This window comes from Lycium ferocissimum, chromosome 8 (assembly GCF_029784015.1).
Source record: "Lycium ferocissimum isolate CSIRO_LF1 chromosome 8, AGI_CSIRO_Lferr_CH_V1, whole genome shotgun sequence".
Lineage (NCBI taxonomy): Eukaryota > Viridiplantae > Streptophyta > Magnoliopsida > Solanales > Solanaceae > Lycium > Lycium ferocissimum.
Genome location: NC_081349.1, coordinates 34,996,286 through 35,068,374, shown reverse-complemented (window position 1 = coordinate 35,068,374; position 72,089 = coordinate 34,996,286). Strand labels below are relative to the sequence as shown.

The 72,089-nt window shown below is 34.0% G+C and overlaps 4 protein-coding genes and 1 long non-coding RNA gene across 7 annotated transcripts; all 5 read left to right on the top strand.

Moving 5' to 3' along the window:
- Window positions 1-32,396: 32,396 nt before the first annotated feature.
- On the top strand, window positions 32,397-40,071 carry LOC132068229 (OBERON-like protein). Its single transcript, XM_059461754.1, has 4 exons — window positions 32,397-32,431; window positions 34,354-35,440; window positions 38,945-39,344; window positions 39,759-40,071. Exons 2-4 carry the CDS (start codon window positions 34,369-34,371, stop codon window positions 39,919-39,921), a joined length of 1,635 nt encoding a protein of 544 aa, XP_059317737.1. The 5' UTR covers window positions 32,397-32,431; window positions 34,354-34,368; the 3' UTR covers window positions 39,922-40,071.
- LOC132068230 (uncharacterized) lies at window positions 35,447-36,926 on the top strand. The gene is made up of 2 exons (XR_009417358.1): window positions 35,447-36,372; window positions 36,404-36,926. It is a non-coding gene; the product is annotated as an uncharacterized LOC132068230 (long non-coding RNA).
- Window positions 40,072-44,616: 4,545 nt separating the features above from the next.
- On the top strand, window positions 44,617-48,233 carry LOC132068225 (CASP-like protein 2B1). The gene is made up of 3 exons (XM_059461749.1): window positions 44,617-44,885; window positions 45,852-45,984; window positions 47,662-48,233. The coding sequence occupies exons 1-3, from the start codon at window positions 44,659-44,661 to the stop codon at window positions 47,908-47,910; spliced, it is 609 nt and encodes a 202-aa protein (XP_059317732.1). The 5' UTR covers window positions 44,617-44,658; the 3' UTR covers window positions 47,911-48,233.
- Window positions 48,234-49,551: 1,318 nt separating this feature from the next.
- Window positions 49,552-63,829, top strand: LOC132068224 (transcriptional adapter ADA2b). 3 transcript variants are annotated; one of them, XM_059461746.1, is made up of 13 exons: window positions 49,553-49,869; window positions 53,721-53,776; window positions 55,703-55,881; window positions 58,660-58,725; window positions 58,866-58,991; window positions 59,077-59,152; window positions 60,566-60,626; window positions 60,726-60,784; window positions 60,866-60,937; window positions 61,051-61,273; window positions 61,358-61,568; window positions 62,362-62,625; window positions 63,583-63,829. In XM_059461746.1, exons 1-13 carry the CDS (start codon window positions 49,820-49,822, stop codon window positions 63,772-63,774), a joined length of 1,635 nt encoding a protein of 544 aa, XP_059317729.1. In that variant the 5' UTR covers window positions 49,553-49,819; the 3' UTR covers window positions 63,775-63,829. The 3 variants fall into 3 exon arrangements, with proteins under 3 accessions (XP_059317730.1, XP_059317729.1, XP_059317728.1); XM_059461745.1 differs by lacking the exon at window positions 49,553-49,869 and adding an exon at window positions 52,642-53,049; XM_059461747.1 differs by lacking the exon at window positions 53,721-53,776 and having other exon boundaries at window positions 49,552-49,869.
- Window positions 63,830-65,687: 1,858 nt separating this feature from the next.
- Window positions 65,688-66,913, top strand: LOC132066871 (uncharacterized). The gene has a single exon (XM_059460069.1). It carries the CDS (start codon window positions 65,936-65,938, stop codon window positions 66,473-66,475), a length of 540 nt encoding a protein of 179 aa, XP_059316052.1. The 5' UTR covers window positions 65,688-65,935; the 3' UTR covers window positions 66,476-66,913.
- The last annotated feature ends 5,176 nt before the right edge of the window (window positions 66,914-72,089 follow it).

Here is a 72,089-nt window from a genome sequence, read left to right as displayed (position 1 = left end):
GCCCATAATTTTAAAAATATAAGGTTGTTAATCTTAAGATCAACCCATAAAATTTAAATCATCGAATTACCTATGCTTAGAACGACACCCTTCCCCGGATCTTGCGTGAATGTGAGATAATTTCTGCATCGCACTGTCGTTTTATAGCTAAGTATAAAAATAAAAATAAAAATAAAAATAAAAATAGTGCCTGTTTGAGAACTTGATATTTTGGTCAGTGCAAATAATGTGTCAAGAAAATAGTTGTCAATTTGTCATTACGTGGCTGCCCAATGACTTGTATGTATCATTGGGCCCAACAAGTATCATGTCTTTGTGTTGGCTAGCTTTTGATCATTTTTTTGCGCGGATTGCCCTTCTTTTGGGGTGGTCTTTAAATTTTGCCCTCAAATTTGTGGTCTTTAAATTTTGCCCTCAAATTTATGGTCTTTAAATTTCGCCCTCATATTTGAGACAAAGGAAATATGGAAAGGTGTGGGGCGAATAATGGGACCTAGTTTGGGTTCGAACACCCGCTCAAGCATAAAATAAAAAATAATTTCGCAAGGCAGATCTTGTGGAGCGTCATCACTATCCGCATACAATCTTTTTTTCTCTAAAAATCTTTAAGTTTAGCTTTTCTTGATGATCCTAAGATAATCAAAAGGTCCGCCCCAATTTTTTTTAAAATAAATTAGTTATGCTCTATGCTTAGAATAACAAAATTATGCCCCATAAGGCAAGAACTTTTCCTTAAGGCGCGAATAAGGAAAGTTTAAGTTATGCCTTAAGGAAAAGTTTCGCATTATGGGCATATTTTTAGTTACATTTTTAGTTAAGGCATAACTAAAAGTTTATAAAAAGTAAAAAAAAATATATATATATATATATATATATTATATATATATATATATATATATATAAGTGCCCTTTACTTTAGAAAACTTGAAATTTCCCAATATTTTTAGTTAAACACAACTAAAAGTGCAAAATTTAAACTTTGTGTTATAGGCAAACTTTTAGTTATGCCTTTAAAAACTGTCAATTTTAGTCATTTACGCACACTTTTAGGGCATTACTAAAAGTTTACGCAAAAAAAAATATATAATATACTTGCTTAGTTAAACATCTATGTATCAATTTAACTCGCTTTGCAAATTTTTTTTTAAAATTAAAAATAAAAATAGGGTTTGAACCCAACAAGTATCATGCCTTTGATTTCATTACATGTTTAAAGACCACCCCAAAAGAGGGGCAATTCTGCGAATTGCCCGCTTTTGATTACCTCCCAACATGCAGGAAAACCAATTATTGGGCCAACAGCAGGGGGCCCATCAACGGGTAATTTGCACAAATAGGATCTTCGAGTGTCATTATTTAAATTTTAGCCTCGTTAAAAATGTAAAAGAATAATTGTTGTCCCAAAATCTGTAGCAAAACCTTGTCGGTTTAGGATTTCTTATTTGATATTGGGTAAGACTTGCCTTAACAACATATTACAGTGATCATCAGAATTTTGTCCGCAAATAATGACGAATTGCCAAGATTTTAATCACAAAACTTTTCTTAACAACAAGTTATGGTGAACGTCAAGATTTTAGTCACAAATCCTGACAAATCGTTGGGATCGTTTCCGTATTTGTGGCTGAATTTCTATCTTTAATTCTAGTAGATTAAATAATTGAGTTAACATTTCATGTGGAAAAAGATCATAAAAAACCTCCCGAAAACATAACAAAAAACCCATAATAAACCAAACCGAATCTTTTTATTTTGGTTTTGTTAATTTATATGTTTAACAAAGAACATAGTATGATCTCTTTTCATGTAAAAGTTGAATCATATATACCGAACCATGAACCATGAACACCCCTGCTAAATATCATATTCACTCATTTACTTTCGATGAATGTAATAAATTTGTCAAATTAGTCCATAAAAATGCAATCTGCTCAAAGTTGGCGGGCAGGTTGAGTTGAAATATGTTTATTCAAGGATCAATTTTTGGTCATTGGACCAAATTACCCCATCTAAAATTATGGGTCAATATTAATGTAATCCAAGTTGACCTCTTGGAAAACTTTTAGATTTGGTATGTATTTTTCTTTCTCATTATCTCTCTCTAGAAAGAAAAAGAACAACTTCTTTCAAAATCAATTTTGAGCGGATTGATTAGCTATGATCCATAATTTAGCTTGCTCGATGAAACTCATCTTTAACCGAATTAAATTTTAACTGATTTATTGATTCAATCTATTTAAACTCTTCTACCTACCTCGTTTATTTAATATCCTTAGTCTGTAATTTGTGTGAACATGAAGGAGGAAGATAGCAAGGACGGATGTAGTGTACAAAATACTGATTCATCAGAGCTTAGTAATTTTGGCTTAAATAAGTGATCCGTTGTAAATTTGCTTTTGTATAGTTAAAGATCTTTCATGCATGAAACTAATGCTTTAGTCTTTCTTTTTTGGCGCAATTGGCCAAATCAACCCATACGAAAATTATTTAATGTCCAACCTGTTAGAAGTTGGGCGGGTTATAGATTGCTGCTGGCTCATTTTTGCCACCTCTAACTGGTACCTTTATCCATTTAATTAGACAAAGTGGCTTCTTCATTGGCACCATTTCTCAATTGGGCAAAATAGTAAGTACATAGCATAATTTAGACTAGCTACTTACTGTACTTTATCAATTACTATAAGAGTAATAATTTTACCTCCATATATGGGATAAGAGTGAATCCCACTTTAACCCCTAGCATTTAAGGGTTGGGAAATGCTACCCCCTCACATATTGAATGAGAACGATAACCCCTTATCCAATATTTTCCGGTGAGAATAAGTAATTAATTTCAAAAAAATAATAAAAAGTCACTAAACTAGCCATTGAAACGAGATTTAATCTTTGTTAAATCTTATCTATATTTTTCTCTATATGTCCAAGTTTTGAATCTTTCGTGTATATATATATATATATATATATATATATATATATATATATTAACAATTAAAATTAAAACACAAAATTTGGTGGATCGGAAACAAAAAAAGAAGATAATTCAATTGCTTATATAAAATAATGCTTAGTAGTAATTATTAAATTTATCAATATATCTTATGACAAGTAACAAGAGAAAGTTTCTATTTATATTTTGGACGAATTCAAAATCACGACTAAAATCATATATGATATTATTTTGATTAAACGTAAGATACTAATTGACAAAGAAAATAATTAAAATACCATAATAAGAAAAATTGAATGAGAAAAGGGTTAGAGAAATATGTGTGTGTGTGTATATATATATATATATATATATATATATATATATATATATATATTCATTATGAATTAAATATAAAGATTAAATCAAATAATATTTAAAAAGATTTAATTTGTTTCCTTTAATTTCACAGAAATATCATTAATTTGAGTATATTATATCGAAAATTAGATGATACTTGACATTTGTTATGACACAATGTACTCAAACAAGAGACATCACAATTTAACATAGATTAGTGTCTTTTAATATCGTCCGCTCGCACGGGCACTAATACTAGATTGTATAATAATTAAGATATTGGCAATGTAGTACCCACCCCCCCCCCCCCCCCCCAAAAAAAAAAAACAAACGAAATGTAGCTTGAAATTTATTAACAGATTTTTTCAAGTAGTTGTTATACATTATTTTCAAAAGAATACGTGAATGAGACAATAATAAGAGTTATATATTGTATTTAATTCTAGAAAGAAAAAGAAAAAAAATCTTTATTAAAAACAAAAGATTCTCACGGGAAAATATTGGATAGGGGGTTATCGTTTCCATTCAATATGTAAGGGGGGTATCCTTTCCCAACCCTTAAATGTTAGGGGGGTAAAATGAGATTCACTCATGGGATAATGCAACATGTTAGCAACTTCCAACACAAACCATCCCATTATAAGTTGTGACAAAAACCCCATAGATTGCGCTTTCTTTCCTCCCAAATTGAAAACATATGTCCCTTTTGGCACACTAGAAAAGGGAAAAGAGAAGAAAAATAAGGAAGAAAAAGATACACGCACCATGGGCGGAGTTAAATTTTTGGAAATCCTAACTTATGGTTTTTGCTCATTTTTGTTATTTTTGCTTAAAAATAAGTGATTTAAAAGCCTAACAAAACACTACAAAAGTGCTTAAAAGCTATTTTGGCTTAAAAGTACCTATAATAAGCCAATCCAAACACGTTCTTAGTTACGGATTTGTCAAAGCTCAGCCGTTTTTCCAAAAGCACATTTTGTGTTAAAAAAATTCACTTAATATGTATAAATAATTATTCAGTTCTATGCATTGACGTCGATGCAAGATAATTAAGTTTGTGTGTAAGTTTAATTAATTAAGTTCTATGCATTGTCGTTGATGCAAAATGATTTATTTATAGTACTCTCAATATCCGAATTTATGTGACACTTTTCTCTTTAGTCTATGCTTAAAAAAAAAAACTTTCTATATTTAGAAATAATTTGACGGTAACATTCTCTTTTTACTCTTAAGGAGATGATTTATAGTCAACAAATGTCTAAAAATTGTTTTAGACCACAAGTTCAAAAAATCTTTATTTCTTTCTTAAACTTGCACCATTCAAATAATGTCACCAAATTAAAACAGAAAAAGTAACTAACATGCAATTACTAGTTAAAATTTATCCACAATGTGATTATTTTTTGTATTATGAATGCATATAACTTTGAATTGTTTTTGTATGTTTACATATGTAAGAACATAGATGAAGTGCACGCGTTGTCTACTCTCAAAAAACATACTTTTTACCCTTTCTCCAAAGCAAAACATTCTAAGGAAAAATCATTTGGGCATGTTGGAAGAAATAAAGAGTATATATATATTATATATATAACTAATCAAAAGCATCCTATCATCAACATTAGCATCTGCAGCTTTCATCTCTGCATGCCACTATCATCCAATTACTTAAAGACAAAACCCCAAAATTTGGGATTAGGTAGGCAAGAAAGAATGTTGGTTTTATTTTAATTTTATTTTTCTATTCCCAAAGCAAAGCTATATAGCTATAGATACTGGGAGAATGTTAGGCAGACTTTATAAATTGTATTTTAGTGTAATTGAGGAATCATGGACTCCAATGATAATTCCCACTTCTATTGCTTGTCATTTTATGCTTTTATTTTTCCTCTAGTTCTCCTCCAAGCACTACCTTCCAATGCTACAATAACTAGAAAATAAGTTTCATATAGTACAAATTAAAGCTATATTTAGCATAGAAACAAGAAAAAGATAAAGAAATAAGAAATATAGAGAGATGGTTTTTACACAAGTCTAAAGATAATTATAGATAAAAGCGGATTCGGAAGTTAAACCTGCGGTAAATTTAACTTCTAAGGTTAATTCTTATCTATGTATAAACTACAGTATAAGTTTATAATTTAATAAATGTCGAAATGTTACATAATCTTTGGGACGGCCGAATACACTCATGCACGCATGGACTCACTTATAAGTAGTTGAACTCATATACATTCCACGTCAAAGATATTGGGTTCACAGTTGAAATTATATTCAATGATGAGTTGCATCTGCCTCTGATTAGGATAAAAGCTAGAAGATGAACCCGTTTAGACGAATCACACTTTATATATATATATATATATATATATATATATATATATAGAGTCAATTTTTTTTTATATATATACATGTAATAAATGTTGAATCCCTCAATGAAAATTCAGATTTTGCTATTCCCCTAACTACATATACCGACCATAATAAGTATGATTATTATTTTCTAGAAGATGCAAGCAATTAACCTGATACTAACAAGTGAAATTACAGTAAAGTGTATAATTATTTTTTTACATCTTCAATGTATATAAATCAATTGAATTCAAATAGGAGAAAAAGTTGATGTGCACCAAATGGCCACCAAAAGAGGCACCATACTCTCCAAAGTTAAAAGAGGATCAATCTGGCAGAGCATATCACAAAACCTATTATTATTCCTTCAAACACACAATTCCACGTACTAGTTTTTAACCTATTTTTGGACTTTCCTTCTCATCATTTTCCTCTTGAGCTCCACTTTAGCCATTTTTTCTCACATATACTCCACTTAACAAAACTACTACTACAACTTAGCTTATACCAAATTAAACATTTTTTTCCTTTTGGACTTTGTGCCTTTTTGCTGATTCTCCTAAATTTTTCTTGACCCAAATAATGTAATGGCCAAAATATCCCTACCCCATGTTGTGTATAAATAGCCATGCAACTTAAACTCATACCACAAAAACCAAATTTCTCTCCCAAACCTTTACCAAGTTATACCTTTGGCACATAATAAACCTCTTATTTTTCTTCTTTTATTGATTTATCATATATTAATCAATGGTCAGAAGCAGCAGCACTAGTGATCAAATGGCAGTTAGATCCTCTATTTCTTTGTTACAAGAAAGGTTCAAACAATTGCAAAAAATCAAGAAGATGAGGCAGGAGAAAGAGCACTTGAAAAATATGCTAATGCATTTTGATCATCATGTGGAGTCAAATAATAAGCTTTATTTCCACTCTGAATTAAACATGATCTCTCCACACAAAAATCATAAGCCATCTTCCCAAGTTTCTCTCTCCCTTTGGCCAGATGTTAAATCGCGGAATATTGAGAGGAATCCCAAGCTCAAACTTGATAACTCTCATTCAGATGTTGATACTTCTCTACATCTGTAGGAAAAAGAAATAGAACATACTCGGTGTACTAAACTCCTGCCATGTGCAAGAACGATCAGGGAAGGGTCAGATCTCGTTGGGATTATTGTACGCAGTCTTAAGAGATAGTTTTCACGACGTGAACCAGTGACCTCATTACATGGCGATTACTACTCTTGTCCCTGCGCCAAGACTCCCTTTTCACTTCTCTACGTCTTTTGAAAAGCAAAAAAGTACTTTTAGATATGGTAGCTAGCTATCCCCCTCCCCAAAAGAAAACCCCCAAGAGTTGGGAATTATGTGCTTCTATATATATATATATCTTGGAAAAGTTGTCATGTGTAAATACTATTTCTAGCTACTATATAAATCTGTCTGGCTTCAAAGTTCATGCATGTTGTGTAAGTTTAAGATCGTAGGAGACCCGCCCCTTCTCCCCACTCCCCCTCCTTTTTGTTGCACTACAACTTCTACGGCTAATTAACAGCTAAAATTCGTAACTAATTCTATTTAGCGAGAGATTATCAGTGTTTAGCTACGCGCTATTTCACTACTGATAAAACGATGAATTTTATAGTTAATTCCTTTTTTTATTTGAGACTGCTAACAAGTATAGAGGAGCCAGTGACAAACCGATAGTAAAGTCAGGATTTTCACTAAGGGGATTCAAAATATAAAGAAGTATCTACGTGAAGAAGCTAAGGAATTCAACATCTACTACTGTATATAGATAAAAAATAATTTTAACCTTACATATATAGTGTAATTTTCCGGCGAAAGAAATTCTTGTTTCTATCGGATATGATCCAACGTTGAGCTTGCCTACAATTTATAGATATGTTTTGTTTGGTCGTTTCAGTAGCCTTTTAACATAAGGATAAATTAAAAATAAAGAATTAATCTAAATAGCTATCCTCCCAATGCTTTCCTATATATATATAGTGAACGGAGGTAACGCAAATCCTTAAAATGGAAAAATAGGTAAAGGTTAAAAAGAGTTTAATTTATATATATTAAGAGTGTAAAATTATAGTTACGCTTAACTATGCTCGTTATAATGGTATTGTTGCAGTAAAAACATTGAATTATGAATTTATTTATACTCCACTAGAAACATATAGAAAATCAATGTTAGGAGTTATTTATCTTACGAAAGGACAAATCCTTGATAAGTTTATATAATTCAAAGGCATTTACAGAATCCAAAATGCATTTAGTAAACACATGATAAGTCATGGCTATATAGCCTAATCTACAAACAAAGGTAATTAAAGAGAGAGAAAAAAACGACAAAAGGAAGAAAAAAGTCTCATTTGACTACACGCCAAACTGAGGGCCTCATTAGATATTTTTGTCACAAGCACTTGTTCTTTGGTTAACTTTTTTGGCCAAAAAATTAGTGTGTTTTATTAGTAGCAAAAGTTATATCTAGCTTTTAATAAAACGTTAAAAATAGTTTCTCTCGAGTGCTTTTATTTTATTAGGATAATATTCATATAAATTTATATTTACAAAACAAGCTTGGAGTAGCGCCCTCTTATTTCACACAAGTCGTCTGGTTCACCCAGAAGTTTAAATTTATAATCAGGGGCGGAGCCAAGTGGTCGCCAGGGTGTTCACCTGAATTCTCTTCGGCAAAAAATTACCATGTATATATACACAAGGTTAAAAATATTTTTTATGTATAAATAGTAGATGTTGAACCCCCTCGGATTCCTCGTTTCTTACTCTTTTATATTTTTGAATCTCCTAGTGAAAAATCCTAGCTCCGCCACTGTTTATAATAAAGAACATTGTAATAATATTTAGAAAGCTTAATTATCTGGATAGGAGAAATGATGTGGGCATATTAGGAGAGATAGGATTAGGAATAATGATATCCGGGACAAAGTGGAAGTGATCTCGGGGGAGAATAAGATGCGGGAAGCCAGGCTGAGATGGTTCGGGCATGTGAAGAGAAGATGCATAGATGCCCCTGTGCGGAGGTGTAAGAGGTTGGCTATGGACGGTTTCAGGAGAGGTAAAGGTAGACCGAAGAAGTATTGGTGGGAGGTGATTAGACGGGATATGGCGCAGGTGCAGCTTACTGAGGGCATGACCTTAGATAGGCGGTTATGGAGGACATGAATTAGGGTAGAAGGTTAGTAAATAGTTGAGTGTCGTCCTACTTACCCTTTCATACTAGTAGTTGTAGTATTATTCTGGTAGTTTCGTGCCCCTGCTATTTGTTGTCTTTGTATTTCGCCTATTTGTTGTCTCTTGTACTTCGTTTATTGTATTAGTTTGCAGTTACTATTACTTTTCCTCAAAATGTTTAGCTATAGTATTTTGTCATTACTTCTTTACTTTCGTCAATTCTTATCTGACCCCTTTTGGCATGCTTTTCTTGAGCCGAAGGTCTTTCGGAAACAGCCTCCCTATCTCCCAAGGTAGGATTAAGGTCTTGCGTACACTTTATCCTCCCAGATCCTACTTGTGGAATTTCATTGGGTATGTTGTTTTTGAGAAATGATGTTATGGAAAAGAAGAGATAGTCTTAGACCTTATCTTAGATGTTTAATAGAACAAGGGCTAAGACCTCGTTTGTCTGTACTTAGTGAGTCATTAAGAGGATTTGTTATATTAACATTTAAGCACTTATTTGCTCTGAATATGTTTTAATATTTAAGATCTTGAAAAAAAGTCTTAATATCATTAAGAAGTACTTTTGTGTGGATAATTTTCACCACCAATTTATCCAAAACACCAACCACCACCACTAATCACCTCTGTTATCATAACCGCCATTGCCATTGTCAACTACTATTATCATCGCCAACCATCATCATCAGTCACCTCTGCCATTACCAAAGAACGGCCACTGTTGTCAACCAATACTGTCAATCACTATCACACCAACCGCCTCCATCATTGTAATTATATATATCCACTGCTACCACGACTATCACTACCTCCGCAGCCACCACTATCAATCATTACCACCAGTACGGCTTAATCCTATTATGTACCAACCACCTCTACCATCACAACTAGCACCACTGCTAACCACCATCTCCCACCATTACCTACACCGCTAACTACTAATTACAACAACCAACTCCACCATCACAACCACCACCACCATTATCAACTGTCACCATCGTACCAATACTACAACATCAACCTCTCTACCAAAGACTACTTGTCTACTAACACCAACTATTACCACCATCAACACTACAAACCATCTCCACCATCACCAGCGAACATAATTGTTCCATTTTTTAATCAAATAATAATATTATTTTATTAGATTTGTATTTTTTATTCTAATATTTAATTACTTTCTTATTTGAATTGTATATTTATTGTGTTTAATATATAAATAAATAATGCCCATTCAGATGTTGAAAAACAAAGTCTTAATTATTCAGTGTTTCGATCTAGAGACACAATGTTAATCATTTAGATGTGCAATAAGATTCAGACGTCTTAATTTTAATGAAAACAAGTTAGACCTAACTCTCATATTATTACTTTATCTATATATTATACTAATAGTAAGCAAATGAAATGCTTAAAGTGAAATTATTTTAAAATATTATGTGTGGTTGGAAGTAGATCTAAACAAAATAGAAGGTTGTTTTAATATTATTTTTCAGCCAATTATCCTACTTCCTACTATGCTATAAACGGAAAAGGCTCAAAAATGTCTTTAACCTATTGGACATGGCTCAAAATGCCCTCCTTTCAACTATCGGGTTAAATATGCCCTTAACGTTTTCTTTAGGTTCAAACATGCCATTCAAATTAACATAAATATGACATGGAATTTAGCTATTTCCTTGATGATTTTCCTAGCCTATTATCTGCTACTTGTAACGACTTTGATCCCTTTCTAGATCATTCATGTCCTGAGTCATGGTTTCAGATAATTAAAATCAGGTACTCTTTTGGGCTGCTTAACTCTTTTGCTGAATTTTAATTAAAATGGTTACATTCTTGATGAGTTTCAGACATTGAAGAGGAAGAAAGAACAACAAATTAAAAATAAAGGATAAATCGAAGAAAGGGGAGGGAAATTGATGTGGAAGAAAGAAAGAAGAAAAAGCTCCATGTGAGAGAGGTGTAAAAGATACTGGGTTTAAGTTACGGGTGTGGGTGTTGGTCCGGGTCGAATCTTTTTATTAGGTCAAAAAATTATGTGGACCAATAAAAAATGGCCACTTGTTTAGTTAAATTTCATGTCATATTTCTGTTAACTTGAAGGGCATTTTTGAACCTAAAGAAAACATTAAGGGCATTTTTAACCTAATAGGTGAAAAGAGGGCATTTTTGAGCCATTTCCAATAGATTAAAGGCATTTTTGAGCCTTTTCCGTACTATAAAAGGGGGTAAGCTAACAGGAGGTCAACATGCCTACTTTGACACTTCACTAGGTATTTTGGTAAGTTCAATTGAAATGGAATATAGCGTTTGGCCATAGAATTCCAAAAAAAAATTGAAAAACTTGATTTGGTTGAAGTTTTTCAGGTTTTAAAAAAGTGTTTGGCCATAGTTTTTCAAAACATATTTCACTTTTTGTTTTGAAAAACATGAAACTTTACTTATACTCATAAGTTCTAAAAACTTTCAAGAATACTCAACCATACAAAACATACATACTTGCAAATCTCAAATTATGCAGAATATGATATTTTAATAACAATTGCTAATAACACACTTACTAGCTATTACAATTCAAATTACAATACAAAGATCTATCCATGCATGGAAAAAACAAACAACGGTAGTAACTAGCTATTCTTTACGATAATTTCCCACATTGTACGGACAATCTTCGCTTTATAGAACAGACTGCTCTAATTGTGGAAACATGATAGGTACGGTTTTAATGGAGGAACATGGTAAATAAAATTAGTTGGGTCATAAATAAATGAGTTTTTTTTTATAAAATATAAAATTTGGGGGTAGTTTTTAGAAGTTTTGAAAAGACCAAAATATAGATCTTGGCCCAAAAACATGTTTGAGCCAGAATTTGAGAATTTGAAGATTTGTTTATAAAATCTGTCAAAATTTTATGGCTAAACAAGAATTTAAAAATAAAGCTTCAAAATATGCTCTCAAAATCTTTGGCCAAGCGGGAGCTTAATGTAGATGCCGTATAATTTCTTGTTTGTGTTGAGTAAATTGTCCCTTTGCTTATATCAACATCCACCATCAGAGACACGTGCCCAGCTTTTGTACAAACTTTTGCATGCTTTGCCCAATTCGCCTTCTATTTATGTCAGCAACTATTGCTCCCATTCTTTCTCAAATTTCAAATCTAAGAAAAATAAAAATATTATCTGCACCATTTGTTATGTTGATTTTCAATGTCTAAGGGTAAAAATATTTGAAATGTTATTGAATATAAAGATATTAGTATATTTAAATTTGTAGAATGCATCTCATTTTTCACGGATAATGAATAACTTTAGAGTTTAATGTTGTAGAAACTTTATAAATCTACTATGAGCTGAAATTTATTATTTCATTAGCAAAGTTAATTTATTTTCTAGACATAACTTTTAATATTGAATTTAACTTATTATTTATTTGTGTAATCTTGAATTTTGACTTGTGAATTTAACTTTTATTTATTTATTTTATAGGACAACTTAGATTATAGAATTAAAACATTATTGGTACTCTGTCCATCCAAATTTATGTGGCACCATATTTGACTAGACACAAAGTTTAAGGAAAAAAACGCTTGGCGCTTGTAGTTTTAAATGTGTCATAATACATATTTGTGTCACAATAAATTATCTGATTAAGAATAAAATGAGAAGTTTGAAGTTAAAATTATTTATGCATATCAAAAAGTGAATTTTTTTTTGGGACAAAAAAAGTATTTCTGGAATAAAAGTATTTTGAGTTCATTACATTATATAAGAAAAAAGAAACAAAGAAAAAGAGATATTAAATAAACATGGAACATCCGGGGGAAAAGCATAAATGAAAATAGATATATTATTTATTTTTACGGTTCAAGATTTGGAGTTTAAAGTAAAAAAGTATTGAATAATATAATCACAAATTGAGATGCTTCCAATATTCCTTTTAGTGATCAGAACAGAAGTATTTGAACTGCTATTGAGTGCACCCAACTGATAACATCCAATCCTACACCTCTATACGAAATGTAGTACGGTCGTAGCAATAATAAACCCAACAAAGGTTGGGGTCGATCCCACGAGGCGTGCGCGTGTGTTAAGATGTCAATAGGTGTGAGAATTTAAGAATTCCTAAAGTAATCTTCAAATAAAAGAGTGATTGAACAATTACTTCTAACTAGACAATTAAACTAAGCTAGGAATTTTATCGAACGCTCGGAATGTAAAATATTTTGTTTGTTTTCACATATTGAAAAGGACCGGCGTTGTGACCTCAATACGACATATTTAGTTCATGGACATAAATATCTTGCTTAACTACTTTGGTTAGCGGTTATGATCCAATCAATTACTCCTTATTAGAATTTTCCAACTCTAGCAAGCCTTTTCCCAAGAATTTTTCCAAATCCAAAGTAATATATTAAAACTCAATTGAATGTGACCCAAGTAGAAATCTCCCTATTCCTAATTTGATTTCATTATCAAGCTTCATTAATTTCTTAATAAGCTCAATTTCTTGCTACTTGTTCAATATCCAAACCAATTTCTACCTTTCCAAGTAAGAAATGGACATATAAGGGCCTAATTTAGTGTTTGCAACCACCAAATCAACAATTAAATATAAACAAGTAGATAATCACAACTCAAGCAATAATAAACAAGATAATCAAATACCTACTCACATTAATGTCATAAGAGTCACAACCCTAGCTATGGAATTTAGCGACTTATAATAGAAATAAAAAATACAATATAAAAGGAAACTAAAGACATAATCAAAAAGTAATTAAGGAAAAAAATTGATACTCGATGGTGAAATCCTTCGAAACTTGCCAAAAGTAGCTATGGAGGCGACTAAGCTCAAAGGTGTAAAGATTATATAAGAAAGTGCCCTAAAATCTATTTAAAGTCCTCCAAAAATGTGACAAAAACATCCCTCACGCCAACTTCGTGGGTAAGGTATGTGGCTCAGCTCCGTGGCCACGTAAGCTAAGTGGGTACTTTCAAAACCTCGTTTTTCTTCTCCTCAAATGCGTGGGTGGCTACGTGGTTGACTACATAGCCCACTCAGAATTTTCCTTTTGCTATTTTAGCCACTTCTCTTCAAATCTTGGCCTTCATATCCAATTTTCTCAAGAATTTGAAGCTATTACACTCCTTATGCTCTTCAAAAGTTCTCCAAACCTAAAATTACATCATTCAAACCATTATTAGTCCATTAATCTCACAAAATGGGCATGAATTCATCCTTAAAAAGTAGCATAAGTTGGCAAAAATGCTAACTTATCGAGCAACATAAGAATAAAATTGAAATAGGCAAAAACCTTTTTTGGCTTTAATAGATATAAAAAAAATATTAAGAACTGCACTAGCGGCCGAAACATAAATGAATCGTATTAAAATGAAGTTAATTTTTTTAATGATGCTGATATCTTATTAAATTTAATATTAATTTATTAAGAAAAAGAAGTGTTTAATTTTTTTTGTGTCCAGCTTATTGAATGATAAATATGTGAAAATCTTATGCATATCATTTTTCGTAACTTCATAATTAAAAGTAACTTTTGAAAATATTGACAAGAGATACGATATTAACAAAGATACTTTTGATGAAAAATATTTTCAAAATAAATTGATTTATAACAAAACAAATCAGTTATAGCACTTAGTTCTCCTAAAATCCCTGTCAGCACATCAAATGCAGTGATTTTCTTGCCTTTTAACAAAATGCCCAGCTATTTAACTTTACATTTGTTTCTTCATTCCACAATTCAAAGGACTTTGGCAAAAAATTAACACACAAGAGTCCACCTCCATCAATCTTTTTATCATCTTTTCTCATGAAGGTAAGAATTTAGAATTCTAACACAATTTGTAGATTGGTTGTAATTGGAATGTGTTATATTTTCCTTTTAAATTTCTTGACACAAAGCATAAAAGTAAACTAGCACGTGACATGCACATGGACAAGGGGCAACTTTGTAATTGGTAATATTTTTGTATAAATAGGGAATTAGGCTTGTAATTAATATATTGTGAATTGATATTGAAATAAATTTTCTCGCTTTTTCTGTTATGTTTCTTGTTATTGACTCCACCCGCAACGCTATCAGCCGTCCACCGGAGAATCTGTTCAGGGATCATTCTTTTTCTTGGTTTCTTAGGATTTTCCTTCTGATCTATGTTAGTCGTAACAATTTGGCAAATATTAGGACACAAGAGTCCATATCAATCAATCCTTTTGTCATCTTTTCTTATGGAGTTAACAATTTAGGATTCTAACACTCTTTGTAGATTTGTTGTGATTGAAATGTGTTATATTTTTCATTTTAAATTTCTTGACGCAGAGCATAAAAGTAAACTAGAACGTGACTTGCAAGTGGACAAGGGGATACTTTGTAATTAGTTGTATTCTTTGTATATAAATAGGGGAATTAGGGCTTATAATTAATATAATATTAAGTGATATTGAAATAGATTTTTCCTCTCTTTCTCTATACGTTTCTTGTTATTGACTCCGCCGGCAACTCCACCAGCTAGTCCATTGGAGAATCTTTTCAAGGATCACTCGTTTTCTTGGTTCCTTAGGATTTTACTTCTGTTTATGTGTGAGTTGTAACACTTTGGCAAAAAATTGGGACACAAGAGTCAATATCCATCAATCATTTTGTCATCTTTTCTTATGGAGGTAAGAATTTAGGATTCTAACACTCTGTATAGATTTGTTGATTAGATCTGAATGATTTATATTTTTTCCTTTTAAATTTCTTATGCAAAGCATAAAAGTAAACTAGCAATAAACATATGCTACGGAATAAATAAGAAATTTTACTTTGTAATTATCAAAATAAGCATAACACAAAAAACTAACAAATGAGAGATGAGAAGAATTAGTAATTTTTTCTTGCGAAATTGGAATGAAGATGTATTTTATGGAAGAAAGGGGATTTATATGTTTGTGTATATATATTTTCTCCATTTAGGATTCTGTTAGTAAGCGCGCAACTTGTGATGTGCGGTTAGGTTCTTTGATGAGTTCCAATTTCGTCGCGCAATAGGCATAAGTCTAATAATTTATTCTGATAGTAATTTTGTTTTTTCTTTCTTTCTTCTTTTGCTTTCTGTGTCTCTCTTCTTTATTTCCCCCTTGTATTTTTCTCTCCTTTGTCTGCTATGTTGCAAATACTTTTTTGGTTTTCTTGGATTTCTTTTCCTCCCTTCTCTTTTTTTGTATTTATCCAGGTATCACTTTTTCATAACTTAGCTAAACAGATCAGTTATAGCTCTTAACTCTCTGAAATATCCTTGTCAAAGACATCAAATGCGGCGACTCTTTTGTCTTTTAACAAAATTTCCTACTAATTAACTTTACATTTGTTTCTTCATTCTACACTTCAAAGGACTTTGGCAAAAAATTAGCATACAAGAGGCCACCTCCATCATTCCTTTTATCATCTTTTCTCATGAAGGTAAGAATTTAAGATTTTAACAGTCTTTGTAGATTTGTTGTGATTGGAATGTGTTATATATTTCCTTTTAAATTTCTTGACGCAAGGCATAAAAGTAAACTAGCACGTGACTTGCACGCGGACAAGGGGCTACTTTGTAATTAGCTATATTCTTTGTATAAATAGGGGAAGTAGGGCTTGCAATTAATAAATTGTGAATTGATATTGAAATAAATTTTCCCTCTTTCTCTATTACGTTTCTTGTTATTGACTCCACCGACAACGCTATCGGCCAGTCCACCGGAGAATTTGCTCAAGATTCTTTTTTTTTCCTTGGTTTCTTAGGATTTTCTTTCAAATCTGTATGAGTCGTAACACTTTCGCAAAAGATTAGGACACAAGAGTCCATGTCCATCGATCATTTTGAAATTTAGGATTCTAACACTCTCTATAGATTTGTTGTGATTAAAATGTGTTATATTTTTCTTTTTAAATTTCTTGACGCAAAGCATGAAAATAAACTAGTACGTGAATTGCACGTGACAAGGGGGAACTTTGTAATTAGCTGTATATAAATAGGGGAATTAGGACTTATATTAAAATAATTAATATTCTTTGTAAAATATTGTGAATTGATATTGAAATAGATTTTTCCTCTCTGACTCCGCCGACAATGCTACCTGCTTGTCTATCGGAGAATCTGTTCAAGTATCATTCTTTTTTCTTGGTTCCTTAGGATTTTCCTTATGTTTATGTGTAGTCGTAACACTAGTCCATATCCATCAATCCTTTTGTCATCTTTTCTCATGGAGGTAAGAATTTAGGATTTTTCTTTATAGATTTGTTGATAGATCTGGATGATTTATATTTGTCCTTTTTAATTTCTTGATACAAAGCATAAAAGTAAACTAGCAATAAACATATGCTAAACTAGCAATAAACATAGGCTAAGGAATAAATAAGAAATTTTACTTCGTAATTATCAAATAAGCATAACACAAAAAATCTAACAAATGAGAGATAAAAAGAACTGGTTTTGGTTTTTTTTTTTTTCAAAATTGGAATGAAGATGCATTTTATGGAAGAAAGGGAATCTATATGTTTGTGTATATACATTTTAGCCATTTAGGGTTCTGTTAGTAGGAGCGTAACTTGTGATGTGCGGGTTAGGTGCATTGATGATTTCTAGTTTTATCATGCTTGTAACAAGCATAAGACTAATGAATTTATTCTGATAACTTAGCTAAGCAGATCAATTATAGTACTTAATTATTCTAAATGCCCTTATCAGCACATAAAATGCAGTGACTCTTTTGTCTTTTAGCAAAATGCCCTACTATTAACTTTATACTTGTTTCAGGGACGGACCCACACATGGCCTTCCGAGTGCTCGAGCACCCATTAACCCCGACGTAAATAAGATATATCTGTATAGAAACGGATGGAAAATGGTATATATTAAAGCAATAGCACCCAGTGAACAAAAAGCTTAGTGGGTGCTTTGGTCGAGAAGCTGACTTGAGGACTGTATCTATGGGAAGTTCGTGGGTTCGAATCTTGGTGTTACTAGTTTCTTCCCTGTTTTTTCCCAATATAGTCTTCTCTCTTCTTCCTTTTTTACTTTGTTTGTTTACTTATATTTTTAGTTTTTAATTCCCTTTTACATTTATGTAATTTCCCTGCGACACAGAAAAAGAGAAAAATCATTGTGCAGTCATTTTTCTTATTTTTTTCTTGAGAAAAGTTGGCAATTTGGGCAAGATCCTTTAGCTAATCATTTTTTTTTCAAAAAAGTGAAAAGTCTTTTTATTTTTATTTTTCTGTAAAGGTAATTTTATCGTAACTTTCTCATTAACTTTTTAAATTTTCACGGTTAAATAGTTGTGCACTTATACTATGTGATTTGCATTAACTTTATATTAAAAAAAGTGAGCACCCACGAGTCAAAAATCCTGGATCCACCATTGACTTGTTTCTTCATTCTACACTTCAAAGGACTTTCGCAAAAAAATAGCAAACAAGAGTCCACCTTCTTTAGTCCTTTTATCATCTTTTCTCATGAAGGTAAGAATTTAGGATTCTAACACTCTTTGTAAATTTGTTGTGATTGGAATGTGTTACTTTTTCCTTTTAAATTTCTTGACGCAAAGCATAAAAGTAAACTACCACATGACTTGCACGTGGAAAAGGGGCTACTTTGTAATTAGCTATATTATTTGTATAAATAGGGGAATTAGGGCTTGTAATGAATTTATTGTGAATTGATATTGAAATAGATTTTTCCTCTCTTTCTCTGTTACGTTTCTTGTTATTGACTCTGTCGGCAAGGCTATCGGCCAGTTCGCTGGAGAATCTATTTAGGGATCATTCTTTTTCTTGGTTTCTTAGGATTTTCCTTCTGATATATGTGAGTCGTAACACTTTGGCAAAAGATTAGGACACAAGATTCCATATCCATCAATCCTTTTGTCATATTTTCTCATGGAGGTAACAATTTAGGGTTCTAAAACTCTTTGTAGATTTGTTGTGATTGAAATGTGTTACATTTTTTCCTTTTAAATTTCTTGACGCAAAACATAAAAGTGAACTAGCACGTGGACAAAGGGCTACTTTGTAATTAGCTATATTCTTTGTATAGATAGAGAAATTAGGGCTTGTAATTAATATATTCTGAATTGAGAAATAGAATTTTTCCTCTCTTTCTCTGTACGTTTCATATGATTGACTCCTCTGGCAACGCTACGGACCAGTCCATCGGAGAATTTGTTTAAGGATCATTCCTTTTCTTGGTTCCTTAGGATTTTCCTTCTGTTTATGTGTGACTCGTAACAGTTTGACTAAAAAAATTAAGACACAAGAGTCCATAGCCATCAATACTTTGTCACCTTTTCTCATGGAGGTAAGCATTTAGGATTTTAACACTCTTTATAGATTTATTGATTAGATCTGGATGATTTATATTTTTCCTTTTAAATTTCTTGACGCAAAGCATAAAAGTAAACCAGCAATAAGCAAATGCTAAGGAGTAATTTTACTTTATAATTATCAAAATAAGCATAAAACAAAAATATCCAACAAATGAGAGATGAAAAACATTGGCAATGTCTTTTGCAAAATTGGAATGTAGATGCATTTTATGGAAGACAGGGGATCTATATGTTTGTGTATATACATTTTCGCCATTTAGGGTTCAGTTAGTAAGAGCGTAACTTGTGATGCGCGGTTAGGTGCATTGATGAGTTCCAATTTTGTCGTGCAATAGGCATAAGTCTAATAAATTTATTCAGTTAACTTAGCTAAATAGATCAGTTATAACACTTAATTCTCCTAAATGTCCTTGTCAGCACATTAAATGTAGTGATTATTTTGTCTTTTAACAAAATGCCCTACTATTTAGTTTGACATTTGTTTCTTCATTCTACACTTCAAAGGACTTTGGCAAAAAATTAGCACACAAGAGTCCACCTCTATCAATCCTTTTATCATCTTTTCTCATGGAGGTAAAAATTTAGGATTCTAACACTCTTTGTAAATTTGTTGTGATTGAAATGTGTTATATTTTTCCTTTTAAATTTCTTGACGCAAAGCATAAACGTAAACTAGCATGTGACTTGCACGTGGACAAGTGACTACTTTATAATTAGCTATATTCTTGTTATAAATAGAGGAATTAGGAGGTTGTAATTAATACAACAACAACAACAACAACCCAGTGAAATCCCACAATGTGGGGGTCTGGAAAGGGTAGAGTGTACGCAGACCTTACTCCTACCAAGGTAGGATGGTTGTTTCCGAAAGACCTGGGCTCAATAGAAAACATAAAAAGAGGTCAGATAAAGCCAAGAAATTCAAAGCGATATGGAAATGAAAATAACGAAAGCGACTTGGCCATGATAGAGCAGTTTGCAAAGGGCAGTAGCTATCACAGATAAAATAAGATAATCAAAATACAGGAAATAACAGATAGTAGCAGAAATCAAAGCACAAGAACTTATATCGCTATAATGCGACTACTAATATGAAAGGATAAATGATACTATCTACTAGCCTTCTACCCTAATCCGAGTCCTCCATACCCTCCTACCTAAGGTCATATCCACGGTAAACTGTAACTGCGTCATGTCCTATCTAATCACCTCTCTCCAATACTTCTTCGGCCTACCCCTACCTCTTCTGAAACCATCCATGGCCAACCTCTCACATCTCCGTACTGGGGCATCTGTGTCTCTCCTCTTCACATGCCCAAACCATCTCAGTCTCGCTTCCCGCATCTTGTCTTTCACCGTGGCCACCCCAACCTTATTTCGGATAGCCTCATTCCTAATCCTGTCACTCCTGGTGTGCCCACACATCCATCTCAACATTCTCATCTCGGCAATTTTCATTTTTTGAACGTGAGAGATCTTGACTGGCCAACACTCCGCCCCATACAACATAGTCGGTCTAACCACCACTTTGTAGAACTTGCCCTTAAGTTGTGGTGGCACCTTCTTATCACATAGCACTCTGGAAGCGAGCATCCATTTCATCCACCCTGTCCCAATACGATGTGTGAAATCATCGTCAATCTCCCCGCTGCCTTGTATGATAGACCCAAGATACTTGAAACTACTTTTCTTCTGGCTGACCTGGGTACCAAGCCTCACTTCCACGCCAGCCTCCTGAGGTGCTTCGCTGAACTTGCACTCCAAGTACTCTGTATATTGTGAATTGATATTGAAATAGATTTTTCCTCTCTTTCCTCTCTTTCTCTATTATGTTTCTTGTTATTGACTCCGTGGGCAAAGCGATCGGCCATTACACCAAAGAATCTATTCAGGAATCATTCTTTTTCTTGGTTTCTTCGGATTTTCCTTCTAATTTGTGTGAGTCGTAACACTTTAGCTAATTAGGACACAAGAATCCATATCAATCGATCCTTTTGTCATCTTTTCTTATGGAGGTAATAATTTAGGATTCTAACACTCTTTGTAGATTTGTTGTGATTGAAATGTGTCTTATTTTTCCTTTTAAATTTCTTGACGCAAAGCATAAAAGGGAACTAGCACGTGACTAGCAAGTGGACAAGGGGATACTTTGTAATTAGCTATATCCTTCGTATAAATAGGGAAATTAGGGCTTGTATAGTATATTGTGAATTGATATTGAAATAGATTTTCCCTCTCTTTCTCTGCTCTGTTTCTTGTTATTTACTTTGCCGGCAATGCTACCAAAGAATCCATCGGAGAATCTGTTCTGGGATCATTTTTTTTCTTGGTTTCTTAAGATTTTCCTTCTGATATGTGTGAGTCGTAACACTTTGGCAAAATTTTAAGACACAAGAGTCCATATCCATCAATCCTTTTGTCATCTTTTCTCATGGAGATAACAATTAAGGATTTTGACACTCTTTATAGATTTGTTGATTTGATTGAGATGCGTTATATTTTTTCTTTTAAATTTCTTGATGCAAAGCATAAATAACTATCAATAAACATACGCTATAGAATAAATAAGAAATTTACTTTGTAATTGTCAAAATAAGCATAACTTAAAAGATCTAACAATTGAGAGATGAAGAGAATTGGGGATTTTTCATAGCAAATTGAAATGAAGATGCAGTTTAGGAAAGAAAGGGGATCTATATGTTTGTGTATATATATTTCCACCATTTAGGGTTCTGATCTAGCAAGACTGCAGCTTGCAATGTGCGGGTTAGGTGCATTAATGAGTTCGAACTCTGCCGTATGTGTTATACCCCATTTAAACCGGGTCCAAATTGGAGTACAACATATTGGAGATTCCTAAATTGCTTATTTTAAGGAGTCGCCACCTAATTAATTTAATGGTGAATTAGGACACCTATTTTATTAACCAAGGTAAAACCTAACTATACCTCCGTTAATGGTCTGCTTAAGTTCAATTCTAGGTAAGGGTTCTAGATTATCCTAAAGGGAAGGGGTTAGGCATCCTTTAGAATCCGTTAACTACGGTTTACCGGTCAAACTTAGGTTAATTAATTAAGATTAAATATAATGCTTAAATTTTAAGAAAATAGCTTACAAATATCACTAAAGTTTAAGGAAAATAATATGAGCTAAAAAACAAAACTTTAAAGAAAACAGTAATTTATGAAAAAGAACTTTAAAGGCTAATAGGACTTACAAAAGTTATTAAGATTTTAAGGGAAGAATATAATGATGCCATTTAAATAATATTTCATAAATATTGCTAGGGTTTTAAAATGCTATTTAGAATAAAGCTTGTATCAAATATATTAATCTTTCATAAAGGAAATTTCAAATGCCATTTAAAATAAAACTTATAAGTATTGCTAAGGTTTTGAATAAGAATGTTATTTTAAAATAATATTTATAAATGTTGTTAAGGTTTTAAGTGGAAATGCCGTAATGCTATTTAAAGTAGATTTGTAGAAGGTATGATAATTTGCATCAAAGAAAATGATATTTAGAATAAAACTTATAAATGCTTCCAAAGCGTTCAAAAATAATGCTATGTAAAAAATAAAACTTGCAAAAATATAATAATTGGCATGTAAGTAATAGTTTTAAAGGAAGACTTAGCAAACTGAACTTTGAACAAAATTGTGTTATATGAACATGGTTATGTAGAATATTTAGGCTTATTTTTTATAAAGGGGATGCGAATGGAGAGGGAATTTTCTTTCTCCTTTAATTAACTATGTTCGGCTTAAAAAAAAAATATATGATTAGGTGAATCTTGGAAACAAAGTTTATAAAATACTTAAGTTACCATTTACATATTAGTGACGTTTTTTTGAAATTTCGAAGATAGTAGGAATAAAATGATTCTTTTAGCTCAAAATATATAGTCATGCTGTTTCGAAAATCAATTATTCTAATAAAAATAAACGTTGTAGATGCTATAAATAATTTTAACGTAAAGAGGGAATGAAATCTTAAATTAACTACCCATTACTAAACTAAATCCCGCTAATTTCACTAAGGCTCATCTAACTTAGCAAAATAGAGTGTTAGTCATACAATATAAACTAAATGCACAAAATAATATAGAAAGCAATCGAATTAAATGGGCTCACCCATCTCTTGTGGGGGTCGCTACTGAGTTCCATTTCGCTACTGAGCTTTGGCCCAATAAATCTTATGTGTGGTTGCTGCTGTTGGGCCTCGGCCCAATATATATTGTTGCGGATCTGTTTTTTTCGCTGTCAGCCTCGGCCACAGAGATTTTATGCAAAAGACCATCGTCTTTGGACGGGCGGACGCGAGAAGATTTCGTTGGGCTTTAGCCCAACACCGAATACGGGAGACAAACGAATCCCTCGACTCGTGTCGGATCATGCAAAAAAATGAAAGGAAAAGGATTAGTATCAAATCAATGAAAAATCAAACATATAAATGTAACTTAAGACAATTCAATAGATTATGTATATATATTGTATATTCAAGTATATCTCATGTATACACATTCATAGGGATATATAGAAGGTTAATATTGGAAAGCTTTCGCCCCCATCTTCCCGATGCTACACAAGTTCCAAGGGATTTCGTGAATCCCAGGCATGGCTAACACCGGGGAGGGTTCAAGCTTAATCCATAATGACCGACCAACATCCCTATCAAGGTGCTATCCACAATACACTTATAATATATATTTATATACATACTAAAACTGAAATATGTTTGCAACAACGCACAAAATAAGAGAAAACCAAACTGGTGACAAACAGTCCCCCATACTTGCTAATACATGCTTAATCACAAAAATGTACATGATATAGACTAAGCATATTCATAATATCCAACCATTTGAAGAATTTAAATCAGGCATTTCGAGTATACAGCATGGGCATGATTCAAAAGAAAGTGCACTGCCAAGATCTAATACATACCAAGTCTAAACATGGCAGATCTGTGATATACAAAACACTTACTGGTTTCGAGAGGGACGTTTAGGGCATTTAGGCACACTTTCCAGTTCATATACTCTATATTAACGAGGTGAAACACTAATATCTATAGCAAAATATCATCACTACCAGTGTCTTATAACGCTAAAGCTACAGCAAAATGTCATCGCATTTCAATTCAGATTTTAGCTGTTTCCAGAAAGAATCATTTCGGCATTCGTTAAAGCCTAGACAATATCTAATCCCGCAAACCCGACTGACTCATACCATAAAAAGAGGGTTGATCAATGTTTTAGAGGAAAGACTGCCTACAGGGAATCACACAGAGGAAAATAGCTGCTTTCAAAAAAATGGAGTGATCTTTTATGTTGGCAGATCTCCAACTCAAGTTAAAGGAGGTTTTAAACAAATTCAGATTTTTATAACACCATGCTCAAGCCATTTAGAGTCTCCAAAATGCAGAGCAACAATCATAACCTCAAAAAAATGGCCTTTTCAGCCTAAAACACAACAGCCGTTTGAAAGATAATAATGGTTCGAAAGTATAGCAGCAACCAGAGGATATAAATTCATCAAAAGTTGGTTTTTAACCTTATTAGCAGTTTCCAAGCATTAACATGAAGTGCAAAGTGGACATGTTTTCATGTGATGAACTAACTCAAATTTCCTATCATTTTCAGAACCAGTCTATGACTCGCATAGAGACATTAGTGACAACACATTAGGCCAAGTAGATATCCTTCTGTTACTTAGTTATTAATCATGCTAGTTGAATCAACTAAACCCTATTTAGATGCAAGTTCATGCCCAGATAGGTCCCAACAGGTAGCTTAGGATGCTTAATCATGCTGAACTGCCCACATTCACAAGTTTATTAACAAAGAACAACTAATGCCTATTAACCGAGCTTAAATCCTTATCAGCAAAGATACTACAAATGGCAACTAATGTACATTAATTATGCTTAAGTTACTATTAACTAGAAACCGAACAAAACAGCAAACAAAGCATACAACAACTAAGGCATGACAGATTTCAATAAATGCAATGGATTTCAATAAACATAACACAATCTTTTAGATCCTAAACGAATCCATAATGCGACGAATAAGCAGTTTCAAGCTTCATACATTGCACAAGGAATCAGCTATCAAACCATACGCTTAACATGCGGATTAAACTAGGCTAATAACAGAACTGAAAATGCACAGAACTGAAGGTAAAAACGAGAATGAAAATTATTCCACACTAAATACAAACAGCAAACCAAATCCAAACACCAATCAAACCATGAACTATAAGCAGAATTAAAATACTAAAATCTACAGCGAGGAAACGAAAGCACTACCAACTACATCAAAACAAGAACTCAGAAAAGAGAGGAGGGAGAATCACGAACCTTTTTGGGTGCAGCGAAGTGAGGCTCGAGCTTCCGATATAACTCGAAACACTTCGAATTCTCCGAGTTCCGTATCCTCTCAGATCAGAACAAATACTCAAGGCAGAAAACAGAACAGATTTAGTATTTGTGTTGTTTCTTTTTGGGACGATATCAAATTAAAACTAGTATATTTAAAGAGTATTTTGCGATTCCAGAGCCTAATTTCTAAGAGACTTCTGCAACCCAAAGACTTATATTTTCGGGGAGTTTTTTGCCGCTAAAAAAAAGACCTCCTCGAACCAGTTCATAAGCCGCTATTTATAGAAAGTAGCTAGGGTTTTTGGGTTAAAATTGGGCGGGCTTTAGGATCCTAAATTTCAAATCGAAAACGTTGAAAAACCTATTCTTTGTCGTCGATCAGAAACACGTAGAAAGAAAACAAAAACCATTAACACTTTTGTACCCCGAAAGTGGAAAAGAACAAACAAACAAGAGATCTGGGCTCATAATCGAACAAAACTCATTAATTGTTTTTCTGGTACAAGCAGAAGGGAAAGGAGAAGGAAACAAAACCTTACCCTATTCAACAGCTGAAAACTGACGAGGAAAGGGACAAGCATTGATGATTTTTCCCAAAATGGCCACGCAAGATCTGGGGAAGGCGAAAGGGGACTGTCGATTTGCCGTTCTTGGTCGATGAAAATGGACGAAGGAGTGAGAGAGAGATAGAAGAGGAAAGGAAGAGAGAGGAAGAGAGGAGGCGGATCTGAAGAGAGTGAAGGGAGTGGAAACCCTAGTGGTTTCCTTTGAAACGAATGGGTCGGGTCAGTTTGCGGGTAATGGCCCAGTGGACTTTGGGCTGGTCCGAAATTTGATGGTCAGTTGGGCTCAGATTTGGGTCCTAAATTAAGTAAAACCCCCCTTTCAATTAATGATATATATTAGTGTATGCTAAATGTTATTTAATACGTATTTGTTAACACCCGGATAAAACAAAATTATACGACGTCGTAATAGCCGTACAATAATATCTTGAAAGTCAATAGTAAATAAATGCCATTATTTAATTGTGTGAAAATACCTGCGATGCGTGTGCGTAATGCGGTAAAAATGTTGAAATGGTTATAATGCAAATTATGATAATGCCGGTAATAAAATAATAATAATAATAATAATAATAATAATAATAATAATTGTGGTGACAAAAATAATAACAACTAGTGACGGCAACAAAATAATAAAACGCCGGCATTAATAGAAGCTAATAATTATAGTAAAAATATAAATAATTATTTCTTAAATTGCTGAAAATACTAGAAGTGTGAACAAGTATTTTGGGGAAGACGGGACAAAATCGGGTGTCAACAGTATGCATAAATGTAATAAATTGATTTAGATAACTAAGCCAAATCGATCAGTTATAACACTTAATGTTATATCCCGCATTTTCAAAGCATGAGCGTGACACGTGCTTCCTTAACAAAAAATTGAATTGACAATCATGTTGTTGCTACATAATTTAAACTCACGTTGATAGTGTTGTATCCCGTATTTTTGAACGTCGGATTATTTGTAGTCGAGGTGGGGCCCACACATCGAGATTTTTTTGGAACATCTGAAAAGTCATATGAATCACATATGTGAAGTTAAACACAACTCACGAAGGACCCTTGGGCCAAATCAAAGTAGAAGCCCTCCAAACGAATATTTTTAAGAAAATGTTTTCGGGTGACCCGACTTCGAGGGGCAAAAATGGTATTATAAGTTTGGAATTTGGAAAAATATCAAGAAATATAAGTTGTAGATAATTGAATTAGCTTTCCAACCATAGGTCATGGGATCGAGGTACGTACGACATCCGACGGGAGATATGAACGTTTTAAGTCCGAAAGGTCGGTGGATTGTGCCTAACTCGGGCCCAACTGGGTTAGGCCCATGACCCATGTTATATAAGTGATATTTTAGCACTTCCCTCCTCATTTTCAGACCTGGAACAACCAGAAAATTCTGGAGATAGAGAGAAAAAGCCTTGGAGAAGAAAAATCAATTTTGACCAAAATCCGAGCCCCGAACCCCGAAGCCCATGAAGGGAAAAAAGTTGTCTGTTGCGTTGCTTCAATTTGAGTTAAAAATCAACCAAGGAGGAGGGTGATAACGTGGTGGCTGAATTCTTAAGGTATGGATAAGGCTCCTTTTCATTGCTAACAAGTTTATTTAAAGTTTTAACGGATTAGAACGGAAAAAATAGCGATATAAATTCGTCCGTTGGTATTGTGAATTATGGAATGAGATTTGAAGAGAATTTTGGATGAAAATAAATGTAGTTAACTTGTAGAATGTGGAGGATGTTTCTATTGATATTGTTAGTATTAATTTCGACTTCGTTACGGAAATAAAAAATTATGAAATAGTTATATCGCGAATTGGTTGGTTGGAAAATTTGGAAAATAATGTGTGGCTATTCTATGGAATATTTTGGAGCCGGAAATATTATGAATAATTGTTGGTGTTGTTGTTGATATTGTGGCCGAGTTAAATTCTCGGGGCGTTGTATTTACGGGGGAGGTCTTCTTAGAAATTTCGGTAGACAAGTGCTAATTTAAGATTGAACACCAAAATCCTTATAGTTAACATTTGGTAAAAATGACCATTTGTAGATTCCGGGCGAAACGGAATTAAATGCTGATGAGCGTAAGGCGCAACTAAGGTATGTAAGGCTTATCTCTTCTTTCTTTGGCATGTCCCGTTGTAATAGGCTTGATTACAAGTCTCGGGGACGGTTCTACTCTTAGAAATCCGAGTCCGAATTTGGGCCTTTTTCATTCAATATAATTGAATTAGATTTTCTATACTCTATTGGAAAAATAACTTAAACACCCAAAACTTTCATAAAAGGAACCGAACTACCCTAAGACCTTCACCCAGTGGCTCCATAGAGCCTAATGTTCGTAAATTTACGTATGCCACCTCGGCTTGACCCGAGGTGGGCCCGCAATCCCCGAGACCTATTTGCATAGTTCTATTTGTCTTATTTCCGTACGAAAATTTATGGAAGCCTTTGGCTATCGTTGCGAGTTTGTTATAAGTATCTAGTAACTTTGATATAAGCATTTGAATGCAAGTATTTTGATACAAACATTTTGATATACGTATTCGATATGGATATTATGTTATGAGTAATCGATTTGACGATTCGAAATAAATACTCGACAAGTAATTTGATATGAATATTTTGAGATAGGTACTCCGACATAAGCGTTCGATGCGAATACTCGACGTGATATGCGGTTCGAAATAAGAAATACGTTATGAGTAATCTAATGTAAATATTTGGCCAAAGTATTTTTACTATAAGTACTATGATGTCGGTATTTTGATATAAGTACTCGTCACGCGTATTTTGATACAAGTATTTTGATACAAGTATATCTTGGCATAAAATTTTGATATAAGCATTCGTTTAAATAATCCGTTATGAATGCTCGATAGTATGACGTGTTCGATTTAAAGGTACCGCGTATATATCCGTCCCCGGCCACCGTGTATATGGAGTATGATATGCCGCCTCCCAGAGTACCGTGGTATATGTCCGTCTCGAATCTCGTGGCCCGGAGTACCGTGGTATATGTCCGTCTCCGCTACCGTGAACGGCTTCGGGGTACCGTGGCACACGTCCGTCCCCGATTCACGGCATATGGATTATGACGTGGTCGGTTCCCGGTTCTCGTGGTATATGTCCGGCTCCCCGGGTACCGCATCTATGTTATGATATGTTCGGTTTCCGCGTGGTATATGTCCCCGGTACCGCGTGTATGTTATAATGTGTTGTGTTATGGTGACCATATTTCGTGCCTCTACGCATGCCTTTGATTTGCACTATTTATGATCCGAAAGTAAGCGTTTTGATATTCGGATAAGGTACGTATTTTCTCGTACTTCGACTCGACCACGATTCTGTATATCAATCTTCGCACCTCTGATCATGATAAGGCTCTGTCCGATATACTTCTGTACATCTGATTCCGATTATGATTTGTTAGTTGCATTCCCGTACATCTGGATTGGCTTATGATTCCGTTACAGTATTTCTGGCTTTACATACTCAGTACATATTCCGTACTGACCCCCTGTTCTTCGGGGTCGCGTTTCATGCCGCGTGTGTACACCCGCATTAACGGAGTTTTGCCGAAGATGATTCGGGCCGGATTGGCGAGCTCCGCTTTTTCCCGAGCATTGCGAGTCCGTGCTCGTATGCTACGATTTACGGTTTATGTTAGAGACTTTGCGTACGACGTCGCGGGTATTGATTGTCCGTCCGTACGCCTCCACCACCGATATGTCGATCCGTGTTATGTAATGAAATTTTGTATAATTATAGATTTGTTCGATTTAAAGGCTACGAGAAAAGAGAGATTGCTGAAAATTTTGCTATGTGTTTTATCTTATTTGATTTAAAAAAAAAAAAAAAAAGTTTGGCGTAATTTTGTAGGCGGTAAAGAGTACGAGGTTCGCTTCGCCCCCAAGTAAGGGTCGGGTGCCCATCACACCCTAATAAGGTTAGGGTGTGACACTTAATTCTCCTAATACAACTTGTCAACACATTAAATGCAATGGCTGTTTTTTTTTTTTTTTTTTTAAATGTCCCTTAGTTAACTTTCATTTGTTCTTCATTCTACACTCTAAAGTACTATGGCATAAAAATAGCACGCAAGAGTCCACATTCATGAATCTTATTGTCATTTTCTCATGGAGGTAAGAATTTAAGACTCTACACACTCTTTATAAATTTATTGATTTGATTGGGAATTTATATTTTTCCTTTAAATTTGTTGATGCAAAGCATAAAATAATCTAGCAATAAACATATGTTGAAGAATAAATAAGAAATTTTACTTTGTAATTGTCCAAATAATCATAAGACAAAGAATTCAACAAATGAGAGATGAAAAAAAATTAGGGAAGAATGTTTGGAAAATTGGAATGAAGATGCATTTAGGGAAGAAAAGGGGGTCCATATGTATATGTATATACATTTATGTCGTTTCGGGTTCTAATCTTAGTAAGAGCCCATCTTACATTGTGCGGGTTAAGTGCATTAATGAGTTCCAACTTTGTCATAAGCATAACTCTGCTGTTTAAATGAAGTTGCCGAGGGGAGATTTGGGCGCGGGGGGGGGGGGTGGGGGGGGCTCAACTTTGGTCGTTATCGACTGCTATCAATATTGAGCCCTAGATAAGTGAATCTAATTTTAACAGGACCCATTATTCATGCGCCACTAACCATTACTCCATAATAACTTGTCCAATATCACTGCTACAAAAAGTGCAACTCAAGTGATTAGGCAGGGACACAATTTAAACCTACAGTCCTCAGTCCATAGACTTGATGAGTCAACTAATTCCTCTACCCTACTATTTCCCTTTCTCTTTCTTTCACTATTTTCACCCAGGTTTGTTCCTCTACCCTACTATTTCCCTTTCTCTTTCTTTCACTATTTTCACCCAGGTTTGTTCCTCTACCCTACTATTTCCCTTTCTCTTTCTTTCACTATTTTCACCCAGGTCCCTAATTCAGGTCCCTAATTTTTGGTAGCTTGATCGGGGCAAAATTAGTTGTAACTCTAACGACTCCCTTATATAGGTTGGAGCTATCTTATACATATATCTTAAAAAAATTGATGACTTTATATTTTAGTTCACCCCAAAAATGAAATCTTTTAGAGCCTGTTTGGCCTAGCAGTTTTGAGGCCAAAAGCTTTTTTTTTCCCTCAGAAAAAGCGCTTTTTTGGATATTTGAGGTGTTTGGTCATTTCTTAATTGCTTTTAAGTAAAAGCAGAAACATTTTTTCTGCGGTTGTGGAGAAGTAAAAAATTTCCGCTTCTTGAAAAAGCCAGAAGCAGAAAATTATTTTTTTCAAGATAAAAAAATCCCTACCAAAAATACATATTTACCAAGCGTATCGCTCATTAATCCATTAATTTCTCATTAATAATTCAACTAATTTGTGGAATGATTTTGAATTTTATTTTGATTATAGTTTTCTAGTATATTTAAATCATCCTGTTGATATTATATCAATATTTAATATTATTTATTTATTTATTATATTAATTAAAAATTTTAATATGTACTTTTAAATTTTAATTAAATAAAAGTAAAAACTTTTCATAATAGATATCCAAGATAGTTTCTCTCCGTAAAATAATCTTGATAGAACGCTCACTAATACTTGTCCTTTTTCATAATTTGACACTCAAGCACTTTTTAATAAGATTAGTCAAACACAATCTGCTTATTAAAAGCAATCAAAAACACTTTTCAAATGAATTAGCCAAACACAAATTGCTTCTCACTAAAAATATTTTTTTTTAAAAATACTTCTCAAATTAAACAGTTTATAGCCGCTAGGCCAATTAGACTCACGTAAAAAATAATAATAAATAAATAAAGAAAAAAAACAGAGGTAAACAGAAAGTCAAACACGCTGTGGTTCCAAGAAAATTATAGATACTGATTATAAAAAAAAAAAAAAAAAAAAAATCCAAGTCATCCGACAACCGTCTACTTGCCAATTCGGTCAAGCCTCAATTTTGATCACTTTCCTCTTTTTATTATTACAAAATAAAGGGTAAACCTAAGCCAAAAACAAAAAAAATAAAAATCCCACCTTTCTTTTTCTGTTTAAAGAAAAGAGGAGAAAAATTTGAGAGCCCATTTTTTCAAAATTTTAATTTCTCTTCAAGACCCTTGTTCTTTTTTTTTTTTCCCTCTCCAAGAACCAGTTTTTTTTTTTTTTTTTTTTTATATATATATATATATATATATATATATATATATATATATATCAATCAATTAAGGAATTTCGGGTGAGTAATTTGATTCTTGCTAACCCCAGATCTTGATTTTTTTTCTTTGTGTTATATGTGCATGTGGTTATTTGTTTTATGAGTATTTTTGAAATGTGTAAGTGATTTGAGAATCTTGGTGTTTCTTGTTTTTGTTTGATCTAGTGTTACTTGCTCAGTTTTGTTGTATGTGTTTTATTTTCTATGAGTTTTGTTAGTGTTTGATGTAAAGTTTGAAATTTTTTGTTAGTGTTTTAACATAAAGTTTGCTGATTTCCTCTATTTGGCCTGTTCTTGAACGTATAAATATGAATTATTGTTATCTTTTGTGATGAAGTATATGTGCATGTGGTTATTTATTTAATGAGTTTTTGAAATTTGTAAGGGATTTGAGAATCTTGGTGTTTTTTTGTTTTTGTTTGATCTGGTGTTAATTGCTCAGTTTTGTTGCATTTTAGTAGTAGATGTGTTTTATTTTCTATGAGCTTTGTTAGTGTTTGATATAAAGTTTGAAACTTTTGTTAGTGTTTTGACATAAAGTTAGCTTATTTCCACTATTTACCCTGTTCTTGAAGGTATAAATGTGAAATATTATTAATTTTTGTGATGAAGTATATGTGCATGTGGTTATTTATTTAATGAGTTTTTGAAATTTGTAAGGAATTTGAGAATCTTGGTGTTTTTTGTTTTTGTTTGATCTAGTGTTAATTGCTCAGTTTTGTTGCATTTTAGTAGTAGATGTGTTTTATTTTCTATGAGTTTTGTTAGTGTTTGATGTAAAGTTAGAAACTTTTGTTAGTGTTTTGACATAAAGTTAGCTGATTTCCACTATTTGGCCTGTTCTTGAAGGTATAAATGTGAATTATTATTAAGTTTTGTGATGATTCTTTGAGGGTTTGATATAAAGTTAGAAACTTTTGTTAGTGTTTTGACATAAAGTTTGCTGATTTCCTCTATTTGGCCTGTTCTTTGAAGGTATAAATGTGAAATATTATTATTTTTTGGGATGATTCTTTGAGGGTTTGATATAAAGTTTGAAACTTTTATTAGTGTTTTGACATAAAGTTAGCTGATTTCCTCTATTTGGCCTGTTCTTGAAGGTATAAATGTGAAATATTATTATTTTTTGGGATGATTCTTTGAGGGTTTGATATAAAGTTTGAAACTTTTGTTAGTGTTTTGACATAAAGTTAGCTGATTTCCTTTATTTTCCCTGTTCTTGAAGGTATAAATGTGAATATTATTAATTTTTGGGATGGATTCTTTGAAGGTTTGGTATAAAGTTAGAAACTTTTGTTAGTGTTTTGTCATAAAGTTAGCTGATTTCCTCTGGTTGGCCTGTTCTTGAAGGTATAAATGTGAAATATAATTATGTTTTGTGATGCTTCTTGTTAGGGTTTGGTATAAAGTTAGTAATTTTTTGTTGATACTTGAACAATTGGTTTGTTTTTAGTTAGTTTGCATGTTGCTGTTAGTCTGTTAGGATGCTGAAATGTTTGCATCCAATCAAATTTCAATAAAAAAGTCCTTATTTTTTAGCTATCTTGTTTTTTTGGAGTAGTGGAACTAGAGAGGTATTTGAAAGCAGTAGAGTAATTTGGAAAAGTAAATATTAGCTTTAATTTGGTGGTTTCTGGATATGCTTGCTTGTACTTGGCAAGACATGATGTTCCTTTTTGCCAGTTTAAACAAAAACAAATGTTGGACACTGTTAGTTATATATGCTCTTATGTTTCGAAAGATGAGGTAATATATATCTTGTGGTTTTTTTATGTGTTCTTTTGTTTCTTTCATGGGAAAGACTTGTCAAGTGAGTACAAAATTGTGTTTTAGGAGTAAAAATGCTTTTGAAGCATACTGGATCGTACATTGGTTTTGGTTGACTTCCGTTTAGCACATTTCTGAACATTTGCTGATACCTTTTTGTGACTCACCTTAATCAGGAGCGTTCCGGGAAAATGCTGCCTCCACGCCAACAACCACGCCCTGGTGGACTTCAAACGTCTCTATCCTTGGTCGTCTCTCCCGATCCTCAAGAACGTGGATCAAACTCCGATCAGGCTCGTGACTCACCATCTGAAAGTGCCAGCTCACGCGAAACTTGGCCAACATCTGATGCTTTGACGGCGAAAAAGCTCGAGAAGGAGAAAGAGAACGGCTATGCTGAGCACTCTGTTGTCCGCAATGTATCAAACTCGGATAAAGTTTCCCTTGGAGACATTGCCCGAGAAAGAGTTGACGTTATAGCTGACAGGATGAGAAATCTCCCAGATGAGTACCTAGAGAAGTTCAAACATGAACTCCGGGTCATGCTTGAAGGGTCAGGTGGGTCCCAGCATAGAGATGAGTTTCTGTTCCTACAAAGGCTAGTGAATAGTAGAGGCGATTTGACCGATGGAACGTTGTGTATAACACACCGCACCCAGCTAGAAATTCTAGTTGCTATCAAGACCGGAATTCAGGCGTTTTTGCATCCGTGTGTCAGTCTTTCTCAAGCTTCGCTGGTTGATATTTTCTTGTATAAGAAGTGTAGAAACATAGTATGTGGAAGTGTGCTTCCGGCGGAGGAATGTAGCTGCGAAATTTGCTCGAAGAAAAATGGCTTCTGCAACCTTTGCATGTGTGTGATATGTAACAAGTTTGATTTTGAGGTGAACACTTGTAGATGGATCGGTTGTGATCTTTGTTCTCATTGGACACACACGGATTGTGCCATTAGTAACGGGCAGATTGGAACGGGCCCGTCTGTTAAGAACGGAGCTAGCTCAGCCGAGACGCTTTTCAGATGCCATGCGTGCAGTAGGACGTCTGAGTTATTAGGTTGGGTTAAAGATGTGTTCCAGCATTGTGCCCCGAGTTGGGATGCGGAAGCTTTTGTTAGAGAGCTCGACTTTGTCAGGAGAATTTTCCAGAGAAGTGAGGATGCGAGAGGCCGTAAGTTATTTTGGAAATGCGAGGAACTCATTGAAAAGATGAAAGGTGGGGTTGCAGATCCAATGGCTTGTAAAGTGATCTTATCATTTTTCCAAGGTAAGCCTGATGTCCAAGGTTTTCTTATTTATATTCCTAACTTTTTTTGTACACTTTTTTTTTATTAATTGATTGATTGTTGTGGACCATGCTTTAATTGGTCTGTCCATGATTGAGAAAAAGTTGAACTGAAAGCTTGATATATACATCAAGGAATCAATTGCAGCATGTTAACAAATAATTTGATTTTATTGGTTCTCTGCTCTTTGGTTTTTTTTTAAATCTATATTTAGGGCTCTTTGGAAGGCTAGGTGGGATAAAGGGGTTTATATTCCTCTGATTGGTTCGTTTACTGGAACGAGAAGCTTGTGCAGTGCTTATTAAATAGATTTTTCTATTTGATAAATAACCAATCATCTCATCTAATATAAAACTTTTAATACCAATATACTCTTGGCCAAACTTCAGCAGTTTTCACTAACCTATCAGCCATACATTTTTTCAATCTTCAAAGCCTCAAGCATTCTGCATAGATTGGTGGTTCTAGGCAAGTGGAATAGTGGAGCGATGTGAGAAAAGTTGCACTCGCACGAACCAATTAGCATTTAGGACAAGATGTCAAAAGATGGATCATGGAACTTTGAAGTAGATGTAGATAGAAGAAAGTAGTGATGTTGAAAGAAGAGGAGTCGCACGCAATAAAGATTTCGGTTGTGAACACTAAAAGGCAAGAACCAATTAGCATTTGAAGACATGATATTGAAAGATGTAAAATGGAACTTGGATTGGAAATAGATAGAAGAAAGTAGTGATATTTGAAGTCCTAGGACCTCGACTATCGAAATCATGATGGTGGAATAATAAAAGATGGTGAAACCTTTAAAGAGTATAAGAACTAACAAATCTATTAGAAAATGAGTTGGGTAAACCTTAGCAAACCAATTAGAGATGTAGGAGGAGAAAGAAATGTATAAGTTAGGAGAAATGTATAAGTTAGGAGTTAGGACAAATGAGAGAGAATAGGCTTATCGGCTTAAATTAGTTTAAGTGTGTTAGAGGCGATTTGCAACAAGTTTGAAAAGAGATAGCGAGATCAAAGAGAGATGGAGATTCCATATTGATCAATTGCTCAACTCAAATAACAAGGATAACCTTATAGATCTCATACATGCATGCAAATGATCAGGGTAGAGATAGGCTGGTCTTAGACCAGAGCCAAAATCACTCAATTTCAAGGCATCACTATATTACAATTTTGAATCTGGCATAATCTGGAGAAAATATGGGATAAATCCAATCTAACCTAATATGTAGGCTAATCTTCCCTACTAAATGACCCACCTCTAATGGTTATGGAGGACACTAAATTGCCTATTTAGTGATTGACCTTCTGTTCTTTCAATAATTTCTGACTTGGTCTTTTGGTTGTGTGTCGTTGATGCATTGGACTTACCCCTGAATGTAATTTAAGTTTCTCAAGTGAAAATGATTTCCCTAGCAATGTTAACAAGTTATTGAAGTTACCCTAAGTACCTAACCCCCCCCCCCCCCCCCCCAAAAAAAAACACACACACACACACAAAAAAAAAAAAAAAAAAAAAAAAGATTCAACTAGACTGAGCATATCCTGACAAAAGTTTTAGGCAGTTATTTGTCTTTGCATTCGTTAGGTGCATTACATGTTCTTCCATGAATATCTAAGTTGCTCGGACTCGGGTACAGGTATCCAACACGGATGCGAATCCGAGTGTCGGATTCGGTAAATTCTAAATATTAAGTTCGGGGGTACGGATGTGGGTGCAGCATATATATATATATATATATATATTTTTTTTTTTTATGACAAGGGAGCCCGCAGCCGCTACCCTTTGGGTGCGCACAGGGTAAACCCCGCTCTTGTGCAATAGCCCGCAAACCACAAGGAGAGATAACCCGCACTAGGCAGGCCATGTGCGACGAGCTCAACCCTGAAGGCAAATCCCCTACTTTCGTAGGCAGGGGGTTTCGAACCTGAGATCTCCATTATGAAAGCCCCATGCTCAACCAACTGAGCCACCTCTGCGGGCTGGATGCAGTATGAATTAATTGTTAAACATGCTAATATTTAATTTAGAAAACATTTATATATAACAAATATTGACCAAGAGAAAAAGCTAAACATTTATATATAACAAATATTGACCAAGAGAAAAAGCTAAAAAGGATTGAAGGTATGCCATTTCCCACGTCTTAAATCTGTTTTTCTTTTATTTTGAGAAATTAAAATCTCAATCGCCCCCCCCCCCCAACACCCAAACCCCAAAAAAAAATTGTCCATGGGCTCTAGTCAAAGTATTATGTGGTTTGACCGAATCCCAGACTGCACCCGCACCGTGTCGAGACAGTGCGGCTGCCAAAATGAACAGTCCGCGCAACTTAGATGAATATGCATGGAAACATTGTTACTATTCTTTGAATGTTAATTCTTGGACTGCAAAATGTAAAATTTATTTGTTAGGGTGATTGGCCGGAAGGTGGATCTTCTCATTGTATCAATGTGGAGAAAGTGGTATAAATCGTGGAAGAATTCTATCATTTTTCCATACTTAGATGCAGGTTTTATACAAAATGCACTTTTCAGATTTCATGTGTGGATTTGTTTAGTTGGGATAAGACCTGCATCTAAGTAGCTCAAATATTCATTCTTTTATGTTCCTAAGAGGTAATGCTAATTGCTAAAGTATGGGCTAGACATGTTTCCCACCATGACAACAAATGTGGCTGATTAGAAAAGCAGTGAGCTTGTAGTTTGCTTTCTAGTTGCTATATCTGGGTGTAAACTATGATCTCCTCTGGCCAATAGTCCAGGCCATTGGGGATGCAATTTTGAGCACCTAAGTTGTGCATTTGATGTACAAAGGATCTAATAAGTGCTTCATCACGATGTGGTACTATTTGAAATTGCTCATCTCATGAAACTAGATGGGAGGTGAATATATTGCTGTCTGAAACTGAAAGAACATGTAAACTTACCCCCAGGGCATTGATTTAGAGGGAAGAGCGTAGGTTGTGATGTGTGGGTTAGGTGCACGTCACGGGTTCAAATCTTGTCATAGATAAAAGCCTGGTATTTAAGTGAAGAAGGGTAGAGGGGTGGGCACATTATCCACGGAGTTTCAAACCATGCACCACTGGCCCTCGGAGTTTTCCTTGTTACAAGATACATGTATACTTGATTTTCCAATTCTTATGTTTATGGATTGTTTTTTGAAGAAAGTTGGTTTCATTTCTAGTGCTTGGAGACTATTCATTTTTTATGTTTGCGGAATTCGTAGTGTTTTATTGATTTTGATTTGCACTTGATTTTTTTGGCTTTGAGTTTCAGAATTCAACTGACAGAACTTTTTATATTTTTGTCAATTATTTGTTCCTATTATTAAATGATTTATATGACTGATCGGGTTGGGTATTTTACTGGCCTAACATAAGGCGTTTACTGTGCTTTTCTAACATAAGCAACATAATGGAATAATCAAGAATCTCAATTTCCTCTGTGAAGCTTTTTTTCTTTTCACTTTTACACAGATCTTGATGTGGATTCTTCAAAGAGTCAAGACAATGACGAAAGTGGTCGGCTCATAGCTCCACAGGAGGCATTCAACAAGATTGCGGATGTAGTACAGGAAGCTATCAGAAAAATGGAAGCAGTAGCAGAAGAAAAAATGCGGATGGTCAAGAAAGCACGGTTATCTCTTGAAGCATGCGATCAGGAGCTCAAGGATAAAGCTCGGGAAGTTAATGCACTGAAAATGGAGAGGCAGAGGAAGAAGCAACAAATCGATGAGCTTGAAAGCATCGTAAGGCTTAAACAGGCAGAGGCTGATATGTTTGACTTAAAGGCCGGTGAAGCTAGACGAGAAGCCGAGAGACTTCAACGAATTGCACTCGCCAAAACTGAGAAGTCGGAAGAGGACTATGCTAGCAGGTACGGGTATCAAATGGGCGGTTGGGTTGAATTTAGGCGAGTCAAAATAGGTTGAGTTAATAATAACCTACCCAAAAGTTACTTGGGCTGAAATGGGCTAAAAAGCGGGGTCATAACCGAACCCGCTCAATTCTTGCTGAATTTTGATTTATTTTTTTGTTCCTTTTATAATTTTTTAAGTATCTAATAAAACTATATTTTCCCTTTATTATAGTTATATATATAACATATCAAAATGAAAATAAAAATGTCTTTTTGGGAATATTTTGACAAAATTCTCATGGGTCAATTTGAGTTACATATCAGCCCAGCTTTTTGATGGGCTGAAATGAGTTGGGCTGAGCTAATAGATGGGCTGGTCATTAGTTTGGGCGGATCGGGTCATGAGCTAACTTCACCACCTCTACTTAGCAGGTATCTGAAACAGAGATTAAGCGAGGCTGAGGCAGAGAAACAGTACTTGTTTGAGAAGATAAAGCTTCAAGAAAGTTCACGAGCTTCGCAGAGCAGCGCCGGAGGAAGTGACCCTTCCCAGATTATGTACAGCAAAATCCAAGATTTGATTAAGAATATGTAGAGTTGTTGCTTTCAAAGGATATGAGGAGTGATCAAATGAAGTGAACTCCATTGGTGCTATTCCGTGAGTAGTCTGGCTCTGAAACTTACTAGGCTTTGTGGATGTATGAATTGGTTCTAACCTTTTTGGTCTTGATTATTTTTCATTTCAGTCTTTGCCTTCTTTTTTCTGATGAATAAGCTATCAGAAACATTCTCTCTACCTCCCAAGGTAGGGGTAAGGTCTAGATGCACTCTACTCTCCTCAGACCCCACTTTGTTGGATTACAATGGGTATGTTGTTGTTGTTAAGCTGTAAGAAAAAAGGGCAGAGAATTGCATTTCTCTTTGTGTCAATGTGACACACAGATTTACCCTCTAAAAAATACCAAAAAGAAAAAAAAGAAAGAGAGAATGTAGAAGCAAAGCATAAGCTTCTAACCCGTCTTCAGCAGTTGAGGTGGAGGGTTCGTATACGGGTCTCAGATGGGAAGTTCCGCTTGTCTCAATAAAGTATATGATCGGCGCATTAGCAATTTAGCATCCCATTCCCCTATTTTCCCTCCTCCTTGATGCAATAAAAAATAAAAATAAAAAGTTTCTAACAAGTGAGTAGCAAACAGGCTCTTTCTAGGTGATTATTATGATTTGTTCAAGTCTTTGTGCTAAAGACAAGATCTTATCGGTAATGATTAGTCAATTGTTGAGAATTAGCTCTATTATGTGCTACTCCCTTCTCAGATAACTGTATATGAGACTTTCACTTCATGCTGCTCCGTCATCGACCTTGGCATTAAACCACTATTTATAGATGTACGTTTAGCCTGCTGTCCTGCACTCTAAAATTTTTTACTTCTTGAATGGTGTCATACAGTGATGCTTGCATTGCAGGAGATGCCCGCTCGTAGGGTCCAACTTGCTCGAAAGAACCCCTTACTAGCCAGAATAGTGGGGCCCTATCTGAAAACATATTTTAAAAAAAAATGGAGTGTTGCCTATTGAGCACATGTAAGCCACATTACATTATTTGTTACCTAAAATTTAGAGAAAAAAAAAATATAAGAATAAATTTAACAAAGTGAACCCCTTTTTTTAAGGTAAGGTGTGCCTTTAATCCTCTACATGTGTCCCTTTTTCTATTTCATCACACCTAACAAAGAAATGGGTCATCATAAATTCCACCACACCCACCACAGATTGAAGATGATTAATTAAAGGCATACCTTACCTTTATACCCCGCTGCATCTTGGGGTAATAATTTACTCACATTTCATATTTAATTAAATTATTGTATCTTATTATGATAATTATATGTATTAATGAACTACTTTCTCCGGATAAAAATGAGTGTTCACTTAGCCTTTAATTTGATTCAAAAAGAGTGTACACTTACCAAATTAAGAAAGAATTAATCTTATTTTTCCAAATTTACCCCTATTAAGTGTGAAGTGACCAAATCTCAATACGTATTTAATTATGGATATTTTAGTCAAATTACCTATTTTTATCTAGGAGTTACTATTTTCTTAAGAGGTGTGCAAATAGCTAAGTGGACACTTTTTTTGATCCGGATGGAGTATATATTTAATAGTAAAAGTGTATATAAAGATGTGTGTCATATATTTATTCGATTAATATAAATGACAAATGCGGATAAACTTGTACCGAAAAATATATTGGCATCTTCTTATAAAATATTAGTACTAAATTTCAAAATTCTCTTTCCCAACCTAGTTCTTAAATGCTATCCCCACATATCAGATGCTCTCATTGAATGCAAGATTTATTGCTTCTGTCCTCCTTTATTTAGTGATGAAGTGATGTGTTTTTCCACATTTGCACATGGCAAATGACATGTCTCTGTGCGAGACTTATTTATTGTTGTTGTCGTCTTTGATTAATTCAAATTACTCCTTCCGCAAAAATAATTGAGGATTTAGCTTTTAAAAGTTTATTCAAAATAATTAAAGTTTTTAGTCTATCAAGAAGATACTTTATTCTTTTTTCAAATGTGCCCTTGACACATTTTTAATTCAATGAACAAATTTAATATTTGTTATTATGGGTGTTCATGGTTTGGTAAAAAATTGATCCAAAATGAAAACCAAAACCAAACCGAATAAATAAATCGATATTTACTTGGGTTAGGTTTGGTTTGGTTTTGATTTTTTAAAAATCGATAATATTTGGTTTGGTTTGGGTTTTACTAAAAGCAAACCGAAGAAAAAACCGAACCGACAAATTTTATACATAATTTTTATAATTATATATATACAATATATTAATTTTTATAAATACTTTTAAATAATTTATATACTTTTTACGTAAAATTTTATTTATCTCTAATAGGCTAGTGAACTTTATACCTTAAGCCGATTTAAAAAAAAAAATTCATGAATTCAAACTCAGTTATTCAAAGAAACAATTATATGAGATTTACCTAGATATATTTATTTTTGTATTTCTTATAAACTTTATTTACTTAATTAAAATCATAAATCCTAAGACATTCTCTCCATAATGCAAGAAACTATAGCTAACATAATAAAAGGGTAATAAGGGATTATAAGTTGGAAAATGATAGAAAACTCTCTCCTAATTATAGGGAAAAAACATGAAAGAGATAAATACCGTTATTTTTCTTAAAAAACGAACCAAATCGACTACAACCAAACCGATGGATATGTATTATAATTGGTTTGGTTTTAATAATTTTAAAAACCGACTAGATTGGTTTGGTTTTGGTTTTAACCCAAAACCGACCCATGAACACCCCTATTTGTTATAATTTCAAGTAGGGCTTTTAAGATAAATACTTAAAACCGAAAACCAGATGAACCGAATTAATTCGGTTTTTTGATTTTTCGATCCGGTTTCGGTTTACGTTTTCAGAAACTTCGGTGTTTCGGTTTAAACCGAAATTTAATTTAATTTTTAAACAATAATTGAAGCTGCTCAGATTCGAACTTTAAACCGAAATTTAATACATTACCAAAAAAAATTAAAATAGTCCAGACCCATTAAGTTTAATCCCAAAAAAACTCAATTGTAATATACTTAACAAAGGAAGGTGACTAGGATATGTCTTTAGGATTAATGTATGTTCTTTATGTGTTATGTCTTTAGGATTAATGTATGTTCTTTATGTGTTTTCTTAGTTATTTTTACTGCATGTATATAACACCTAGTAATCCTACATCATGGTTATGGTTTTCTGTTCTTGTGTATCCTGTTTGTTTGAATTTGATTTTAATTGATCAGTTTTATGTGTTTAGCTTTTGAGAATATGAATTAGTGTAAATGAAATCACTTCTAATATCATATAAAAAAACTGAACCGAACTTCAAAAAATCGAAACTGAAAGAATCGAACTAGTTGGATTCGGTGTTCGGTGTCCACCTTCAAAAAATCGAAACCGAAATAGCCAAACTGAGGAACCGATCGCCCACCCCTAATTTCAAGGCCCCACTTAATTAAGGATATTTTAGTCAATACACCTCTTAATTTTTAGAAGTAAGTGAATTCCTTAATCCATGTGCCCAAGTCTAAAATTTCAATTATTTTGGACCAGGGGAGTAGCACGGTATAAAACTTATTAAAAGGAAAAATGCTTTTCATAAAAAAAAAAATTACTATATTTTTAAAACTCTAACTTGAAATTTTATATGATACTCCATTCATCACAAAAAGATTGTTTTGATTCGAATCATAAGAAATTAACTAACGTTCGATTGTAAATTCGGATATAAATTGTAACTAATATTCTTTAACTGTCCAAATTAATAACTAAGACCTTTTTTTTTTTTGGGAATTGAGGAGTATAAAACAAGGTTTTTATGAAGAAAGAAGAAAAACAAAGGGAGATATGAAACTCTTAACATAAGAATAGATTGAGATATCTGATTAAGAATTGAAGAACCTCATTCATTCTGACCATCACATTTTTTGGTGATATCCAATTCATTTATTGCTTCAACTTAACAAGCTCTTATTTTAAGTTTTTTCATAGATTAAATATACTCTCTTCATTTTAATTTATTTGCCTTATTTTTTTTTTAGTCCATTTAAAAAAATTGTCTCTTTCCTTTTTTGGTAACTATATAATTTAAACTTTTTAAGTGACATATTTAAAATCACAAAATTAAATAATATTTTGATACACTCTACTATCTTTAATTAGTAACTCCTAAATCTAAAAATCATCTTTACTTTTTTAAACTCCGTATTAAGTATGTAACAACTACTTAACTTTTTACTTTATTATTTTGGTATATTTGGTTGTGTAAAGCCAAAGCCATTAACTAGGACCACTTGGTTCTGTTCCACATCTAAGCTCCACCACTATAATATCTAAGAAATACTATAATATTACCACAAAAAAGTTAAAAACAAAATGTGGTAAGAAGTCCATCCATCCAAATTTATGTGACATGATTTGACTTGATATAAAATTTAATTTTTTTTTTTTTAAATATATGATCTAAAATAAGTCTTATATAAAGGTGTAGTTCTAAATTATTGAAATGTAATATATTTTTTTTTGAGAGATCAAAAAGAAAATGATGCCACGTAAATTGGCACAGGGAGTACCAAATAAAATATGTGAAGAAAGTAAAGTTTAGTGGAAACCCCTCCTATATAAATGGCACAATAGGTATATGCACCTTCTTTTTTTTTTTAATACCTTTTATAAGTTGCACTAAATTTCTCTTCACTAAGCTTTTGTGAGTAATTTCTAAGTGTAAAGAAAAAAAAATCATGAGTTATTTGGGTATTGGAGTAAGTCCTGGTAATGTTCCAGTACACCATGGGAGTAATAATTTAAAGGTAATTGATAAGAGAGTAAGAATAGCAGAGCTGATTTTAAGGTGCTTAATTTGTGGTTTAGCAGTTGTTGGTGCTATTCTTATAGCAACTGATAGTCAAGTTAAAGTCATATTTACAATCAAGAAAGAAGCTAAGTTCACTGACATGAAAGTTCTTGTGTAAGTGGTTATTTTTCTCTTTGTTTTGGTTGTTTTTAGCTAGTGTTTGATAGATTAAGGGTGTGTTTGGTATGATTTTTTTTTTTCATGAAAAATATTTTCTTGAAAAAATGTTTTAGTGGAAAATAAGTTGACTTTTAACCTATTTTCTTGTGTCTAGTAAGTAAACAGAAATAATATCCTAAAGCATATTTTTCAAGAAACTGGAAAATGACAGTTTTTTGCTTATTTGGTAATTAAGCAGAAAATATTTTTCAAAATAAAATATTTGTATAATTTAAGCAAATACTATGTTGGTGGAGTTGTGGGCTATGGGACTGGGGTGGGGTGTGTTGGAGGGTAAGGAGAAGATGATTAGTGTGAAATGTTACTTATAAAATGTTTTTACAAAATTTCACAAACCAAATATAGGAAGATTGAAAAAACATTTTCTTGAAAATGTTTTCTTCCATACCAAACACACCCTAAATGTTAAAGATTTGTACTTTGTTAAAGTTCTTGTGTAATTGATTTTTCTCTCTGTTTGTTTTGCTTGATTTTAGCTTGTAGTTCAAAGCTTAAGTGTGTGTTTGGTATGAAAGAAAATATTTTTCATCAGAAAATAAGTGATATTCTTACCTATTGTTGGTGTTTTGTAGGTAAATAGACAAAATATTTATATAATCTAGGCAAACACTATGGGTAGGGGTGTGGTGTGGGGGTTGTGGAGGTGGGAGCTATTAAGGGTGGGGTGGGGGTGGGATGGGTGGAATGGAAGACTTATGAAACTTGTTTTCTTTACTTTCACCAAGAAAGTAATTTTTCTCATTTTCAATGAACTTGTTTTCATAGAGAAAATATTTTTCAAAGATATCGATCAACCAAACTTAAAAACCTTGGAAAGTTCTTCCCTACCAAACACACCCAATAGGTTAAAGATCTGAACTTTGTTAAAGATTTGAACTTTTTTGTCTTTTCTTTTTGCAGATTTCTAGTGATAGCCAATGCATTAGCTGCTGCTTACTCTCTGATTCAAGTCATAAGGTGCATTTTGAGTATGATTAGAGGAAGTGTTCTTTTCAACAAACCCTTGGCTTGGGCTATTTTTTCTGGTGATCAGGTACTAGATATTTCTACTTTGTTTTTTGCTTCTGTTTGATGAAAAGGGTTTATTAGTTGGAGTTTATAATGGTTTTGTTGTTCTGCTTTCTTTTGAAAAAATTGATGTTCCAAAGGTGACTTAATTTTAGAACAAGAGATGATCTTTTAAAGCTCCACTGTTAGTGACTCTACTTTAAAACTCAATAGGTGGTTATTAAATTAGCCCTCTTATAAACAGTTGAATCCTTGCATTATCCTTGAGAAACTGAGGCAGTTGAAGTCAGGCATATCCTCTTGCACCTTTTTTAAATAACCATGGTGTCCGGGCTAGCTTGCTCGCACCTCGATTAATTCCACAAGGTACCTGCTATCTCCCACCAGCACATGCACTTGAATGCACCTTGTTTTACTCAGTTGTTAGTGTGGTTGGGTTGCTTATTGGGGGGAACTAGGGGTAAAATTTTGCCTCTTGAACATGGGGCTCATATTGAAATGTGAGACAATTAAGTAATGAAACAGTGTGTTGTTTACTGCATATGTTCCTAATACAACTGTCCTCATCAGTAGTGAAATCAGAGGGTTCTGCTCTTTATATATGTGTCAATATTGTTTTCACACATATATATAGTTCCAGGTGGGTTCTGTTGGACCTGCTAAGTCTAGTATAGATCCGCCACGGGTTGTTAATAAGGAAATCTTTGTATTACTTGTCTATACATAGCGAGTCTCCGAGGGACATTTTTGAGTAGTTTAAATAATGCAAGAACCCCCTTAGATTCTGAAAATGGGACAATTCTTCTATGTTTTATAACCGTGCTATCCTGACCACTGAATCAACCTCCTTACCAGCAAGTACATGGGGTTTTGAACTGGGAAGGCCCAAGACGGATGATTAGGCGTTTTGGATATTTTCCATTTAAAAGTTCTGTCGAAATGTGTTGGATGGCATTTAATACAATCTAATGCTGTCTTTTAAGAATAAATTCTTAGTCTATTAGTTCTTGGGCCCGATAGTTAAAGCAACTGCCATAAATTGTGACACCAAAAACTGGATGACAACATTAAATGTGCTGCGCTTTAAAATGAAGTGAAAACTCCAGAAGTTTTCAGAGACATGCCGATGTCTTTCTCAGAAATGAGACACACAACAACAATGCCTCAGTCCCAAACAAGTTGGGTTGGCTATATAAATCCTCACTGACCATGTTTGCTCAACTTCGGAATTAAGACACATTCTAATAAATGAAAAAATCATCCTATCATACCTATAGGATCCGCAAATCTTGAGTACTGTTTCGGGTCCAAAGTCAACAGTTAGGAAGTTCAATGTTTCATGTTGTTCACAGTCTTTAAAGGGCAGTCCAATAGACTTATGCTTATATGACTATCTTTTTTATTTTTTTTTACTCTTCTTTGCAATGGAATACTCAAACTATACCATTTTAACCTTGTGATTGATTTGTAATTATTGTTCAAAAGAGTCTCTTTGTAATTTTTACTAATCTCATGGTTTTAGACTGTATTTTAAGTTTCAACTTCCATAAACTGACAGTGTAAGCAAATTTTTACACTATTAAGTTACCTAAAAGATAACTATAGGCAACACTTCGTAAAAAGTTTGATCAGTAATCTGAGAAGACAAGTTACTTGCTACGGCAGATTAAAATATACTAATGTCTTTTTCCCCTGCGTGCAGTTGATGGCCTACTTGATTTTGGCGGCAGTGGCAGCAGCGCTGCAGTCGGCAGTAATTTCCAAGTTAGGTCAACCAGAGCTACAATGGATGAAGGTTTGCAATTTGTATGGCAAATTCTGTAACCAAGTTGGAGAAGGCATTGCAAGTTCTTTAATAGTTAGCCTCAGCATGATTCTCCTCTCTGGTATTTCAGCATTTAGTCTATTTCGTCTGTATGGAAACAATGGAGGAAAGAGTAATGCTAGATGATCATCTGTCCAAGCTGTAGTAGACAGAGTTCTTTCAAGTACTTGTGCTGTTTGGAGGTAGTAGCTACCCCTGGAATTAATCAAGGTGCATGTAAGTTAGCTCAGACCCACGATCATAGAAAAAAATAAATAAAGGTAATGCTAGATAATGAGTAGAGTAGTAGTAGCTTAGTCTTGACCTTGAAGATATGTAACTTGGTGGATTTTGGTGTTATGTACTATGTTGTCTTCTCTTGAACAGTTGAACTGTTGTATAATAGGAAATGATTTTGGTCTTTCTTTTGTAAAATAAACCAAGACTAATGTTGGTATGAGTTATACTTACACCTTGTTTCGTTTAAAGGTGTAACATATAAACAAAGAGTTTTAACTTATATGCACCGACTGCGTAGAGAAATTTTATACTACCTTAACGGGTCTATCATGTTTTTGCAAGTTGCCAATACATGCTCGTTGTAAAAGTTACCTGTAATTAGCTGTTAAGTGCATTGATAGTACTTGAGTTGATTATCTAAGAAGGTGTATATATTTTCAAATAAAAACTCTTCATTTTAGGAAGACGATTCCCCGCCATTCTTCGAAGTTGACTTGAAAACAAAAAATCATTGGGGCAACACATTACTTCACATTAGATTTGTGTCAAGTTCTCCATAGCTTTTTTCGATTTGTCAGTGTAAATTAGTTGAAATCATAAAGAAAATGAATGCTAACAAGAAAATTGTTCATCATCTCAAAAGTGGAGAGATGAAAAGTTTTACGAAGATTGTTTTTCTGCTGTCCAAGATCATGCATGGCAGCACCTGATTAACATAATAATGTGAAATAATAAAACGCATTTTACTAGTGTTAGTTTTAACTTTTCATTTTTTTTTTTTTTAAAAACATTGCTCCAATGACGTTTGGGGTACGACAATCAAATCATTAATATTTTGTCTCAATTTAAATATCAATTTCTTAATATTTTTATAATAAAATCTATATAAATTACATAAAAAGTTCTCCAACTTTTATATTTAACAATATTTAAACTATGAATAGAAAAAGTTGTTTGACTCTTCAAATAATAATATTTTCATGTGAATTAAACAGATGAAGTGCAAAATAAATCAGTAAAATCAAGAACTTTTTCAAACACACACACACACATATATATATATGTATTTTTTTTATTTTATAATGATGGTGTCGAAATCAGTTTAGGCAACACTTTGATTGTTTCACTGGGTGTCTTCTATTCCCACCAGCACTGCAACAACATTTATATTTAAAAGAAATATTTTTTCTTAAATAAAAAAAATGCTTTTCTAAAACAAAGCAAACCGAGAATTATTTTCTTCACAATAACTAAAACAAATATTCTCCAAAAATATCTTTTTGAAAAAGGTAATCTAAAAATACCAATTTTTTCCAAAATTATTTCAACTTTTTCCCAACCAAATACCATAAAGATTTCCTTTTTGTTTTCACTTGATGTCCGGTACATATTTTGAGCCCGACTCATCTATAAACATTATATCGGGATAAGATATTTCCGATTAAAGATAACTTTATTTTCAGAACTCGACTTCGAGATAGGCAAAATTATGTCTGATTTGGTCGTGTAATAAGAAGTATTAGTTCTACTTTGGACCCAAATAATATTCCTAGGGCTATAAATGGCAACAAAAAAAAAATTAAAAACGTTTTTCTGAAAAAGGAATTTGTCGGGTAAAGCTAATTCATTTATCCGACAAACTTTACATTCACCAAAACCCCAAAATTTTCAGTGTAAAATCCAATAATTGTATCAACAAAATACCCAAATTGGCAAATTTACTGTTAAAATCATCAAATTAATTGTGGGGTTTCAATCTTTATTACTAATAGCCAATCACATTGGCATTTTATTTTTTTATTTTTTATAGAGTTAAATGGGTCGCTCTCGTGGGAATTTTCAAGCTGATGAAGATCCAAGTCAAAGGTTAGTTTTTTTAAAAAAAAATTATTTCTATTTATTTTAGTATTTTTTAGTTTATGGGTGTTTTTTATTTTGTGTAAACTACTAATGAATGTTGAATTCTTGATTTTTTTTGTTCTAATTTTTGTGGGAATTATTAGATTTTTAGTGTATAGTTGAAAGTGTTATTAATTTTAGGTTTTAAGTACTAATGGGTGTGAAATTGTTTAGGTTTATCTTGTTTTCTGGTAAAGATTAAATTTTTATTGCTAACATTGAGTCTTTTTTAGCTTATGGGTGTTTTTTATTTGGTGTAAACTACTAATGACTGTTGAATTCTTGATTTTTCTTCTTCTAGTTTTTGTTGTAATTATTAGATTTTTAGTTAATAGTTGAAAATGTTGTTAATTGTAGGTTTAAAGTACTAATGGGTGTGAAATTGTTGGGTTTATTGTTTTTTCGGGTAAAGATTGAATTTTTATTGCTAATGTTGAGTTGTCAATTGTAGGTTTCAAACAAGTAATGGGTGTTTATTTCTTGGGTTTAACTTGTTTTGGTGGTAAAGACTTGATTTTTATTGGTAATGATTAGTCAATTGTTGAGAATTAGCTTTAGTATATGATTTTATTGCGCGAGGGTGAGCATTGGCGCAATGGAAGAGTTGTGATATTAGATTTTTATTGCTAAATTGATCAGTTAATACTGAAAGTGTCATTAATTGTAGGTTATAAGTACTGAAAGTGTCATTACTTTCGTTAATTCGTATCTGACCCCTTTTTTGTCATGCTTTTTCTTGAGCCGAGGGTCTTTTAGAAACAGCCTCCCGACCTCCCAAGGTAGGGGTAAGGTCTGCGTACACTCTACCCTCCCCAGACCAAACTGGTGGGATTACACTGGGTATGTTGTTGTTGTTTAAGAACTAATGCGTGTGAAATTGTTGGGCTTATCGTGTTTTCTGGTAAAGATTGAATTTTTATTGCTAATGTTGAGTTGTCAATTGTCGCGAGTATCTTTTAGTTATAGGTTTCAAACAAGTAACGGGTGTTATTTTGGTGGGTTTAACTTGTTTTGGTGGTAAAACTTGATTTTTATTGGTAATGATTAGTCAGTTGTTGAGAATTAGCTTTAGTATGTGCTTTTAGTGTGCGAGGGCGAGCATTGGCGCAATGGTTGAGTTGCGACACTAGATTTTTATTGCTAAATTGATTAGTCAATAGTCGAAAGTGTCATTAATTGTAGGTTTTAAGTACTAATGGGTGTGAAATTGTTAGGTTTTTATCTTTTTTTCCGGTAAAGATTAAATTTTTATTGATAACATAGAGTAGTCAATTGTCGCGAGTATCTTTTAGTTATAGGTTTCAAACTAGCAGTGGATATTAATTTCTTGGGTTTAACTTGTTTTCGTGGTAAGGACTAGGTTTTAGAGGTAATGATTAGTCAGTTTTTGAGATAGCGCTAGTATGTGCTTTTATTGTGCGAGGGCGAGCATTACCGCAATGGTAGATTTGTTATATTAATTTGTTGGGTTTATCTTCTTTTTGTGGTAAAGACAAGATTTTATTCGTAATGAATAGTGAATTGTTGAGAATTAGCTCTAATATGTGCTTTTATTGGGCGAGGGCGAGCAATAGCTCGATGGTAGAGTTGTGATATTAATTTCTTGCGTTTATCATCTTTTTGTGGTAAAGACTAGCTTTGTATTGATAATTGTAAAGAAAGGGATCTTGGGCCTAACTCAACCTCAAAAGTTAGCTCATGAGGGGAGGATTGCCCAAGTCCATAAAAGGATACCACCCATCCCTTAAACCACCGATGTGGTACTTTTCAACACCCCACCTCACGCCCAAGGCTGGACATCTGGTGCGTGGGCAACTTAATATGGGGCCCAACATCGGGAATCAATAATTGGGATGTGCCCTGCTGTGATACCATGTAAAATGGATCTTGGGCCTAACTCAACCCCAAAAACTAGCTCATGACGGGAGGATTGTCCAAGTCCATATAAGGAGACCACCCATCCCTTAAACCACCGATTTGGTACTTTTCAACAGTAATGATTAGTCAATTGTTGAGAATTAGCTCTAGTATGTGATTTTATTGTGCCAGAGCGAGCATTGGCACAATGGTAGAGTTGCGATATAAGTTTCTTGGGTTTTTCTTCTTTTTGTTGTAAAGACTAGATTTTATTGGTTATGAATAGTGAAATGTTGAAAATTAGCTCTAGTATGTGCGTTTATTGTGCGAGAGTGTGCATTCCTTTTTATTTTTGAGTGAGCAAATTGAAATTTGGCATTATTAATAGGGAAAAGGTCCAAATGTACCCTGAACTATACGATTTAGAGCAAATATACCTTCCATTAAAAAAGTGGCTCATATATACTCGTGGCGTTACACAAATGGCTGAAATATACCCTTTTTCGGCTGACGAAAGTGAAAAAATCGGTTTTAAATTTTTTAATTGTATTTCTTATTGAAATAAAAGCCACATAGGGGTATATTTGATCCTTCTCACAAAGTCTGTGGGTATATTTTTTCTGGAAACTGGTAATGTTTGAGTCTAGGGGTATATTTGATCCTTCTCGCAAAGTAAAGGGGTATATTTGATCCGTCTTGCATAGTTCAGGGGTATAGTTAATCCCTCTCACACATGAACTTTTTTGCCTTCTTTAATTCAACGGCTTTACTTTCGAAAATAATTTATGTTTAACCTCTATTATACTATTTGAACAAAAATATCCATGTTAGCAAATTTAGGACTCAACTACTAAAATCTCATGTCACTTGCCTTTTGGATGTGGTGGACACCACGTACCATCCCGCCTTACCACCCTAATAATAGCTACAATTTGAAATTTGTTCATTAATTTTTTAAATTTTTTACCTTTTTCTCTTTTTGCTATTCACACTTCGTTCTTTTTATTTCTCATATTTTCACACTAAAGAATGGAAGCTAAAAAGGAAATAAAAACAAAGAAACCTAGATAATGATAAGCTAATAGATTCACGGGGGAGAGATTTTCTATTCCTTTGTCACCAAGAAGACCTTCAATCGCATTACATTCCTTCATGGGTTTTAAATTTGTCCTTCCATTGATTAGCATATGAGCTTGTGTCATTGAAGAAAAAACAAGAAAGGAATTTTTTTACACTGATGTGCATTGACGATGGACATAAGCTTTGTTCGATAATGGTGAAACCCAAGAGGTTGGTTTAAATTATACAGGCCCTCTCAATATCACAAGATTCTTTGTTATTCCCAAAAATCCTTTGTGACCAAATTGCAACTTATTTTTTGTATCAGCGTAGATTTTTTTTCCAGGCATCTATGGTAGATTCAACAAGAAGACGAGTGAAAAAATAAATTTGATTCTCGAGGCAATAAACCCAAATTAGCCGTTGAATTAAAGAAGGAAAAATAATTCATGTGTGAGAAGGATTATATATACCCTGAACTTCGTGAGAAGGATCAAATATACCCCGAAACTTTGCGAGAAGGATTAAATATACCCTTATGTGGCTCTTATTTTAATAAAAAGTAAAATTTAAAATCGATTTTTTCACTTCCGTCAGCCAAAAAGGGTATATCTGAGCCATTTGTGTAACGGCAGGGGTATAAATGAGCCACTTTTTTAACTGAGGGTATATTTTCTCTGAATCGTATAGTTCAGGGTTATATTTGGACATTTTCCTTTTTTAATATATAAGCACCATTTTCTGTTGTCCAAAGAACAGGAAGTACTAATGATAATGGTATATGAGTTTTGTTTCTTTAATAGATGGCATTAGAGGAAGTTGGATACTGTCTTTTTTCTTTTCTTTTTATTTTCTCAGTTGATTCGTGCCTGTAGTTTCATTGCCCATTTTCCTTAATGTAGATCAAGAAGGAAAAAGAATGCCTCAAGTGGAGACAATTTAGAATCTGTGACTACTGGTAAGTTTCGTTTAACTATTTTTTAACTGTTAAGTTCAGTTCAATTCTGATTCTTGTGGATGACAGTTCATTATTGGTAAAGTTCAGTTGGATTCTGATTCTTGTGGATTGCTTATTAGAGTTGATTATCTTCTTTTCTGTCCTTTCAATCGTTTTAGGTTTTTGAATTTTGTGATCTGGCAAGGGTTTTGTTTCCATAAACTTAGTCAGTTTTTAGTCCTTGTGCCGAGGGTCTACTGTCAATAACCTCCCAAGGTAGGGGTAAGGTCTGCGTACATTCTACCCTCCCCAGACCCCACATTGTGCGATTTCATTGGGTATGTTGTTGTTGTTGTTGTAAACTTAAGTCAGTTTTACTGGTAGATGAACTCAACAGTGACTAGTGTGTAAACAGGATCCTGACATCCTTTTAGAGACCCAGCTTTGTCGGTGAACAATATCTATAGAAACAATATGTTAGAGTTGTTTCTTGCAAACATGAAATTCTTTTAGAGTTCCGAGTTTGTCGGTATAAACATATGGCAACAACTTCTAAGTTATGAAAGAAAGCATGGCAAGAGTTATCTCAGGTTCCAAACATAATTTGAGAATATATGAATTATGATAGAACTGTCTTGGAGCTTGTCTATTTAATCTGACTCCTTAATAAAGTATCTGTATGCTTATTTTGTCAGAGGAGTATTTTGGTACTTTTGCTGTTACTGTAGTTGCCATAAATTACTTTGGAGGTAGACTTTTTGGGTAGGAAAACGCTTGGTCCAAAAATATTTTTTTGTGTTTAGAAAATCATTTATCGGTTAACGTGGAGTCTGGATAGATTTTAGTAATTTGAAGTTGTTCAGAATCAGCATTGCCCAGTGTTAGAAAAGAGAGCATGTGGAAAAGCACCCTCCTCCTTCGACCTTGAGGTTGGGGGGTTCAAGTCATCAAGGGAGCAAAAGGTGGGGAAGGGGGGGGGGGGGGGGGGGAGGTAAGTGTATGTTCGTGTCAAAAACAACAAAAATAAAATTAGGGATTTTTTTGGAGCAGGATTAGGTCTCGATGTCATTATAATGCTCTCAGGCATAGAGCTTAGCCATTTGAGATTTTTAAAGGGTTGGTTAGTTGATTTTTAAAGGGTTCAAAACCGCTGGGTGCAAACAATTTACGAGGGCCATCGGACCCGTGGTGCACTTGCGAAACTCCTTGAAAGGGATTAGTCGGGGCTCAAAGAGACTACACCCGGTGCTTAATAAAAAAAAAAAAAAGGGTTAGTTAGTTGAACGGAACGAAAGGAAACAATAAGTAAATGGCATGTCGTCTTCTTCAAAAAAGTAAAATGGCATATCTTGACCTAAGTTATACTCCCTCTTTTCCAACTTATGTGAAGGTGTTTGACTGTGCACGAAGTTTAAGAAATAAAGGAAGAATTTTGAAACTTGTGGTCTACAATAAGCTATAGATATTTGTGTTGCTATAAATCATCTCATTAAGGGTAAAATATGTATTTTAAAGTCAAATTGTTACTAAATATAGAAAGGTCATATTTTTTGGGACTGACTAAAAAGGAAGGAATGTCACATAAATTGATACGGAGGGAGTACTATATTACTATCTTTATTTCCCTTCTTTCCTTTTTCTTCAGATATTTCCCTAGTAATTTTGACCTTTTGTATCGTGTGATGTAATTCTTACCTTGTGGTCTTATGCTTGAGGGACTAATAGTATTTCTTCTTCTTCTTCTTCTTCTTCTTCTTCTTAGTGCTTTCATAAGACTTCTGTTAACCCAATAATTTCTTATACTTTTCAAAAAACCCAAACTGTGTGCAATTTCAGTCCTAAAAGCTGCTTCAAAGTTGTTGGACATCATTTGCATGAGTTACTTTTAGAGTCTTTCAAAGTCGCAACTGCTCCTCGTATGTTGACATAATGCTCTTGATAACTCAGGTCAAGGAACAGCTGATGGCAAAAGGGCGTTGTATCACTGCAATTATTGCAACAAAGATATTAGCGGGAGAACTCGTATAAAATGTGCTGTATGCTCTGATTTTGACTTATGTATAGAGTGCTTCTCTGTTGGTGCTGAGGTGCATCCTCACAAAAGCCATCACCACTATAGGGTCATGGTTAGTTCTTTCTTATTTATTTATCTGATTGACAAGTATGGTACTATGTTAGTTCTTCCTTCTGTAAATTATGAATCACTTTACCTTTTGCGGTATGAAGATCAATCTTTGTGTCATGCATTTAACTGATTGCTCACTTGAAGCTGTGACTTTCTATTTGTTATGGGGATAATTACATTTTTAGACTGCGCAAAATAATATTAGCCAGCAAAGGTATAAGTTTTGTATACTAAGTATAAATATGCTTATAATATACATATTGTATACATAACATATACATAATCGCACCCAAGGGTGTGGGATCGTGGTCAGTGAAGTGGGTTGAGAACCATGAGGTCTCTGGTTCAAATCTCAGCGGAGACAAAAATACTAGGTGATTTCTTCCATTCCCACGGTTATAAAAAATAAATATATACATAATCAGTGTATATGTTGAGGGCTATGGGGGCTTGGGAGAGTAAAGGGGACGCGAGCAGTATGTGGGATAGGACGGCGAGGCTGCGTTAGGGGAAGCGGTAGAGATGTTCGAGAGATGTTACGGGAGTCTCGAGAGGTCGCGTGGTGGGTGACGAGGGGCTGGTGGTGGAATGGAGAAGTCCGGGGGAAGGTGGAAGCAAAAGAAGGTGGCGTGCGAAGTTGGTAGATAGCGAGGATGATGAGGAGAAGCGCGAAGAGAGGAAAGGTATAAGATTGCGAGAAAGGAAGCGAAGTTGGCGGTTTCGGCCGCAGGGCGGCTAACGTCTATATGCATAATTAGAGGACAAAGGCGGGGACAAGTTGTTCGGGGCTAGCTAAGGCGAGGGTGATCAAGTAAATAAAAGTATTGGTGGAGGAAACTCGTTATATACATAATCCACATCTTTTGAACGATGAAGGTGATAGAGACATTTTGTTGGGAGATTTGGAGTACTCTGAGTGGCGTCGCGATTTTAGGTATTGTAGGAGTATCAAGGTGGAGGAGGTTAAGGGTGTTGTTCGTAGGATGCGCAGGGGAAGAGCTACCGGGCCTGACGAGATCCGCGGGCGGGGCGAAGTGGTTGATATTGTTTAATGTTATTTTTAAGACGGCGAAGATTCTGTAAATGGAGGTGGAGTATGATGGTTTCTTTGTATAAGAACAAGAGTGATATTCAAAGTACAACTATAGAGGGATCGAAATAAGCCACTTTGAAAGTGTGGGGAAGGGTGGTGGAGATGAGGGTGAGAAAAGGCGTGTCCGTTTCGGAGAAATTCATGCGGGGCGCTCGACTATAGTAATCCATCTTGTGTGGAGCTAAAAAAAGAGGAAGAAGGACTTGCACATGGTTTTCATCGACCTAGAAAAGGCTTACGACAACGTGCCCGAGAGGTTTTATGCGGATGCTTGGAGGCCGGTGTGCACATGCGTACATTAGGGCGATCTAGGACATGTATGAGGGCAGACCGGGGTAAGGACGGTGAGAGGAGACTCGGAGCAGATGGGGTTGCTCGACTGGCCTTAGTGATGGATTGTTTGACGCGGCAAATTCAGGTGAGGTGCCATGGTGTATGTTATTTGTGGATGACATAGTCTTGATTGACTAGACTTCGTAGCGGAGTGAACGCTTTTTGGAGGTTTGGAGACAAACTGCGGGTCTAAAGGGTTCAAGTTGAGTAAGACCAGCTGGAAGTGAGGCTTGGTACCCGTGCCATCCCAAAGGAAGTTTCAAATATCTTGGGTCTATTATATAAGAAAATGGGGATATTGACGATGATGTCTCACATCGTATTGGTGCGGGTGGATGAAATGGAGGCTTGCTTTTCGGAAGGTGGAGCTTCGGGAGTGCTTGTGTGATAGATATACTTAAAGACGGTTATGTCTACAAAAGTGGTTGTGAGGAGACCGACTTTGTTGTACGGGAGCGAGAATGCTTGCGATCAAGAGCTCTCACGTCCAAAAGATGAAAGTTGCGGAAATGAGAATGTGTGTGGCACACCGAGGCAAGATAGGATTAGGAATGAAGATATTCGGGATAAGGTTGGAGTAGCGTCGGTGGAGGACAAGATGAGGGAAGCGAGAGAGATGGTTTGGGCATGTGAGGAGGAGAGGCACGATGCCCAGATGCGGAGGAGTGTGAGAGGTTAGCTATGGATGGTTTCGTTTAGGCGAAAAGTTTGGGGAGAGGTGCGAGAGGACATGGCGGCAGTGAGAATGACCTTAGATAGGAGGTTATGGTGGACTCGGATTGGGGTAGAAGGCTAGTAGGTAGTCAATCGATAATCTATTGCCCTTTGATTCTTGCTACTATATGTTGTTTCTTGTGCTTTGATTATCTTATCTATCCAGGACTATCTTGACTAATTCGCTTTCTTTAGTTTCATTTGCATTTTGCTTTGAACTGCTTATGCTTATCTAACCTTCTCTTTGTGTTTTCTCTTGAGCCGAGGGTCTTTCGAAAAATCTTCCGAGAAGGGGTAAGGTGCTTTACCCTCCCCAGACCCCACATTGTGGGATTTCACTGGGTATGTTGTTGTTGCCTGTAATTAATTTCGGTTGACGGGCCAAAAATGAAAAAAGCCCTTTGTTTTATCAGTAGTAATCCATATCAGAAACTTTACTAGAAAAAAAAAAAAAAAAAGGAAAAAAAAAGTGCACTATTCAGCTTGGACTCGACGTTTTTGTAAACATATAGTTTTTAGAAGCTTACTTCGTGTTTTTCAATGCTTCCGTGCACCCGTTTTGGAGCTACCTTCATTTTTGAGGACTAGGCAGTAGAACTGGTGCATTGTTCTAATGACCTTCTTAATGTCTTTGGACAGGACATCTTAGCTTTCCCGCTTATCTGCCCGGACTGGAATGCTGACGAAGAGATGTTGCTTCTGGAGGTTTATTTTAACGACCCTCTTTTGTGAACACCTCTCGTCCTATTTATTACTAAATTTGACTTTGGAACTTTTCATATTAGGTAATCATAACGTCAATACCCCTTTTTCTTGTCTTGGTTCCTTGAATTTGCTATGCATAGGGAATTGAAATGTATGGCATGGGTAATTGGGCAGAAGTAGGTGAGCATGTCGGAACAAAGTCCAAAGAAGTCTGCGTCGATCATTTTAAGGACGCATACTTAGACTCACCTTACTTTCCTCTACCGGTAAGAAAATCTATCACAAATATTTTGCAAGTTTAATTCTTCTGACTCACCATTTCACCTGCATTTTTTCATTTTCTTTTTCCAGGATATGACTCATGTCATGGGGAAAAACAGAAAGGAACTCCTTGCCATGGCTAAAGAGAATTTCACAGATAAGAAAGGTTGGGAATGTAATTCTCAATTCTACTTGCTTGCCTTGGTTGTTCATCTATCTGTACTACAAGTAGAAGTGTTTTGTGTATCTTCTTTTTGTACTAACAAAGGTATCTCTCAACTAAAAGCTAATAAATATGAAAAAAAATAAACTTTGGGAGTCTCTTTATGAATATATCAAATATATGGTGTATCTCAAAGTGTCACTTTTTACTTTTTATACTGTTTAAATATGCCCTTCCACTAAAAGCTAAGTTCTCTAACAAATAGGAGATGGAAGAAAACTTTTAGAATCTCTCTATGGATGTGTTTAATCTGTATTTGCATTTATCAAGATAAATGATCTTGTTTTTCATGTTTGAGAAAGTATAGAATAAACTAAAGGCAAACTACATAATTACTATAGGAAAAAAATCTTCAGGATCTTTATTTGTGCGTATCAAACGTAAATAGCTAAAATTTTGATTTCCATATTTAAAATTGAAGAATAGGGAAAGGGGTAACTCTTGAAAATATCTATGTGCATTTATGATTTATCCTATGTACAAGTGGAAAATAAAAAATGAAAATGCTAAGTAAATAGTTCTAATTTTTTTTTTTCTTGAAGTATTATTAACCAAATTTGACAACCAATACTACTAGCATACCAAATGTTTGTGAATTTAGTAGTTGTGCCGGTAGTCGGTACAAATAAATTTACAGTAAATGTTGTTAGATCATGATGAAATATGGTCGAGACTAGAGATAGTCAACTAGTGAGATAAGAATTGAGAGAGGGAAGTATGTCTTTTCCCACAAGACGTGTAACTATAGTTTGTTCTTTTTTTGACATGGAATTGATATTATGGTCAAATATGGAATTTAAATTGATGCTTAATTACTTAATCGCTGTAAATGTAAGATACCCCAAAACTCAACACTCCATTCACTAATTAACTAATTCTACATATATTTTTAAGTAGCAACAACGTCAACAAGAGTTTACAATTTTTTTAATTGGTTGTTTTGGTCTTTACTTTCGTTATTCCATGAAAGACAAACGAAAATTCCCGTAGATATACTGTGATAGAAAAATCTTGTAATCCGCTGCACCTTCTGGATTTTGCATATGAGTTCAAGTATGGATTTTGTAATCTACTGTGTCTTCTGGATGAATCATTTATCAGAAAATTTGTGATAAAAAGATCTAGTCTAAATTACAAAAAGATAATGTCCAAGGATGTGAAATAAAATGAAACAGCTTTGACAACAAGTGTTAAAGAAGATTACAGAGAAACCAAAATAATCGAGAAGATGTTTAAATTCACCGTTTTTATGAAATCAAATTTTACTACTATTGTACAAACGACAGTGGGAATGCTCTCTTGATTGGAATGAATTTCACAACATTTTGTTACCTTGGATGTTTGTGGAAATTGCAGGACTCTCCTCAATAGGTGAAGTTGTTCCTAAAGATGAATCATTCTCTCCATCTCGAGTCAAGTATGAATATCAAATACTATATCCTTTGTGCACGGTTTATTGCCATTTTTCTGTTTTAATTATCTAGTACTCACTTTCTTCTTCCATGCTTGCCATTAGAGTTGAAGACTCACATAGAAATGGTCCCTCGGGCCGTTTAACTTCTGTGTCCAATGCGGGTAAGATCGGGTTTTTGTCCTATCTGAATGCCGTGTTTACCTTTTGGATTCTTTGAGCCATTAGCAACATGGATGCTGCAGGAATCACAGGCATAAAAAAGCCATCCAGCAAGTCGCAAATCAAAGACCAAAATGAACTTGTAAAATTGGAAGGTATGGCTGGCAACTTATGATTAATCACGAAAAAAACTGGTGAAATTGCGATATTAAGTAATGTTACCAGTCTCAAAAAAAAATTGCGATATTAAGTAATTCATTGTTGGCAGATAATTCTTCAGGCAGAAATTTCGGAGGCAAGAAACCTAAATCTTTGAAGGATGATGGATCCTCATTGATGAAGTTAAGTGGATATAACCTCAAAAGGCAAGAGTTTGATCCTGAATATGATAATGACGCGGAGCAACTATTGGCTGATATGGAATTCAAGGAAACTGAAACCGAAGAGGAGCGCGAACTTAAGTTGCGTGTTCTGCGTATCTATTCCAAGAGGTACTCTACATTCCTCCGTCACATTTTTCATGATTTCTATATTTATCGTATGTTTCGAAGTTGATTTTGAACGAATAATGGCAGGCTTGATGAAAGAAAGCGCCGCAAGGATTTTATTCTAGAGAGGAATTTACTCCAGCCAAGTGAATTTGAGAAGAATTTGTCTCCAGAAGAGAAAGATATATGCCGACGTTATGATGCCTTTATGCGCTTCCTCTCCAAGGAAGAGCATGAAGAATTACTAAAGACTCTGGTCACAGAACATAGATATCTGAAAAGAATACAAGAACTGAAGGTGGGAAACTCCGCTCTGCTGTTTATTATTTTACCTTTTCTTATGAAACTAGGCATGTATATAGCTTCTTCTCTCCACTGTTCTTCCTTTTCCATATTTGCTCATTAATCTTACATAGAAGCTAAGGTAAATTTATAAAATTAGAACCATATGTCATCTGACTAATCTGTGACTGCATTAGCAAAACATACTACAGAATCACTTTCCGTGTGTGGCCGAGTGATCAATGAAGTGGGCTGAGAACCATGAGGTCACCCAACAACAACAACAATACGCAGTGTAATCCCACAAGTGGGGTCTGGGGAGGGTGATGTGTATGCAGCCTTACCCCAACCTTGTAAAGGTATAGAGGTTGTTTCCGATAGATCCTCGGCTAAGTATAAATGAGGTCACCCAGCGGAGACAAATTATACTCTGTTACGATTTGTTTGTCTTACTTTACTTTTTAGTCTATTTAAAAAAGAATGTCACTTTCTATATTTAGTAATTCTTTACCCCCAACATCGTACATTGCATATTTAATACCACAAGATTCAAAGGTCTTCTTTAATTTCTTAAACTCCGTGCCATGTCAAACTAAGACAAACAAATTGAAAATGAAGGGAGTAGGTGATTTCTTCCCATCTATCCAAGACTTGGTGGATAGAGTTATCCAGTTCCTATGCTGGTGGGAGGTAGTAGGTACCCCATGGAATTAGTGGAGGTGCGCAAGCTCGCCCAGACACCACGATTATAAAAGAAAAAATGGATCATTTTATGTCTTGTTACTCTTTGTAATATTGAAGTTATGCAGGAAGCGAAAGCTGCTGGTTGTCGTTCATCAGCTGAAGCTGAGAGATACTTAGAAAGGAAAAGGAAGAGGGAGGTTGAAGATGGTGTTCCCAGAAAAGAAAGTTCTCAGATTGGTCCAACGAGCCAGGAAAGCCTGAACATGCCTGCTTCCTCTGACTCACTTGGAACACATTCAAATAGAAAACCTTGTAGCCAGGCGAATTTGAGTTCCATCACTTACTCGGGGGTAGCATCTTTTTCCACAGGAGAACTGTTATCTGAACCTGTAAGTTTTCAGATTAATGTTTCTAAAAGGAATTCTTCAGTAACTATAACTTGTTTTTTTTCCTTTTGACTTATGATATTGATGATGGCATGTGTTGAACTTAACTGAAGCAGTGAGAATTCATATAGCCGACCCCAACTTGTTTGGAACTGAAGCATAGTAGTTGTTGTATGTGTCCCTAGGACTCATAAGACGGAACAGTTCAATTTAAATGCGTTGGAACCTACAAGTGTCATCTGATACCGCTTCACCATGCACAATTACTAGTTATATACACAATTAATCTCTCTATATGTGTGTGCGTGTGCGTGTGCGTGTATAAAGTTGGTCGGCACTGCTTCAAAATTATTATAAAGGACACATTAATTTCGGACAGAAATAAAGTCTTACAACCTCATAGCTCCAACACACAAACTGATCGACACCGCAAAATTATATAAAGTAATATTAATCTTAAAGTCTTACAATCCCATAGCCCCACACACAAACCCACATACAAGTCGAGTTGTGATGATAAACTGATACGACTTGGTAACCACTTTGTTCTTTTTCCTAGTTTTACACAGGATGCATGAATGCAAGGAATAACAGACTTACATCACAATGTATTTTTCTTCGTTATTTCGATTTTGGTTTTCAAAACTTCTGTTTTTGGGTTAGAGCCATACACTTCACTTATATCAAGTCAAGTTGTGATAATAGACCTATATGACTTACTTCTTGTTTCTCATACCCTTGACATGTTCATTATCAAAAAAGCCCTACACGACTTGGTGACCAATTTGTTCTTTTTCCTCGTATTACACACCAGATGCACAAATCTGAGGAATAACAGACTTACATCATGATGTCTTTTTCTTCGTTATTTGGATTTTGATTTTCGAAGCTTTCGTTGTTAGGTTAGTCATACACATCACATGTTTCTAGCGATTCACGTGTGATTTTTTCTGTTTGCAGGAGAAACAGCTATGCCGAGAAATCAGGTTATCGCCACAACATTATCTTAGGATGCAAGAGGTTCTTACAATACAAATTTACAGTGGCAATATCACTAGAAAATCTGATGCTTATCCCTTGTTCGCAATAGAAGCTACTAAAGTAGATAGAGTTTATGATATGCTTTTGAAGAAAGGAGTTGCACCATTGTGAAAAATTGTCAAGACATTATCCTTTTAGGTTTAAATGACATTTCCTAGTTTTCTCTCCCATTCTCTGGCAATTTTCTGGTATGATGGAAAGGCTTTAATTTAATCCATGAAAGGAAAAGAGAGAATAAAGAAAGGGAAAAGAAAAAATCACAAAAGGTAACATTGAACGTGAATAGTTCGGCTCTCTTATGATGTTGAATCTCTCTGAAACCTTGTTTTCAAACTTTTTGTTTGTCTGTCATCTATAACAACATTTGACATTTAGTTTTATTTGACTTTTACAGGAAAAAATTGCCCAAAAAAATCGTTTTTGTTTCTTCAAAAAGTCTCCAACTTCATCTTTTAACTTCTCATGTTTCAAGCTCGTTGGAGTTTTTGACGTTCCAGATACCATGTTGGGACTTCTAGCTTGTTTGGCCAAGCTTCTAAAATCAGTATAGTTTGAAAAGTGTTTTTTTTTCTAAGTACTTTTAAAAAAAATGTCTTTTTGACAAAAAGCGATCATGTTTGGCCAATTAATTTAAAAAACACTTTTGAATTTTTTTTTTTTTTTTAAATAAGCACTTATTTAAAATAAAAATAAAAAATACTTTTGTGGAAAAGTATGCTTGGTCAAACATGCTATTACAATATCAATAATTTCATTATAAAATATCATGTAAATAAATATTTGGGTAAGACTATTATAGAGAGATAATTATATAAAAGATTTGTTGCCGTTACATTTTTTTGCTTGCCCTTCCAACTTTAAATTTTGCCCTCAAATTTGTGATCTTTTAAATTTTGCCCTTCATATCAAATTTTGCCTTTCTTTTTAAAAGATGAGCGAATACATGAAGTCAAGCTCATAAAATAAAAAAATAATTTCGCAAGCGCAGAGTTTTTGACGTTCCAGATCCCAAGATACTAAATGTTGGGACTTAAGTAAATGTTACTTTTTAGTTAAACATAACTAAAAGTCCGTATACAAAATTTAAACTTTGCCTTATAAGGCAAAGTAGTTTACTCATTTTTTGGACAAAAAAAAAGCTCTTTTTATAAAGATGCTTTAAGGATTAATTGTTTGGTCATGGACTAATTTAAAAGAGTGTACATATTTGAAGGCATCAGGAAGATATTATTTTAAACATCACCGATTCAATATTTACATAGGTTTGTTCGGATGTTTGTAACTCGTTCTAACACAACAAGTGGTTAAAAAAAAAAAAATACATATATATGCTTCAAGACTTTTTCATAAGGCATAAGTATGCCCAAAAAAATAAAGCATAAAAGGAATTATCAAAGTTATGCCGAACCCTAAGATACTTATGCCAAGTCATTTAAGGCATAAGTATGCGGTCCGGCATTATAATTCAATATCAATAATTTCATTATAAAATAACATGTATAGAGACCGTTAGAGAGAGATAATTATATAAAAGATTTAAACTTGCCTTGCGAATTTTTTTTAAAATTTTGAGGGTTCGAACCCGAAACCTATGGGTGTTAGTTTTAAAGATAAAAGTAAAATTTATAAAAGAAGGGCAATTCTGCATATAGATAACTGATTATTATAGAAGTCAAAGACAACATAAAAAGTTGATTTTAAAGAAAATTTGTCTGTTATAATAAAATGTTGTTAGAAACTATAAAGGGCTGGTATTATAGTGAGCCTCAATTTGTTGTATATAAAGTGCAATGAACTGAAGGTAGGTTTAGTTGAGAATCAAGCTTTTTCTTTTAACTCTTTTTGGTTCTTATATACAGCAGAAACACTAGAAACTTCAGGGCAAATCGTTTGACTTCCTATATGCACCACTTCCCAATTTTTATTTATAGAATTCTCTAGTCTTATTGAAACTTTATTTGTTCAAGAAGCATTGAGTATTTATAGTGATTATATTGTGTACAGTTGTAAAAATAATTATCTTTTAGATAGGTGATATAAGCGTTGAGTATTTATAGTGATTATTTTACCGTAGATTTTATTGGACCGTTATATAGTGTAAAAATCCTTATATATAAAGACCATGGTATACAATATAAATGCATAGACCAGCCAAGCTCCAAAACACAAAACATAATTCATCAATCAGTTCTCCTATATCCCCTTTGAGATTTTTAGTTACTTCTTTTCACTTGGGACATCAAGAGTGCATAGGAAAAAACAAAGGACACAAATGGATGACTGTGGAAACCAGATGATTGAAACTACTAAAAGACCAAATATACACTTTGAATTGATAAGAAAAACTCTGCAATTTCTAGTTCCAATTTCTCTCATATCCTTCCTTCTCTCTTACACCTATAATTTCTCCTTCTTTTTCACCTATAATTTTAACTTGTCAACTCTTGTTTTCCCACTCTTTGCACACGTCTTTGATAGGAAATACATATTCTTACTATGTAATAGTATCCTTGCATTTCTTGCTAAGAACTTGAGTTGTAGTTCTTCTTCTCCTGATGAACAAGAAGATGTATTAATAATGAAAGGTGAATATGATGAAGATAACAAGAAAGAAGTGGCTATGAAGGGAGAAGTAGAAGAGAATGAAGAAAAAGAAGTTGAAGAAAAACAAGAAACAGACACAACAGCAGAAGAAGGAGCAGAAGGAAATGAAGATAACATGAGCATAGAACAACTCAATAGGAAGATTGAAGAATTCATAAGGAAGATGAAAGAAGAAATTAGGACTGGAGCTATACATCCAAGGGTGTAGCCTATAATATTGAAAGAGTTTTAAGTTTATACAAACCGTTATGGAGTTTTTACACCAACAGGTCAATTTTTACATGTTGTTAGTAGATAATTAGTTTTGTTTATACAATTATAAATCACATAATTAAGGAGGTTTACCTATCAATATTCTCTGGGTGATCTGATAGTGTATTTTTTTTTTTTTACGCTAATAATGTGTATAATTTAATCTCTATTGAAGATCAAAGTCAAATCTCAATAGAGATAAAAATCATAGCCGTTTCTTCTCATCCATCTAACTCATGGAAGATCAGAGTTCAAATCTCCATAGATACAAAATAACAATGGTTTCATCTCATCTGTCAAAGCCCGTGAATAAAGTTTTCTGATATTCATGCTATCAGGAGATATATAAGTATTCAATGAAATATTTTAGATCGCAAATTAGTTCGAATATCACCTTTCTAATATAACAAAAATAAGATTAAAGCTCAAGAACAACTTATAACACTTTAGTCCCTCCATTCTCTTCCACCTTAAATTCTTACCCTCCTTAATGGAGTATTTCAAAAGCTTGAGTCTTCCTTTCTATTTCCCTTTTCTTCTTTGTTTTACTGCATAACTTCTCTTTTCTCACTTGTAAGTTCATATTATTATGAGGTTGATTTTCAAGATGTCATGTAACTTGGACCTTGTCTAAATGATACTCCCTCAGTCTCAATGTGATATAGTTTGACTAGACATCAAATTTAAGAAAGAAAGGAAGACTTTTTAAACTTGTGGTCTAAAATAAATCATAAATATTTGTATGGCCGTAAATTATTTCATTAAAGGTAAAAGAGAAAGTTTTCAATTAATTATTTCTAAATGTAGAAATGTATTATTCTTTTTTAGATAGACAAAGTGTATCACATAAATTGGGATAAAGAGAATAGTAATATACTGAGCTATTTATTTTTTATTTTAGTTGGATTATGTTTGATTTCTTAGACGGAAAGCATTCAACTTTAATAAGTATGTGCTTTTCAAATACAGAACTTACTAGAAAATGAAATAGCTAAGGCTGAAAATGGATAAATTCCATATCTAGAGATATATATTATACGTCATCAAAATAGCTTATTCTAATTTCAAATTAAATATACTCTGCAAGATATATATCGGCTGTATGTAAGCATTTGTTTCCTAGTCCCCCAAACTTAGTTGCTACAAACAACCGACGATGGTAACCAGCATTCGGTGGTTATATTAAAATAATTTTTTAGATTTTAATCGTTAAAAATTAAAGTGAGAATATATACATCTAATCGTAGTTAAGTCATAAGTGTATGATGATGAGGGAGTAACAATAAAGTTCTCTCTGCGTGATTTATAGATTATAGGTCCTAGAACATGTTATTGAATTGAGTGAGAGGTCCCTTTCTTTCCTACTACTGAACCCCTGGAAAAAAAAAAAAGAAAGCTAAAATTAAAAAGAAAGAAGAGAAATTGGGCCATCTTTCCCGAGAGAGGTCGCCTTCTCTCGCCACATGTCTCTTCTACTTCTTAGTCGACTCATTTGACGGTGTCGATCTGCATTCTATATAAGGAATTGATTTGCATCCTTGTCCAGTTAGCTAAGCGAGAAGACATTTGATCGAGGAAGCCCCACCCAGTAGTGCCTCTACTCTACTAGTCCTAGTCTGAATGCTTGCGTTAGGTGGAATCCTACATTATACCTTCTCGGATTGTGGTATTTCCTAGACCCTACATAAATACCGGATGTTTCGTGAACTGGGCTAATATGCCACATGTCTCTTCCTCTTAGTCATTGTCGACGAAACTTACTGTGTATCCTTCAGAGGTACTCCTGAGGTCGCTGAGGACGAGGTCTGTGCCTAGAGTCAGTGAGTCATAGATTCAATTGGTGAGCTCCGTTGATTCTTCCCAGTGATAGCTAGTATTTTCAGCTTGCATTATTTTAGTAGACATTTGCGGTATCCGCAAAGTATCGATGATCTCAAGCAGGCTAAAAATCACAATGTATTAGTGGGTAAGGGAGTTGAATGCATAATAATTTTGGGGTGGGATTATAGAAGGATTCCGAACTTTCAAGTCAATGGGCATGAACTATGTTGCTCGGACTCGGGTGCGGATGGATTTAGAGGTCGGATTCGCCATCTAAGTTTTAAAATTCGTGGGTATGGATACGAGTGCAGGGATTCGGCAAAAAATAATTCAAAATTCTAAAATTAGAGTTATTAAACTCAAATTATAAGATATTATGTGAAAAACATGAAGAGAAAATATTGATCAAGGGGAGAATCTCGGAAGGAGATAAAAGGAAAAGGAGTGACATAGAAGTTTCTATATAAAAGTTATTCCATTTTCTTCAATTTCACCATAACTCTTGTTTTGATTACATAAATCATTGAATCTGTCCGAAATTTCTCCCTCAATTTTGGTCAAAGTATCTAAAAATTGGTCAGCCAGATCCAGTACGGATTCCCACACCCACATCCACACCCATGTCACACGACACGGGTGTGGCACACACACACACACAGTCCACACACACACACACACACCACACACAAAAATTCTATGTTCTTAACTTTCCAAAAAAAAAAGTTGTGATATTCATTGGATCCTCTAATAATATACTACTTTTGAAGAATATGAAACGCATCAGTAGACAATTTTAAAGAGTTCAGCCAACAAAGTCTTTAAGTCCTTTTCTACTAATCTGCATAATAGTCTTTTTATGGGATTTGGAGAAGCTAAGGCTCAAGACAGTTGAAGAATGCTTGGCGAAGGTGAATGGTTCTGGAAAAAAAAAAAAAAAAAGAAGCTAGCTCTGGAGATAGTTTGATGAAAAAGAGTTCATGGACGACTCAAAAAAGATTGTTGCCAATGCGGAAAATGAAATTGCAGAAATAACACAGAATTCTATTGTGGCTGTAAATATAAATGAAAATTCAGACACTCAAATATCAAGATGAACTATCTAGGATGGGTCCTATGTGTTCTACTGAACCTATTGCTTTCGACTCGAACTATATATCCATACGCAAAAAGAATAATTAAAATGTATACATACAATAAGATCAAATGGACGCTATGGTATCTAAACTCCCAGAATCAATGATTATCTTATCCTTGCACTGGCCAATTCAGGCATAGATTTTGAATACAGCCTTCCGTATTCTCCTCCTTTCTGCTGAAGTTGGCTCACCTAGCCACACAATCTAACGACAATGAAACTGTCTCCTCTCTTAAGCTTGAGAACCCCGGCTATGTTTCCGACTTAGACTTAGATATTCCCAGACTTTATGCTCGACAACCAGAGGCGAATCCAGGATTTCAACAGGATGGGTTCACTATTTTAAAAATTAAGCAAAAAAAGACACAAATATGCATTTAGTAGAGTTCAATCCCATGATCTTAAGGAATTAAACCCAGCGCTTAACCAGTGCTCCACTCTGTCTTGTTTGACCATATGTTCCTTCAGTTAATATTAGATATATTTTAAGAATTATATACATAATATACCGAGTTTAGTCGGGTGACCATGGGTTCACGTGACCTATTTTTACTACATAAATTCGCCCCTGTCGACAACAGACAACAGACATTCTTTCATCTTCGTCAACTGATCTATTCTGCACTCACCTAGCAGCATTTGTCAGTTTGAACATTGAATAATAACGAGAATCCTTCTGATCTCAGTGACTCTCTAAATCTTAAATTCACCTCACGCATATAAATCAGGATGTCCTTAGACAAAAATATTACCTTCCTCTAACAAAAATATCACCTTCTTTTAACTTCTTTTTTTCTTTTCATATTTGGTTTTTCTAGATTCTTATGAAGAAAATTGAGATGCTGAAAAAAGCCAAAGAAGTTGAATCCAAGAAAATCGAAAGAGAAGAGCAATAAAAGAAAAACGGAGTGAATAATTTAAAAGGTCATTCAACTATTCCAAATTCACTATCAAAGTCATTGATGTTTATTTTATATCAATAAAGTCATTCAAGTTAGAATAGCATATCAACAAAGTCATTATAACCAAAAAGCTAAAGGATAATTATATAAACCTCCCCTCAAGTTTGATTTTGTTTAACTTACCTCCTTAGTGGCTATGCTTACCTCTTTTATTTTATTTTTTTATAATAATTTCTTAATCTAATTATTATTAATATAAGAGAATATAATTTAACTAATTTGTCAATTTTTTTTATATTCTTTGTTTAATAAATTTGTAAAAAAATTTTAAGAAAAATAATTTCCAATTTCATTATTATTCACGTGGCATATATATCTAAAATCTTTTTTTATCTTGATATATCATCCAACAGAAAATGGTTTTATAAGGTGATTGATCCAAAATCAGCATCTAATTATGTCTAGTAAGAAAAAATGACCGGCCTTTATTACTTGATTCATTGTAACGCAAGCTTCCCAAGCTCAGATAACACTCATGCATCCTCTCCTTTAAATCATCAAAACCGCAAATTTCCATTAACAGAGCTTTAGACCCCGAAAACATGAAATCCAAAAATGGGTTTGTTTCTTCATCTTCAGAATTCGACAACAAATGCCTCTGCCTCTTCGGCAATCTCATTGCTAAATAACTTTTTAAATTTAAGATATATAGCTAAAAAAAAAGGATTTTAAATATATATGTCACGTGAATAATAATGGAGTTGGAAATAATTTTTTTCTTAAAAAACATTTACAAAATTAATTAAACAAAATCATAATTGACAAATTAGTTAAATTATATTTTCTTGTGTTAATAATAATTAGGTTAAAAAATTATTATAAGAAAATTAAAATAAGAGAGGTAAGCATAGCCACAAAGGAGGCAAGTTAAACAAAATTAAACTTGAGGGGAGGTTTATGTAATTATTCCTTAGCTTTTTGACTATAATGACTTTATTGATATACTACTCTAACTTGAGTGACTTTATTGATATAAAACAAACATCAGTGACTTTGGTAGTGAATTTGCTATAGTTGAATGACCTTTTAAGTAATTCACTCAGAAAAAAGTTCAGTTTCAACAAAGAGTACTAATAATTGTATAAGAAGTAGAACTCCATAACAAGGTAAGTACACTCCCGATATTATCACCGATGGTACTCGAGCTCCAAAATGCACTACTTTATAGAATCTGACACACACGCATCGACATTTTTAAAGAATCCGAACAACATAGATCATCAAAATTCAGAAATCCCCACTACCAATTACTATTAACTTTTTGCTGTTTTACTACTAAATTAGGTTCACAACATCTAGAAGGCACACTTAGTTTATTGAATATATAGTCAAACCTCTCTTATTTAAAGTTAAGGAAATACCTAATTATTTATGGTGAATTAGGTTCGAAATTTTAAAGATGCAATTAAAATTATAGAGAATGGTTATTATACACCTATAATAGCATTAACATTTAAATAATATTTTGCCGTTATGGGCAAAAAGTTGTATAAAATCTAATTTTCATTTTTATTGTCAAATTCTAAGCTTCATCACACTTTGTCTAACGAAGGAAAATCATTTAATGATAAAAATATATATATTTATATGATATTTTTTGTCATAAATAGTGTATTAAAGGATCAAATATTTGGTCAAAATCTCTACACTTA

Bases quoted from the DNA above. Each gene is read 5' to 3' on its own strand.
- LOC132068229 (XM_059461754.1), top strand. From the start codon at position 34,369: ATGCTGCCTCCACGCCAACAACCACGCCCTGGTGGACTTCAAACGTCT. The intron at 35,441-38,944 runs GTAAGCCTGATG...ACTTTTACACAG, and splicing joins GATCTTATCATTTTTCCAAG to ATCTTGATGTGGATTCTTCA. The intron at 39,345-39,758 runs GTACGGGTATCA...TCTACTTAGCAG, and splicing joins GAAGAGGACTATGCTAGCAG to GTATCTGAAACAGAGATTAA.
- LOC132068225 (XM_059461749.1), top strand. From the start codon at position 44,659: ATGAGTTATTTGGGTATTGGAGTAAGTCCTGGTAATGTTCCAGTACAC. The intron at 44,886-45,851 runs GTAAGTGGTTAT...TTCTTTTTGCAG, and splicing joins ACTGACATGAAAGTTCTTGT to ATTTCTAGTGATAGCCAATG. The intron at 45,985-47,661 runs GTACTAGATATT...CCCTGCGTGCAG, and splicing joins CTATTTTTTCTGGTGATCAG to TTGATGGCCTACTTGATTTT.
- LOC132068224 (XM_059461745.1), top strand. From the start codon at position 52,997: ATGTGCATTGACGATGGACATAAGCTTTGTTCGATAATGGTGAAACCC. The intron at 58,726-58,865 runs GTTTATTTTAAC...TGCTATGCATAG, and splicing joins AAGAGATGTTGCTTCTGGAG to GGAATTGAAATGTATGGCAT. The intron at 62,626-63,582 runs GTAAGTTTTCAG...TTCTGTTTGCAG, and splicing joins GAGAACTGTTATCTGAACCT to GAGAAACAGCTATGCCGAGA.
- LOC132066871 (XM_059460069.1), top strand. From the start codon at position 65,936: ATGGATGACTGTGGAAACCAGATGATTGAAACTACTAAAAGACCAAAT.